General features: G+C 54.8%; 1 protein-coding gene across 1 annotated transcript; it reads left to right on the top strand.

Moving 5' to 3' along the window:
- Positions 1–13,410: 13,410 nt before the first annotated feature.
- On the top strand, positions 13,411–46,851 carry VIPR1 (vasoactive intestinal peptide receptor 1). Its single transcript, XM_049628942.1, has 13 exons — positions 13,411–13,609; positions 24,462–24,570; positions 29,200–29,307; positions 35,967–36,073; positions 37,501–37,607; positions 38,024–38,156; positions 40,257–40,410; positions 40,923–40,983; positions 41,185–41,251; positions 41,625–41,716; positions 44,163–44,292; positions 44,538–44,579; positions 45,295–46,851. The coding sequence occupies exons 1-13, from the start codon at positions 13,532–13,534 to the stop codon at positions 45,484–45,486; spliced, it is 1,380 nt and encodes a 459-aa protein (XP_049484899.1). The 5' UTR covers positions 13,411–13,531; the 3' UTR covers positions 45,487–46,851.
- The last annotated feature ends 12,513 nt before the right edge of the window (positions 46,852–59,364 follow it).

Raw genomic sequence — 59,364 nt, 5'->3', positions numbered from 1 at the left:
GTTGTGAAGGGGTCCCACAAAGAGTGGGGAACTGGGGTTTTCCCTACTCACGGGGGGAGGGGGGTGGGGGTGGGTAAAGACTGCCTTTTTCTATCCGCCGGGCCCGGTTCTGCTTTTAAGGAGACCCAAACTGAGACATGCGGTAACAGAATTTTGAACCTGGGCACGAGCTTGCCCCCGATCAAGGCCACAATCCCCAGCTTTGCGCTATAGCTGCATGTGACCATGACTGAGTTTCGGCGAATGACAATCCCACAGAAAGCCAGCAGACATACCCTGTGCTACCTCCAGGCCACTCTGTCACTAGGAAGGTGCGCCCTCTCCCTCCCACTAACTGGAAAGCAGAAGTGGTGGTGAGCCACCGTGGGCCATGTGGGCGAGGATTTTCGCACACCATCGCGTAGTCCCCTTCCACACTAAATCAGGAGCAGCCCGTGTGACCAATAGAGTATGGCAAAAGGGACACAGGGGGTGACTTCCAAGACTCGTTAGAAGAGACATTGTAGCTTCATTGGTATCTTGGACCCCTCACCCTGGGGGACGTGAGACTCTGTGCCGTAGGACCCTCAAGCAGCCCTGTGGACAGGTCTGCGGGAGAGGTGACTGTGGCCCTTGGCTGACATCTGGCTGCCACCCCATGACTCATCTCACGCCAGAGCTGTCCAGCCAAGTCGCTCCTAAATTCCTGACCCGCAGAAACCACGAGAGACGATACATGATTGACTTAAGCCAGCCAGTCGAGGGGTAATTTGTGACAAAACATTAGCTAACTGTTATGGGTTGAATCGCACCCCCCAAAATTCGTATGTTAAAGTCCTACCCACCCCCAATACCTCAGAATCTCATGGTATTTGGAGATAGGGTCCTTACAGCGGTAATCAAGTTAAAATGAGGTCACTGGGGCAGGCCCTAAGCCAACGTGATTGGCATGCTTATAAAAGAGGCAATTTGGAGACACACAGGCACACAGGGAGAGCACCATGTGAAGACAAAGGCAGGGACTGGGCTGATGCTTCTACAAGCCAAGCATTGCCAAAGGTTGCCAGCTACCACCAGAAGACATGGAACAGATTCCCTCTTTCAGCCTCAGAAGACACTGACCCCCATGACACCTCGACCTCATGCTTCATGCTCCCAGATCAGTGAGATGATAAGTTTTTGTTATTAAAACTATCTAATTTGTGGTCCTGTGTTACAGTAGCCTCGCAAACGAGTGCCATGACTGATCGGGGAAGAGCTAAGGGATAGCAGGGCAGCAGAATGGAAGGATCCCGGGCCCTTCACATCTCAGTGAGGACCCCCAGACCAGCTCTGGCTTCTATGTACCGAAGAAAGAAACTTCTCTCTTATTTAAGCCGCTGGTCTCTACCACATGCAGCTGAAGCTATATCCTAACTAATATAGCATCTAAAACTTCCTCCTCACATGTACTTCCCTCTCCCCAGCATTCATATGGAAATGATTCCCCCCAAATAAATAAATGGAGACCTGCACTATCATCGATGTAGAAACTGCCGTCCTTCCACATGGAGACTCTCAGCATTTCCTCCACGTGACGAGCAGGTGGGCTTGGGCTGGAGGAGACGCAGAAAGCCAGCTCCCCACTCTCCCTGTGAAAGAGCGACAAGTCCTGGCAGGACTGAGGGAGAGGCACTGGGGACTGCTGACCCTACTCGCGGACGCAGCACAGCATCTCCCTGTCAAAGAAGAAAACGTACCAGATGCGGGAGAGGCTGCACAGATCAGGAGCAGAGGCCAATATGAAGATTCAAAGGCAATGCGTCTCTCTGTCAGAGCTAAAACAAGCCACAGGCACTTTCTCACTCCTCCCCAAGGCAGGCTTTTGCACTGTGCTCTCCCTGAGCAACATGGGCACTGGGGAAGACGAGGCTGCACTACCAGAATTCTTGCTGATTCGTGTGACGGAAAGCCAGCATACCGTGGCTTAAGTAAAGAAGGGTTATAGCTTAAAAACTGAAAAGTCCATGGCGAGACAGGCTTTAGGTACAGCTGGATCCAGGGACTCAAACAATGCCATAAGAAATCTATCCCTCACCATCTCTTGGATCTGATTTTGTATGTACTGGCTCAAAACTCAAGCAAGGTAAATAAGGCTACAACAGCGGCAGGCTTATATTTTCCTGGCGTGATAGCAAAAAAGCTCCCTTCTTTCCCAAAGTTCTGGCAGAGGCGTCAGGGCTGATGTTCATTGGTTCAGCCTGGGCCATGTGACTGTCATCTTGGCTCTCATTGCCAAGTCTGGGACAGGTACCCACCACTGGAGCCAGAATGGAGGTTGAGCCCCACCCAACTGCTGCACCACATAGGCCAAGAGCAGGGGAGGTGTGGTTTCCACCCCAGCAATCAAGCCACTTGCTGTTACCAGCAAGCCACTGGGTGATGATGGCCATGTTCTACGTGGATGTTGTTTCACACTGACAGGAGGACTGAGGAAACAACTCCAATAGCTGAGTGGCCAGCCTGTGCCAGGCTAGAACATCTTGGCCACAGTGAAACACAGCCAGCCCATCCATGTGGAGGGGAGACCAAGACCCCAACCCAATTCTGGCCCCAGATTAAGTGAGTTGGCACTTCCCCTGGACCAGGGGTGGGACATTTCTTTAATGCACACAGTTCTGTACCTTCCTGGGGCAGAACGCCCTTTAATGGTCCTCAGATGGTGCCCAGTTATCCTCAAATGGGGTCTTGGCTCTAGCCAGCAAGGCCTCCGCTCTCTGGCTCCTTCCTGTTCCCCCACTGTGGGTCACACACACACACACACACACACTCACACACACTCGTCCATCACCAGTCCAAGACCATCCCTCCCTGGTCCTCCATACCCTTCAGTGTATGGTCCCCACTGAGCCCCTCCTTCTGGTCTGCAGCACCCTAAGAGCCTAAGCCCAGCCTGCAACCCCCACTTACACTCTAACTCATCCCTACAGAGGATCCTGGTCTCCCCAACTACCCTGGGAGCTCCCAGGGGCTGGGCCTCCTCCTTGCTTCCTCTCCCCAACCAGATCCTCTCCTTTCAAGGCAGAGGATAGACAGATTGCATCTACCCCAAGGGGAGACAAATAATCACATATCTGGAGGCACTACGAAGCAAGAGAGCTAACAGTCAAACCAGGGTGACTTCCCAGAGGCGGCAGTGGGTGTTTACTTGGGCTGCAACAGAGTTACTGAAGCTATCTGGGCTCCTGACCCATCTCAGAGAAGAAGAGACCTAGGGGCAGACACAACTGGCAAGTGACTTGGGCCTGGGCTGGATCCAGGATAAGGAGGAAGTGAGAGAGGACTGCGTGGCTGAGGCTATTTTTACCTAGACCTGTGCAAATAGAGGCGTGGGCTGGTCCGGCCAGTTCTTCCCCTTCCCTGATGCTTGGCAGCTCCCCCTGGGTTGGGAGACAGAGAGGAGGGATGGGTAGAGGAAAAGCAGATGTGAGAACTGCCCCCAGGGGCGTAGAGGCTCCCAGCTTTGAGGCCCGGGCCCTCATCTAGGGCCTGTGGACTCAGAAACTAACAGTCTGCCTCCCAATAGCCAGCCACACACTCCCACTCCCCATGGCAAGCAGTGTGGATTGCGGCTGGAATCAAAGCCAAGGGTCAGCCTGGGGTCAGAAATTAGGTTGAGCTGAGGCCTGTAATTAGAGTTAGACATCATCCTGGGGTCATGGGTCACTCTGGGCTGGGGCCCATGATCAGTATCAAAGGTTAGTTTGGGTCAAGACCCATGATAAGGTGAGAGGTCAGACTGGGGTCAGGGATCAGTCTGCAGTCATGGTTAATTCTGGGTGGAGGCCCAGGTTCGTGGTTAGGGATCAGCCTGTAGTCAAGGGTCAGATCTGGCCTAGAGTCAGGAACAGGTCTAAGCAGGAAAGGCCTAGAGGAGCTCCATTTCTCTTACTTACCAACTTTCACTGACACCCACCCTGGGCCTATCATCCCAAGCAGAGGCCCCAGAAATCTTCCCAGAGGGGGCGACTGACATCAATTCAAGTCCAAAAGCAGGACAAAGTCACCCCTGAGCAATGTGTGGAGGAAACCATTCCTGGCAGAAGGAACAGCCCAGGCAAAGGCATGGAGGCATGAAAAGAATGGTGTTCTGGAAAGTTTGGGTGGGATGGGACCAGACTCCAAGGCCAGGCTAAGGAGGGGGAAGAGAGGCTTCCCTCAGAGCCGTAAGAGGGCCACATTAGAAACCTGGGACACAGAGGCACCTGGGTGGCTCAGTCAGTTAAGCGTCAGACTCTTGGTTTCGGCTCAGGTCGTGATTTCACAGCTCATGGGTTCAAGCCCCGCATCGGTCCCACACTGACAGTGCACAGACCCTGCTTGGGATTCTCTGCCTCCCCCTCTCTCTCTCTCTTTCTCTCTCTCTCTCTCTCTCTCTCTCTGCCCCTCCCCTGCTTGCTCTCTCTGTCTCTCAAAAACAATAAATAAACTTTAAAAAAAAAAAAAGGAAACTGGAACACAGAGGGCAGCAACTGCTATGGGTTTTGGGAAGAATCATTCATTCATTCATTCATTCTGCAAATATGAATAGAAAATATACTGTTTGCCAGGCACCATTTCAGGGACTTAAGATACGTTGGGAACAAAGCTCCTGAAAATCCCTGCCCTCATGGAGCTTCTGTTCCAGCAGGAGAGAGAGACAACAAAATGTAATAAAGTAGATTCACAAATAATTAAAGGGCATGGCAGCTGAGAAGGTGGTAAGTGCATGGGGGAAAGTGTAGACCGGGTGAGGGGCCCAAGAGTTGGAGTGGGGGGAGCAGTTTGCAGTATTCAGTACCGATACCTGGGGAAGAGCATTGCCAGCAGAGGGAACAGCCAGTCCAAAGACCTGAAAGCAAGAGTCGGCCAGCAATGAGTTCTTGGAAAGGAAGGGAGGCCAGTGTGACAGAAGACGAGAGGGAAAGGATCCATTGGGCCACTCACTCAGGGTCCGCAGGGATTTGAACTGAGGAGTGACAGGATCTCACTTATGTTTTAAAATAATCAGTCTTGGAGAGAGAGGTTAAATAACACCAGAGAGATACAATCAGGAAACTTGGATCATGGGAAGCTAACACACAGGACCAACCCAGTTTCTTCAAAAGAGAGTTTGCAGGTTGAGGAGACATGGAGAACACCTCTGTGTTAACTTCCAGTGTGTGAAGCTGATTTAAACAAACAACTGGGTTTTTTTTTTTTAAGCATTTATAAGGCAAAGAATGAAAAAATTTTAAAACCTGAATATTTAACGCTATTAAGGAATGGGGCGTGATAATGCTACGGTGGTCATTTTTTTTCTTTGACTCCTTATCCTTCGGAGATACGTAGTGAAATATTTACAGATAAAAATCACTTCCAAATGATCGAGGTTGGAGTGGGACACAGGGAACGAACTAAGTGATGGGGGGGGGAAAGGGAGCTCATTATATTATTTTATCCACATTGTATATTTTGTAGCTCTTCTTAATAAATTAAAAGATAATAGTCATCAACCTGGCTGCTGAGATTGGAGAATGGGGGGCCAGGGAGAAGCCAGGGGTTCTGAGTCAGCTACTGCTGTGAGCAGATGAGGGATGAAATGAACATAAACTGCTACGGGAAGTGGGGGCGGAGCAGGGAGGGGCTTGCCAGGGACACTTTCCCTGGGGAGACATCCCCCTGGCTCCTGCCTCTGGTTTCCCCTCCCGCCTTGCCCATTCCTTTCCTCTCTCCCTCCCAAATGTCCTTCCTCTGCCCCTCTCCTCACCCCCGATCTCTCCTTCCTCGACTCTCTTCCTCCCACCTCCCTTCTCCAGCTAGTGTCTCCCTGGCCTGGTTCCTGGCCCTGTGCAGGTGGTCCCTCCCAGCAGGTTTATGGTTTATGGCCGCAGTGGGTTGCCAGTCGCCACCCGGCTGCAGCCTCCCAGGCCTGTTCTCCCCATGCTGAGGGCTACCTTCTCTAAGTTTCCTCTGAAGAAGAAAGAGCTACTCTCCCTCCTCAGAACGGTCCCCTCGGCAGTTCTAGCCCCGCCTGGCAGAGGTGGAGTGGGGCCCAACTTGGCAAGGAGACCATGACAAGGTTTTTGCCGTTCTCCTCCCTGGAAAGAAGTCTTCTCTTGGGCAGGATCTCTCCCCACCAAGCAGGGTTGAAGCTAGGAGGGAGCTGACCTGCAGGGGGAGGAGAAAGGGAGACCTCCCTGGGACTCCCTAAGACTGCCTTGCTTGAGCAGCACTGAGCTCCCTGCCTGCACCCGCAGGGAGAAGGGGACGGTGTCTGTACTGAGAGGCTGGACCCTGGACATGAGACCCCTGGCCCCACCAGGATTCTCAGGCCCCAGAGCCTCAGCACCATGAAGACTGGACTAACGAGAGTCTTGGCATCAATCAATGAGACCCAAGGCCGGAAGAGAAGGAAGGGACTTGCTAATGCTTTCCCAGCACAAGCCACTCGGGAACCCAAGAAAGGGGGAAGTTGTGGTTCCCAGTTGCCAATCTGATGTGGTGAGGGTATAAAGTCAGTATTAATTTTAATTCTAAAACAGTAAAGACAAGCTGTATTTTTTGGACCTGGGAGTTTGTGAACTGTGAGTCCCACCCACGTGAAAGGGAAGGCAGGGAAGGGAATTGAGGGCTTCTGGCCCCAGTGAGGCCCTGGCCTGGCTGCACCACACTGCAGATTGCAGACCGTGGTCCGTGCCCGGGGGCTGGGCAGCAGACTACTTCCCGGCATGTGGACTGCCGGCAGGGTCTCTGCCCCTCTCACGTGGTACTGGGAACCGGGAAATAGCCTGTTTCCACAGGAAGCCCCCCGCCCCTCCCCACATGCCCTGCCCAGAGAAATCAGAGGGCAGAGCCTGGGGTTGATGGTCTGATAATAATCATAGTAATAAGATGGTAATAAGATGCATTTAAGGAGTATGGCCATATGCCTGTGGGGACAGTTAGACCGTAAAGATCCCAGGGGCCTCTTTGCTAGACATCTGTGGCTGAGGACCAGCTGGGGACCAGAAGAGGGACAATAGACAGGCTCTCCCCACCTAGCCTGGGTCCCTTGCTCTGTCTGCCCAATCTTCAACCACAGCCCCAGTCCTGGAGCCCACACTTCAGTCTGGAAGTCACACGGTGGCTGCTGGAAAGGGCCCAGGTCAGACTCTAGGTCCTGTTGATGGGGAAAAGGAAGTCAGCTGGATCTGGATGCTTTCACCCCAGCCCTGCAAGGACCCGGATAATGGTTGTGCCTGATGTTTTCCAGGCCTGGTCTGTGCTCCATCTTCTCTGTCCATGACACCCCAGCTTTGGGCCCATCCCTTTCTGGGAACACCTGGTTTATCAACACCAGCCTCCGGGTTACCTGCCAGGGTTTTCCCTTCCTGTCTCAGCTCCCACCTGCTCCCACAGAGCAGGCCTCTGCAGAAACACCTGCTGGGCCCAAGTGCCCTCACCTCAGCAGGCAATGGCCAGCAGTGTCCTGTCTGAGGCACATCGGCCGACGACAGAGCTGCCCCAACCGTTCCCCACCGCAGCAGCCATGCTTTGTCTCCCTCGTCCCAATTTTTGCTCCTATGTTTATGTATGAACACGAATTAAACATTAAATTGAATTATGTATGAAAATAATTCATAAAATTACTTATTTATTAATATCCATTAAGTTATAAAATGGAATTACAGTCTTCTCCACTGGTGCTATCCATGCTTTGTTTTAATATCAGCATTAGGAGACCTCATAAAATATCTTGGAAAACATTCTGTCTTCTCTGCTGCTGTCGAGCAGTTTGATTACATAAAAATCATCTGTTCCCTAAAGGTTTCAGAATTCTCCTATTATAATCCCAAACATCTCGATAGACTGAAAATTCTAATGATATGAACTATTTATCTTACATTTTCCATCTTAATCCTCCTTCATTCACATGGGTAATGGTGATTAATATTCATAATTATTCCTGATATGTGAGTCTATGTTTTTATTTACCATGTATTCTTGTCTCTACCCCTCCCCCCATGTATACAATCTTTTACCAAATTGGTGGGGTTTTCTTTGTCTCATTTTTCCTTCCTCTGGCTGCTTAGGACTTACATAGAGAGCTCTATTTTTTTTTTCAGTTGATACGCTTAAATTTTTAACACACACACTATTCTCTTGTGTTATCGATTATGTTACTTACCCACCCCCCCCCCCCAGCCCCGTCTGTTTTGTTCCACCCACATTATCTTCCTTTTCCAGAATCTCTGCTCAAGGTCAGCTACACACTGATTTACAGGAACACAGGGCCAGAAGGCGGGGAGGCGAGTGTGTAAGTTAGATCTGTGGCATTAGTCTGAGCTCTCCCTGGGCCCCAGGAGTGAGCTTGGAGGGACAGCCTGGTCCTGTGGTCCTAAGCACCCTCCCTGAGACTCATTCCCTCTCTGCCCCTAGTTACCCAGAACCTTGCCCCTAACTCCGCCTCCCAACACACCTGGCCAATGCCAGCTGGGAGCAGGTGTGCCCATTCACAAGGACACACGCTCACATGCGCACACACACAAAGACGTTGCAGTAGGCATTTGACCAAGAGACTGTGGCTGCTGTTAGAAAGTAAACGGGGGGGGGGGGGGCGCCTGGGTGGCGCAGTCGGTTAAGCGTCCGACTTCAGCCAGGTCACGATCTCGCGGTCCGTGAGTTCGAGCCCCGCGTCAGGCTCTGGGCTGATGGCTCGGAGCCTGGAGCCTGTTTCCGATTCTGTGTGTCCCTCTCTCTCTGCCCCTGCCCCTCCCATGCTCTGTCTCTCTCTGTCCCAAAAATAAATAAAAAACGTTGAAAAAAAAAAAAATTAAAAAAAAAACATCCCATAACCTGGAAAAGAACCGGGGGTCCCCCCCTCTAGAGTCTTCCAGAATCACTGCACCATGACCCGCAAGCCAGGTTGCACGATGACAGACTGTTGACCCCCTGGACTCAACTGAGCATTGGGATTTTGAGGAAAGGAGTTCCTTTCTCGAGTCTCCCCTTTCTGTGCCCAGACTGGACCCTCTCCCAGGGTAGGAGACCTAAGTCTCCTCTTCCTGTCTCCCAGAACAGGAGCTCTCCCTCTCCCTTCAGTTTGCATGCCTCAGTTTCCCCTCTGTGGTAGCCTTAGGCATGCATCACTTGGACCTCCCCTCAAGAAAGAACTTGCCACTCAGCTGTGAGGAATGCAGTGAGCTGACAGCCTCTAGACGTAGCACCTTCAGGATCGTTTGAGCTGAGGGCCCGCTCTTCCCAGATAGCCCCCAGCCATCGACCGAGCACAGTGAAGTTACTAAGGCATCTGTGTGCCATCTTTGGTCTGGAGCTCCCTGCTACGTTGGCAGAGGCTCTGTCTGATCCGGCTCTCTCCCTCTTTGTCTTTCACAGGCTTCCCCTGCCATCCCATAACCTTCCACAGTCCTCATTCCATCTTAGCATCTGCTCACAAGAGGACCCGAATCGACACACCTAAAGGTGGCACCGTCCCCTCTGTTCCCTCTAAGCCCTGGCCTCCAGGACGAAGGGATGGGAGGGTGTAGGCCATTTCAGAACCAGTCCCTAGGCTTCATTTCCCCACCTGTCAAGTCAGGACAATTCCTCCTCCATCACCTGTACTCCAATGAACTTTGTTTTTTTTCCTAAGCGCAGCTATAACACCACCAGAAATTTCCCCAGCACCCGGCTCAAGCAGTGCTAGGCTCCCCTGGAGGGGCAGCCTGTGTCTGAGCCACTGTGACATCCACAGGGCCCATCGCTGGCCAGCACCAGTGTAGGTAGGTGATACATGCGGGATGAAGGGATGCTATTTGCTGCCTGCTGTTAGAGAAGGGATGGAGGGCACATTGCTTCTTTAAATACCTGTCTGGACCCCTCTCGCCCTCCAAATCACAGTCTGGAGTTAAAATGTGTCTCTCACAGGAAGGCCCCAAAGAATCCTAGAGAGACTGCATCCACACAGCAATGTGGGTGGCTCTGGAAGGGCAATCCTGGAGCAGTGACACCCCAGGCCAGATCCCTGCCTGGCCCCCACCGTGCAGGCCAAAACTGGTCCCCAGGCACCGTTCCCACTCTGCTGCAGAATCACACAACCAGTGGGTTCCTGAGCTGGGAGCCTTGAAGCAGTGAGTGCACGACTAAGGGACATGGAGAAGGACTGGGGGAGGCCAGGGTGGCACCCACTGCAGGAACGAGGCAGGCAGCCAGGAAGCCAGGCAGGCTCCAAATGAGTAACTGCAGACTCTTTCCTGCCGTGCCTGTCATCACGGGGAAAGGCAAGTGACTGCCTCTTTCTCTTTCCCCCCATCTTCTGCACCCCTGTGATTTCCGGCAGCAGCAGCCGGATGGGTGCTGAGGGGGAGGGGGCGGGAAAGATTGGGCTACAGACTACTACTAGGGACTACTGGGACAGATTCCAGGAATCCAGGAAGGGACACCTCAGAACAGAATACACCAGGGAGGAATTGTTCCCCCCAAAAGGACATGGGGGAACAGGGAGCAGAGGGTGGCTGTGGCCCACTCCCCAAGCCTGGACTGGTGAGGCAAAGGCCACCTCCAGATGGGGAAGAGAGATCCCAGTTACTGCTTCCCAAGCCCTCAGGTAGCCTGCTCCTGCCCCTCAACTTCTGATATCCGCCCCCACGCCCCTCCCAGCCTTCCCAGATAAGGGGACAGGTGAAAGGCTGGCTTCCCCATAAGATCCTTTAGGACTCTCAGGTGATGCCCCCTGTGCCTCAGAACACAGAACTGAACAAGCAGGAACAGTTAGTAAAAACACGGTCACACCTAACCTTGGCTGAATTTTTAAAGTTTTTGTTTGTCTTTGCTTTTTTCTGTTTTCTGCTCCTTCTTCCACTTCTGAATTTGTTTTGTGCCTTCTGACAAGTAAGGAAGGGTGGGTCCCCTGGGGGAACAATTTTGAAAGAACAAAGGAGTAATTTTCATTGCAAAGAATCTGCAGGGAAACGATTCTCCCTTAGTCACCTGCTTCCTTCCTGGGAGCCTGAGGAGCGGGGAGGAGGCCCTGCCAATTACTCTTAATGCCTCAAGCCTGCCCAGGCTGCTAAAGAGGAGGGTTCTTGTGGACCACCCTCCAGAGCCGGGGGGGAAGAGTGTGGGGGACTGGGGGGAGACGGGGAGGGGTGGTGGGGGGGGGGGGGGGGGGGGGGGGAAGGAAGCCCATTCCCAGCTGGGAGCCTTGAGTGTCAGGTGGCGAAGTGGGGTCTGGCTCCCTCCTATTCCCCAGTCCTCACCACCTTCCTCTCAGTGCATTCTCAAGTAGCCAAGATTCCTGTCCTCAGAGAGAGCAGAACTTGAAAAGACCAAGAGACGAGCTTTAATGGTGGGACTTCAGTATCCTGCAGTTTGCTAGGTGGTGTGTGTGTGTGTGTGTGTGTGTGTGTGTGTGTGTGTGTGTGTTGAATGGGCAAAGGTTTATGAGAGCCGAAGCCCATGGATTTGTCATTCACATCAGGCACTCCTAGGACACTGCCAGCAGAGGTGACTCCCCAGAACTGGGACCCAATTCCACTGTCCTGCTGGAGAACTGAGACTTGAGAAAGGGTGCTGTCAGGGTCACAAGGGGAGTCAAGGACTCCTGGCTCCTGAGCCAAACCTGGCCCCCAGAAATGGAGATGGCAGAGGAGAAGCCTGGAGATTCTTCAAACATGTCATTGAAAGGCTGGGTCCAAACCCCAGAATAGCCAGGTCAGAGACATCTCCACAGTGCGGGTATCTGGGGAAGGGCTGCTGTCCAAGCTCATCTGGAAGGAGGTAGAAATTGTGGGGAGTACAATAGCTCTCCAGATCCCTCTCCATCAGGAGGTGCTGCTGTCTTATCTACCTCTGTGTGCAGCACAGAGCCTGGCACACAGCAAGGGAGAGAGAGAGAGGGAGAGAAGGAGGGAAGCAAATGCTAGCACCCCAAATAAGCCTAAATCGAGGAGGGCCTGGGAGCTCATCCCTTCCAGGCTTTTCCCTGACTCCCCATAACTTCATGCCCCACCCCAGAAAGCCAGGGGCCGAGTTTCCCACGCTGTAAGAAGGGAAGCCTGGTTGGGTCTGCAGGGAACTCTGACGCACCTGCTAGTCGACCAGCGCCTGGAGTTGGGCCTCCTTCAAACAGCCTCACCTGGGGCTGGGCGCCCAGGGACGCACCAACCCTCTCTGCCTCTCCACTGAACAGTCATCCCCTTATCAATACCCGCCATCCACCTTATCTCTGCCGCCAACGCCTCCAGCCTCGATCACAATGTCTCCAGCCCTCGGAAAGAGGACAAGGCAGCCACCCGCTCTTGGTCTGCAAGAAGACCTCCCGGGGCGCGGCGCCAGTGTACCTGAGCCTCATTCTAGGGATGAGTAAAATTGAGCCTGAGGACGCGCAGTGGACGCAGGCTGATCCGTCGTCACCCAGAGGCCGACTCGCCCGGTGTTGGAAGCGAGGCACCAGAAACAGGCGGCCCGAATCCAGGCCTTTCTCTGCACTTCAGTTTCCCGGGCTGTAAAACAAGGAAGGTGGGGCGGGGGGAGGAGGGGGAGGAGGTCTTCAGCTTCGTTTTAGGTAGGCTGCGCAGCCTGGTCGCGAGCACCGGGGACAGATCTTCCCTCCCCGCATGGGGGCGCTGGAACTTCGGCCCAGCCTCCCTCGGGAGGTGCCCGGGCAGGGGCGCGTGAGGGCGCGGACGTGCCATCCTCCCTAAAGCACGGCCCCCTCACTCCCTGGTCGTGAAGGGCCCGGAAGCCCAGCCGGTGCTAAGCGCGTCCTGCCAGGTCGCCTGGGCTCAGAGGTGGCACCGAGGATCCCAGCGTCGGGCCTCACTCGCGCTCTTGTTTCCCCTTGCTCTGCCTGTCCCGGCGAGGGATGGGTTGGGGCGATTGAAAATGAACCAAACCACGCGCCCCACCTGCGGGTCGCTTACGACCTAGGGCCCTACGCAGGCCGCAGCCCGCAGCCCGCAGCCCGCAGCCCGCAGCCTGGGGGATAAGAAGTGACCTGTCCTGTCTCATAGTCCGGCCCGCCCGCACCGGTCCTCCGACGCGCAGAAATGGGAAATGGGGAGGCTGGCAGGGAGACTTCCTGGAGGAGGTGGCTCTGAAGGTGGACGTGAAGAGCGTCCTGGGGTGGGGCTGAGGGGGCGTGTGGGAGTGGGAGATCTCAACCAGGCGCTTGGAAACGTTGTGATCTAAGCAGGGGAGGATGTGGCGTGTTGGGGTCTCAACACTCCCGAGGATGCGGCCCGAAGGGGTGAAGGCTTGTGAATCCCCGGCGACTGAGGAGGACTGACGTGGGTGATCCGCGGCGAGATCGCAGGGACACCCCACTGGCGGGGGAGCCCCCAGCCCCGCCCCACACCTGAGCGGCGGCCCCGCCCCTGCCGATCCATTGGCTAGACCCGCCGCCCGTCAGACGAGCCCCCGGGGCCCGCCTCCAGCCCCGAGCTGCGCCTCTTCGCGTTGGGGCCACCGCGGCAGCGCCACTCGGCCCGGCTCCCCGCCGTCGACCGCGCGGTGCGCAGCCCGCCCGCCTATTCCCGGCGCGGGGCCGCCTGTCGCGGGTTCAGGGCGGACCATGCGCCCGACTAGCCCGCCGCCGGCCCGCTGGCTATGCGTGCTGGCCGGCGTCCTCGCCTGCGCTCTCGGCCCCGCAGTGAGTGTCCGCCGGGCCCCCCCCCCCCAGTCCCGGCCGCCGCGGGTGGAGTGGGGGGACGGCGGGAGCCGGGCCGTCTGTGCGCACGTCTGTGTAAGGGGAATGGGGGCACGGAGCGCTGGGTCTCGCCTCCCAGCTCAGCCTCGGACTGGATCTAGACCCGAGGGATGGGATCTCGGTCGCGCCTAGTCCCTCCCAGCGCCGCTGGGAGCCCGCTCGGCGCGGTGATCTGAGACACCGGTGGAGGGGCGCCAGGAGAAAGCGTGCTCCCCAAACTTGCCTTCGGTGTCGTGGCTGCGTCGTGCGTGGGGAGAGGAAGTCAGTGGGTGCAAGGTTGGGGACTGTGGTCGATTGGAACGGAAGGCCCGGTAGACCGTGGGTGGAAGGGAGGGAGGCTGTGAGGGTCGTCGTTATGGGCTGTGCCCGGCTGGAGGTGTCTGCGGGGTGTTGTGTGTTACGTGTAGGAGTGACGTCCCAGCAGCAGACCCAGCGCTGGGAAGGGGCTTTGGGGATAAGGCGGCTGACTGGCAGGCCCTTCCTGTGCCCTCCCACTGAGCAGAGCTGAAAGGTAAGAGCCCGAGGTGGACGGTGGTGGGCAGTGAGGGGTTGAGGGTGGTGTTTATGAGGAAGGGCCAGACTTGTGCATGGGGAAAGCTGAGCAAGGTGTGAACAGCCAAGAGGCAGTGGCATCCTCTTCCTCCCACTCCTGGTTCATCCCCACGCAGGTATGTGTATGCCTCTGATGTGTGGCTGTGCCCTTGTGTGTGGCTGTGGGTGGCTCACCTGCAGGGCAGATCCTGGTTCAGGTAGGAGATGCATGGATCATCTCCCTCTAAGATCAGGGAAGACCTCAAGACTCACTGAATCCACCTAAGCCCATTTTACAGATGGGCAAAATAAGTCCCAAAGACACCTGTTCCCCCCTAATCAGACCAGGACTGAGGTTGATTTTCTCTCTTTCCCTACCCCAGGAATCTGGGGGAATCCGGGGTTGCTGCTTGAGGAATCTGGGGTTGCTGCTTAGTCAGAGCCTAAAACCCAAGTGGGTCCCAGGTGTGGCACCAGCTCCAGGTTGACTGCTGGGTGCGTAGAGTATATTGATCACCTACTCTCTTCTAGCCCATAATTACCTCCCTTACCATCACCTCCACCAAATCAGGAATCTCTGTGTTTCCATCTAGCTAATGTCTTGTACATCCTGGGGACGAGAAGCTCATTGCCTGTCCTGGGAGCAGAACTTAATAACAATTGGTAGGAGCCTCCCCTCCTCCCATCGAGAGACATGACACCCACCTCCTGAGCACTCAAAGCCCCACCTGCTTCTGGCCCTGAGGCCACAGCTCCACAGCCCTGGCACAAACTTAGAGCCCCTCAGTGTCCTGGAGCCTCCGGGCCTCGCCAACAGCCCTCTGGCTCTCCCAACTGGGCTGTGACCACTCAAATTCTCCTTGGATGAGCCAGGTTTCTTGGGACCACCACTGGTACCTCACTCCCCATCCTTGGAGGCTTCTCAGCCCAGGGGTGGAATACTTTCAGCAGGGCCTCCTGTCGTGCTAGGCCACATCTCCCCCCACCTCCTGAGGCAGTCCAAGCCTGCCTCCTCCAATGCCTACTGTTCCCTGTCCTTCCACATTTTATTCACTCAATACCCCACTCTATCACCTCTTCCAGACAGCCTTCCCTGATTGCTCCAGCCCACTCAGCCCTCCCCCCACTCTGACCCCACTCTTCAGCCCTACCCACCTCCCAGCCTGGGCTCTTCTGACCACCCCCATGGATCAAGGGCTGTGGTCTGTCATTTTTGCTGTCCCCCACAGCCCAGTGCAGGGCTGGGTCTGAAGAGGGAGGACAAGGAACCCACCCAGGACTAGGTGAGGGCCGCCTGGGATGAAGGGCTCCCCACATGCTTCTGCACTTGACCCTCCTCCCCACCAGACAGCACTTTCTCCCTCACTGAATGGACACCAGGCAGTCCCGCTCCAGCCAGACTCAGGGTTGAGGGGGCTGATGTTATCAGAGTCATAAAATGGCAGCTGCAAAGTTCAGTTTAAAGACCCAAGGCCTTATCGCTCCTATTTATGGTGCCCTGACCTCAGTCAGGGAAGGGGAAATCTCTGAACAGGGAAGCAAAAAAAGGGAAAGAAAACGTCTAGTGTCTCAGAAGAGGAAGTCTGCCCCAAGGCCACCTGTCAGGCAGGCCTTCTACCGCCCCTACCCCCTGGACAGCAGACACGGGGCTCCTCAATGGTAGCAGAACTGGACAGGGCAATGCCCAGCCCAGGGACAAGGAGAGGGGTGTCAGAGGAGGAACAGACCCAGGTCCTTCCCTGGGAAGATTCCCAGGCTGGTCAGGGAGAGCAGAGCCAGTAAGCCAGGAGGAGGGCCCCGGGGCGTGAGGAACATCTCCCAGAACTGAGGCAAGAGTAGCTGAGAGAAGCAGTCAGGGAAGGCTCCCTGGAGGAGGCAAGACAATGCCCCAAAGAGTTTCGCCACATGGGCCAACCTTCCACCAGAGACTATAAAGGAGCCTCTGTTGGCAGGACCAATGGGCCTGACCCCAGAAGGAGGAAGAAGGTCCCAGGTTCCCCTCTGAGGCTGAGATGGCCCAGGGGTTTGGGGAAGGTTTGGCTCCTCTAATTCCTCTCTGAGGCAGTTGCTGGCCACCTGCTCCTGAAGGGCTGAGTCTGCCATAGGCATCCCGCCCTGGCCATCGGCTCCCAGCCTCTCCAGAGGCTGTCCACAGCTGACCAGTCTCCCTTGGCCCCCAGCTGACCACCCTGTGGGCTTCTGGGAACACGGCTACAGTGGGGTCAGGGCCTCCTCCTTGAGCAAAGTGACAACCTCAGGCCCGCCCAGGGCTCCTGGGGGACTGTGCTGAAGAGTGACCTCCTCCTCGAAGTTTCCAGCCTCCCGTCCTGGTGCTCTGAGTCTCAGCCTTCCCTGACGTTTCTGGAGCACATGAGACCTGGTCCTCGCCCTACTCTGTGGCAATGGTCAGTTGACCTTGAGAACAAGCTGATCTCTGTGGAAGGGCCTCAGTTTGCTCATCACAAAAGGGAGGGTAGGAACGTTGGCCCCGGCGTAGGAGAAATGGGGCGAGAGGGCTGGGTTGGAAGCCAGCTGCACCCTGCAACTGGGGCGTAATTTTCCCTCTGAGCCTCAGGACTCTGTGGAAGGGGATTGGTCCTCCAGTCAGGACTTCCAGGATGCTTGAAGGACAAAGTGCCTTGTGAACTGAGATAGGCCATTTCTTCTCTTGATGCCCCAGCTCAGGAGCTCTGGGGACTGGGGTGGTCCTCATGAGGTAAGCCAGGCAATGTGGGGTTATGGCTCCAGGCCCAAATAGGTGACGAGTTGTCTCAGGGAAGGCTGGGTGGCAGGCACTGGGCCTCCTCGCACAGGGGGCAGCCTCGGTGGCAACCCAGCCTGTGTGAGCCTGCCACTCGCAGGGACCCCTCACTGCGGCCCCTCCGGCAGTGGATGCAGGAATGGGGCCAGGGGACTAGACGAAGCCCTGTCGCTTTCTCCCTGCTTTTGCTACTCAACCTCCCACGCTCTGCCCTCCCCAGTGTGACTTCCCATCACAAATGTATACTATGTGCCAAGTCTCACGCACACCTTAGATGTATTTCAGAAGTAATAGAGACACAGCTTAATGTCTCCACCACATGATGAGACTTTTTAGTCAAACCTTATTGTGAAGATTTTCAAATAGATTTTAAAAAGGAGAATAATATCATGAGCATGGAAATACCCATTCCTTGGAGTGATGTCAGCAAAATGGCAGGATGGGAACTGCCCGTGCTCGTCCCCCCAACCCCTAGGTGTGACAGTTCGTATTTGCAATATTTCCCTTTCGCGGCTGAAGTATCTTAAAGTAAATTACAGACATGATGACCTTGTGCTGCAAATTGTCTTAAGATGCATCTCTAAAACTGAAGGACATTTTCCCATGTAACTATAATACCACCACCACGGCTAACAAAATGAACAGGCATTCCTGAATATCTTGTGTTCAAATATCTCCAAACAGTATTTAGTCAAGCACCCCAGTATCATCAAGGGGTTGGGTCTGATAGCGAGGAGCATTCCTCCCTGGGTTGTGACGAGCCTGGACAGCGAGCTGGGGGGTGGGTGGACATCCAGCCCTTCACTGGAACATGACCCAGACTTTATCTGCACTCCTTTCCTTGTGGCTCATGATGTGAGGGTCCATATCTCTCAGGAAGTCCCTCCCGCCCCCGCTATCTGAAAAACAAGCTTTCTGCGCAATCTGTCATCAGAAGAGGGGAAGAGGTCACCAACTGACTCTGGAAGTCTCGCAGCCTCGTGGCTCAGCCCTCTGCATGGGGCCCCAACACCAATATCGCCCCACCCCCACCCCGGACACCACGGGTGTAAACTGAGTCCTCTTTCTCCAAGAGTCCCCAGGATGACTTCCAAGAGGCAGAAGATTTAAACCTGAGTCCCTGCCGCTCCTGCCTCGCTGGCTATTGCCACGGTGGTCCTCTGCAAAGAAACTCTGAGAGGCTTTGTGCCCCTAAGTACACCTCACAAGAAGGGCCCTTAGGTGAGGCCAGGCTTAACCACAGGCCGAACATCTTTGCTTGTATTCTGATAATGAGAGCCCTTGTCCCGGGACCACCCTGCAATATGGAAAGTTCTTTCTTGCCCCAAGCCCAAACGTGCATCCCTGTGTCTCCCTCTCTGTCTTTACCGCTGCACCCCGCGCTACCACCCAGAGTTCAGCCTTTCCCAGGAGGAGGTATGGGTGGCAAAATTTGGATATTTAGAGGGGAGGCTTCAGACTATCAGTAAAAAAGATATAAAAATACATGCAGGGAGGGGTGCCTGGGTGGCTCAGTCAGTTGAGTGTCCAACTCTTGATTTCAGCTCAGGTTGTGATCCCAGAGTCATGGGATTGAGCCGTCAGACTCCAAGCTGAGCGGGGAGCCTGCTTAAGATACTCTCTCTCCCTCTGCCCTTCTCCCCCGCTCAAACTCTCTCTCTCTCTCTCTCTCTCTAAAATTAAAAAAAAAAATTTAAAAATGGGTGTGCCTGGGTGGTTCAGTGTCCAACTTCAGCTCAGGTCATGATCTCACAGCTTGTGAGTTTGAGCCCCGCGCCGGGCTCTGTGCTGACAGCTCGGAGCCTGGAGCCTGCTTTGGATTCTGTGTCCCCCTCTCTTCTCTCTCTGCCCCTCCCCTACTTACACTCTGTCTCTCTCAAAAATAAATAAACATTGGGGCGCCTGGGTGGCGCAGTCGGTTAAGCGTCCGACTTCAGCCAGGTCACGATCTCACGGTCCGTGAGTTCGAGCCCCGCGTCAGGCTCTGGGCTGATGGCTCGGAGCCTGGAGCCTGTTTCAGATTCTGTGTCTCCCTCTCTCTCTGCCCCTCCCCCGTTCATGCTCTGTCTCTCTCTGTCTCAAAAATAAATAAAAAACGTTGAAAAAAAAAATTAAAAAAAAAATAAATAAAATAAATAAATAAATAAATAAACATTGAAAATTTTTTTAAGTAAATAAATGATTTAAAAAAGTTTTTTAAATACAGGGATGAGGAAGAAATCAGACTGCAGTGGGGGGGGGGGGTGGGAATGCCCAACTCGAGACCTGCCTTCTGGTGGGTACAGCTGCTGTCTGTCTATCAGACTGCCTGGGGTTCTGCGGCGCTCGTCAAGGCCGTGGCGAGGCCGGGGTCCCCTCACAAGGCTGGCCTGGCATGTAGGGCTGGCGGGGCCTTTGACAACAACTGCTAACCTTGGTCGGCAGTCCCCTAGTGCCATTTATGTGTGACCCCGGACACAGCCCTGGGAGTGGACAGCGCTGTCATTTGTCCCCATTTTACAGACGAGGCGGGAAGACTCACCCAATGTCTCCCAGCCAGGGAGTGGCCGGCAGTCTGATTCTGGAACCTGCAGACTTAACTGGGCCCTGCCGTCTCACCAAGAGACGTTGCCTCTTCCCAAGCAGCTGTAGCATGCCCCGGGCTGCCCCGGGACGCAGGAGACATTTTTCAGTTCATAAAATGTACAAATCTGAAGTGACATCCCGGGGAATTGTCACATACATATCTGAAGTGACGGCTCAGGCAATTGTCACCCATATGTTCACCCGTGTAGACACCGCTCAGATCAAGCTATTCCACATTCCCCATCACCCCAGGGGTCTCCCTCGAGCCCCTTCCCAATAGGACAAGGCCTGATTTCAACTTCTTGGAGTGCCCTCTGCGAAGCTGGGAGTGGGTTTCTCCTCTTTTCTGTGACTTCTGGATCGCATGACTTACCTTACCTTCCTGTGCCCCCACTTCCTCCCCTCTGCCCTTATCTCCTCCTCCTCCTCCTCCTCCTCCTCCTCCTCCTCCTCCAACACCCCCTCCTCCTCCTCCCCCTCCTCCTTATCCTCCCCCCTTCCTCCTCCCCCTCCCCCTCCTCCTTCTCCTTCCTCTCCCCTTTGCCCCCATACACCCTCTCCATCTCCTTACCAATTCAAACACAAAAGCCAGAATGAAGGGCACAGCCTGGGAAGCTGGGTTGGGGTCCTGTGTGCCTTTGACCACACTGCTTTCTCTCTAGGTCCTCAGTTTCCTCCTGTGACTCTTTGTTGCCCCATTATTTCAATAGGGGGAGGAGGCCGGGAGTTCTGATTCCAGACAATAGCTGTGGGCTCAAGCTTCCCTTGAGGGGTGGGTATGGCACCCACAAAACCTGAGTCAGCCCTCCACCCTGTCTTTCAGAGCCCCTAGCGTCTAACAGCCACAACTCCCAGCATCTACACCCTACCCCAGATCTCAGTGAGCCCCACATGCGGGAGAAAGCCCTCACGGTGGAGATAGGGAGAAAGATAGAGAGAAAGGGACCCAAGTAAGCCGGCAGAATTAGCAAGACTTGGTTAATCCCTGCCCCCAACCAGAGACTCAGGATTCTCCTGCCAATTTCCAGTCCGTCACCTCCCACCTGCAGCCAGTACCATGGCAGGGGACATAAGAGGACCTGGAATGAAGGGAGGCTACAGACTGCCTCACCCTTGCCTGGGTCTCCTCTTCTGGGCTCAGGAACTCCTGTGATAGAGAAGGTGCTGGGGACTCGGTCGGGCCTGAAACTCTCACCTCAACCCACCCACAGGGTCAGGTGACTTTAAGCCCACTTGGAGCTCAGCCCAGCACAGGAATTGGTGAGGGCTTGAGAGAAAGCCCTGTTTTCTCCTCTCCACGCGGGGCCTCAGGAGACAAGTTGGGAAATGTAGGCAGTAGTCGAAATAAGGAGGGACTTGAATGCCAGTTTTGAAGTGTGGGCTTTGACTGCTAGGCTTTGGGGACCCTGAGGTGCAGGTGGTGGTGCTGAAAACTAGTACACTGGCCCAGGCAGGTACTGGAGACCTGGCCCCTGCCTGTATCCCACAGCTTGTCTCCTGATGCCTCAGGACCCCTTGCTGCAGTCACCCCAGGCTTTTGCAACCTTGCATGGATTAGACATTTTCATACCTTCGTACTAGAATCAGTAGGCTTGGCTGTATCTGGCTGGGAATTTTCCAGCTCCGCGTGTCTGCAGTCCAGAGGGATAATGAGGATGTTTAGCATAGGGAAATAAGTGGAAGAGGAAGTTCAAAGTCTGCCTGAATTCCTCAATGATAAGGACTACAGGGAGCTGCCCTGGCCCTGTCCCCCAAAGGGCAATGGTAGACCAGATGGCCCAAAGCAAGGCCATGGAGAGGAATTGATGCAGTCCAGACTAGTGGTCAGAGATATAGGTCCTATCTAGGAATGTGCATTTGCTAGGTGACCTCAGATCCCTCTTTTGGTCTCTCCTTCCCCTACCCTTCTTCAGATGGGCTCTAGCATTCAACTAAGCTGTGGTAAAGACAGAGCTCATCTTCCAGACCATGCTCACTTTATTCAGAGGTACCCCAGGCTCCTAGGTTATCCCAGGGCCTCCTGCCCCTGCTCTGCAAACTGCCTCTCAGGAAAGGCTTTATGGCTGTGCTGATGGGCGGTGCAGGCAGACTTGGCTAGAGAAGCTGACCCGATAGCCTTCCAACGTCAGAAGCTACTAGGAACCCTATGATGCCCTCAGTAATTTTGAAGAAGAATTATCTCTTGGTAAGCAGCATGGCCACAGCTCTGGCTTAAGAGGACCTAGTAAATGAGGGCATCCATTGTCCTGTCCTCAGAGCACTAGTCTGGACTCTCTTGGTTACAGGGATAGAAAACTCAACTGATTCTAGAAATAAAGATAGACATTGACTCATGTTGTTGGAAGCAGGGCTACTTTCAGACATGGCTGCATCCAGGGACTTAGATGATGTCAAGAGGATCCAGTTTTTCTCTATCTCTTTATTCAGGCTTTACCCGTGTGGCTTTCATCATTGTGTTCCACAACAACACAAGAAAAAACAAGATGGTGACAATAGTTCCAGCCCCTGCACCCTTTGAGGTTTCCAGTCTAGTGGGAAATCAAAATCCAAAGCCCCAGGAATGAGCCTGCTGGCTCTGAACAGCCTGACTGGGGCCATGTGCCAGGCACTAAGGCCAGGAAAGCTCTGATGGGCTCAAGTCTGATCACATGTTGATTTCTTAGCAGAGGGTTCATCAGAACCCCAAGAACTAGGGGTGGGGAAGGTGGTGGTTTCCCCGATAGAGATGAGGACGTGGCACCAGAGGAGGGTAAAGGATGGTAGGAAAGCAGCAACAAGAAATGTTTACTACCATCCATCCTGCGTTCATGTTGTGGGGGGAGCGGAGGGGAGAAGGGGCAGAAGGCAGAGCGAACCCTGTTGCTGGAGCTGGGAAGGCACTTTGGGGAGAAGCATGCTCCAGGCAAGCAAGACAGCCCAAGAGTGGGACACGAGCCCATCCCCAGGTTCTTCTTCCAGAGGCCACCCCTGGGGTCCTTTGGCCACCCCTCTTCCCATGCCTGAACAGCACGAGCCAGCCACAGATCTCTTGAGATAGAGCATCTTGAGTGTTTCAGTCTCAGTAATGCTTTTGAACAGGAAGGGAAGCATGGGACCCCCAAAGAGGGACCTTTGCACATTTCCTTAAAGTCTCATATATTTTCTTTTAAACAGTTATACAAACAACAACAACAACAACAACAAACATATATCCTGCTACATAATAGACCTTTGTTACTCTCCATATGCCAAGCTTTAAAGACTTAACCAGCTAATGCCTTTACCCCAATTAGATGATAAAGTTAAAGGTCCAAGATGGAACCCGGTGGGCCTTCAAGGCCATGGCACATGGGTGAGCGAGGTCTAAGTGCTAGGGAGTCTGAAGGCATCCTGGACAAGGACATCCTCCCTTGGGCTAGGCCAGCAGTGGTGCTTAGCTGCACATGGGAAGGTTGGACGGTGAGGACCTCTGTGACAGTGAGGCTCCACCAAGGCCTCCACAAGGGATGAGAGAGTATTAAGTGGAAGGGACTCAGCTGCACAGCTTCTTGGGCACTGAGTTGTCCAGCTTCAGCTTGGACCCCCTTCCTCTATAGCAATGGAGAGCTCCCTGGCACCTGGAATGCTTATCCCTCCGGGGGATCACCTGACTTAGAACAATGGTCAAAGTCACACCCTTGGTAGCAGGCCAGATGGGGATACACTTAAGGAAAGAAATGCTTTCCCCCATAGCCCCACTGCAACAAGGCTTTGAGTCAGCAGGGGAGTTGGTAGAGGCCCGTTTGGCCTACAAGGAAACTGAGGGACGTAAGGACCTTGTCCCAGGCCAGAAGGAACAAGTTGGAAGAGACACTGAGAGTCTCTGATTCTGGAGCTGCCTTGCTGAACAAGACTGTTGGGGACTATGGCATTCTCTTCCCTGGGCAAAGATGAGGAAACCGATGTGGGGTTGCAGCCACTTCCCTAAAGCCAAACAGACCAGCGGAAGCTTCTACCAGCTCAGTGGTTCCTCCATGGAGGCCTTCACCTGCCCTTGCCCACCCAGTGGTTCCCAAGGCCTGTTTTGTTTTTTTTTTCTATCTGTTCCTGGGCAGCCATCACCCCTGCTCACCTGTTGGCCCCAATGCCAATGCCTGCCCACCCCCCATGCCTTCACACAGGTCTGGTTCCATCCCTGATCCCCTCGTAGGGTGCAGGAAAGGGGAGGGGAGAGGCATGGGCTTTCCCATCACTTCTCCCCACCTCCCAGAGGCAGGAGTAGGGACAGAGGAGGTTTGGTGGGATGGCAAGACAACCTAGAGGGGCCTCCCTTATTTCCTGAAACCTCCCTTCCTTCATTAGATCTGATATGGCTTAAATTGTTTAGAAGCTAAGAAGAAGGCAGGTGATGTGTCGGTAAAGAGGGCCAGTGTCCCCTTCCCAGCCTGGTGACCCAGGAGACCGAGCACAGGCTCCTGGAACGAGGGCAGAGGCTGGAAGATGCAGCCAGACTCCTGGATTCCTCCCAGGCCTGGCTCCAGGGACCAACTCCTCATAACCAGGTAGCACTAGCTGAGCCCCACTCATCCGCAGAGTCTGAGGCAAGCACTGAGGACTCCCCACCCAGGCTGGAGGGGAGCAGAGTCCAGAGGGCCAGCTCTGAGCTCTACAGAGAGGTGCCAGAGGGGTGCCACCCACAAAAAGACTAAGTTGTTACAGCTGCAGCACTATTGGATCCGCCAGGAAGCCATGACAGGGCCCTCAAGGCAGACCCAGCTTTGGGGACTGTGGTCAAGAGTTCTGGGTCCAATCCAGGTCAGGGTTGGGTTTTAGTCTGGGGTTGGGACTGGGGTTCCATCTGGAAGCTGGGTCGGTCAAGTGACAGGCCTTGTTGGGTCTCATGCTCCTGGAGTCTGTGGATGAGAGGTAGGCCGTGGATGAGGCTGACGGGTCCCCCCTCCCCCTGTCTCTGTTCCCCAGGGCACCCGGGCAACCATCCTGCAGCAGGAGGAATGTTACTATCTGCAGCTGATAGAGGTACAGCACAAGCAGTGCCTGGAGGAGGCCCAGCTGGAGAATGACACGGCAGGTGAGGCCCAGCAGGAAGAGAGGGCCGCAGACCTCCAGGGAGCCCTGCTTCTCCTCACCCCGTGAGCCCAGATCCAGGGTACATGCCTCCCACACGCATCAGATGGGAATGGCGCCACGGAGCTGCTGGGGGTGAGGAGAGGACGCCGAGAGAAGCTGGGGGGCCAGGAAGCGAGAAGTCCTAACAGGCCTCTCTGGTCCCATCATCTGCCCCTGGTCTGGAAGCGTCCTGCTGTTAGCCCAGGAGAACACACTACATGGGGGGTTCTGAGGCCCAGCTTCTTCCTCCCAACCACAAGCTCTGCACCCAGAGGTGCCACCGCACACACACAGGCCCCCAGGCACACACGCGTCCCTCCCCATCCCAACCCACCTTCAGCAGGCCAGATGAACCACCCGCTCATTGTGCCGCCGATGAGACAAGTCTCAGTCAGACTCAGAGGCTGAGCACATGCGGGCCCGGCTCCCCCTGCTCAGGGGGTGTGGGAGAGCTCCAGCCTGGTAGTGCGAGGGCGTGAAGGGCGGTGCCAGAGGCACCCTCAGGCCGACGCTGCCCAGCTGCCCAGAGCCAGCAAGGCCATCACATCAGATGACGCCTCCCTAGCCCGGGCGCCCCACACTTGGCACAACAGCCTGGGGAAGGAATGGGAGGGCTTCCAGAGGCCTTCCTTTGCAAGGTGCCCTCGGGCCAGATTCTGAAGGGTGGGCAGGATGTGGAGAAGCCGAGAGGCTGCGAAGGTGGGAGGCACCTAGGCAGACTTCCCCTGGGGACTGGGGGTGGGTGTGGCTCGAGGCTCACTGAGGGCAGAGAAGGGCTGGAGCCGCTGGGTGGATGTGCCTGCTCCGGGCCTCCCTGCCAGGTCACCCCCCTGGGGCCAAACTTGCAGTTATGTAACAGCATTGCTCAGGAGCAGGGAACGTCTTTATATCTCCCAGGCTCCCCCGTCTCCTGTCACCTCTCTGAGACTGACAGTTATGCAACCCTTCCTGGATCCCTCCTTCTTGGCCCTGGTGCCCAGAATCTCTGCTTCCTACACCGTGAGTGAGTGCGTGCAGCCTCATGGATGGACTTTGCCTCCCCAGCTCTTGAGGAAGGACAGACTCCTGTCTCCTGAGGCCTTAAGACTGAGACCTGGGTGAGGGGTGGCCTGACCATCCACTGACCATCCACTGCCTATGCCTATGCACCCCTCCCCACCCTCCAGGTGGGAGAGGCAGGAGACACCGCGGACCGTCCTCAGCAAACCCCAACAGTAGGATCTGGGGGTGCACGTAGCCCAGAGAGGCCCTGACCCCGGATCTAGGCCCCATTGCACTGCCTCCTAGGCCCCAAGGGTGAGCCACCCTCGTGATCCAGGTGAGGTAATTGCTGGCACAGGGTGCCTGTCCGCTGCCAGCATCCTGTCACCAGGAAGACAGCCTGGGATCCAGAGGAGGGCAAGTGAGTCTGCCCATGACCTTGTGTGGGTGGGGTTCTGTGCGTGTTCGCGCACATCCAGATGCGTGCTCCTGGCCCACGGCCGTCCGGAGCGGTCTCTGTGTCTGGGGTCTGTAAGCTCTATGTCTGACTCTGAGTGTCTTTGTGTGTTGTCTGTGTGTGATCGTGGATGTATGAGTGTGAATATCTGCGGTGTGCCCAGTCATGTCTATGCATGTGTGTTTGTGACTTGTGCGTGTCTCTCTGTGCCTTTGTTTGCTGGGGTCTGTCCTTCCATGTGCAAGTAAGCATGCACGTGTGTATATTTGCACGCATGACTGTGGTTCTGTGTGACTGGGAGTGCTTGTCTGTGTGTGTCTGTCGGTGCACACATATCTATAAAATGGCACAGTGGAAGCCCCCACCCTGCCTCGCCACACCCGCCCCAGTCTCCAGGCTGTCTTTCTTGTTGAGGTGGCAGTCCCTTTCTTGTGGAGGTGACACACACAGCCAACAAGAGCCCTGTTTCTCTGTGGGCCTGGGGACACGTGTGGTGGGGCCTGTGGGGCCTCTCTGGGTCAGGCACACAGAGAATACTCCTGAGGCCCAACCCAGGACAACAGGCTCTCCAGATAGCCAGCATTTTGTTTTCTGATTTAAAACAATTTGTTTATTTATTTAATTAGAGAGAGAGAGCAAGTGAGCATGAGTGGGAGAGGGGCAGACAAAGAGGGAGAGAGGGAGAATCCACACTGTCAGTGCAGAGCCCGACTGGGGCCCAAACTCACTAACAGTGAGATCGTGACCTGAGCCGATGTCAAGAGTTGGATGCTTAACCGACTGAGCCACCCAGTGCTCTAGCATTTTCTTGGCTGTTACTCCCTTCTCAGCTTCCTGACCCTGCTGCCTCCTCCAGGAAGCTTCCCTGACCACATGCCTCTAATGGACTTTCTTCCCAGGGTTCCCTGCCATGTCCACTGGCCTGCACCCCAGGACAGTTCGCAGCCCAGTCCTGGTGGTGTTGAGATTCCTTGAGGCCAAGTGCAGCCCCCCACCCAAGGGCAACACCCAGTCTCCCTCTCCCTGTGCCACTTGTGGTGAAGCAGAGCTCAGGGCCAGAGACCCAGCTCTGAAACTGCTCTCTGACTATGCTGCAGCTCAAGATCCAGAGAGCTCTAAGTCTGGTGAGGACACAGACACAATAACTGGCCTATAAAACAAGGTGTGCCCAGCATTGTCAGAGAGGGCTGAACAGAGTCCAGCAGAGCAAAATTCCCCAAGAAATGGGCATCGAGCCCTTCAGAAGAAGAGGAGCGCAAGAGGTTTGCTGGAGAGGGAGCGTATGAACATGTGAACAGGCTGCACCATTCACCAGCAATGTGACCTTGGGCTTAGTTACCGAATTGCTCCCTGCCTCAGTTACTCATCTGTAAAATGGGAGGGTTAAATAAATAAGTTATGTATTTAAAGAGGGTAGAACAGTGCCTCGCACATACAAAGGCTACATAAGTATTTGTTGATATTATTAATAGGGTCTTGAACCGCTAGCAGGATTTACCTGGCATGATGAGCCCCTACATGGCCTCCAGAGAGGCTGGCACAGGAGCGGGGGAGGGACCGGGAATCAGAAGAAGGCCACGGAAGCGTCATGACAGAGTGGACAAAAGGGCTTGGGGCCCTCAAGGAAGGGCGGCTGTGTTCTCTGGCAGGGCCAGAGTGGATCTGGGTGTTCTCAGCCTTCAGCCATAGGTGCTACCTGGCTGCTGCAGCCCCGGAAGGTACGCCTCCCCGGGGCCACCCACCCCAGCACTCAGAGTCCCGAGGCTCTTTCCCACGTGGCGACATCCTTTCACCTCCTCTCTCTCCCCAGGCCCCCTTCTTGAGAACTTAGGAACCTTCGGACCTGGGCAGGGCTGGGCTTGGCTGAGCTGGCATTGACTTTGGCTCAGGGGTTGGGTTTTCCAAGGAAATCTATGGGACCGGCAGGGTTGCAAAGAAACAATTAAACCTCCCTCAGGGAAGGGGTTCCAGGGGAGTTCCAGTCCCTCAGGGGCACCCAGACCCTGAACAGGCAAAACCATGCATCTGCCGATTCAAGCAGCCCCCTAGGGACTCCACTGTGCACCTTCGCTAGCCAGCCCTCGAGGCTAATACGTACGTGGTGGAAAACACGGCCTGCAGTGCAGGGATTTCTTTGAACTCCCGTCCTGGACACCACCACCCCACAGCACAAGTCACAATTTGACGGAGTTAGGGGCATCTATGTTGCTTTTGAGTTCTATGAAGACTCCTCAAGAACTAGCCAACCCCCAATATACCCATCGTCCCATCACACCCAACACCTCCTTTTATAACAAATATTTTCTAATGTCTCCTTTCCTATACAATGAAATTCAGGACATGTGCCTTCATTTTTTTTTTTTTTAAATGAAGTTCTGGTTGTAAAAGGAACATAAAAAGGAAAGTGATTTATAATAAAATACTATGTACATATTCAGGCACAATCACACTAAAAGATAAGAAGACACAGTTTGAAGGTTGTCCCTATAAACTCTGGGAATGCAGTAGCTATAGATGTAGATACATACAGCGGTTGCTTCACTGACTCAGGTTCACGGGCAACATTGCTGTCGGTAATGTGATTTTCCAAAACCTTGAACAACTCTTAATAATGTTCAGCATTTGAGAAAGCACAGTCTTCTCTCCCTTTACTCAGTTGCATTTCGGGAAAACCCCATGTATGTTAAGCCTCTGCGGTAAGTGCCTTGTGTTTAGATGTGAGGTGGAGGAAGAGTCTAGACTCCGGCCATTACAAAAGAGTTTCACCTGCACAAAGGCCCAGTGGCTCGTCTGAAAGTCTTGCAGAATACTCCGCTTACAGAATATCTCCCTGGCACGACCCATCAAATGCCAGGTGAGGCCTCCAATCTCTGCAACAAACAAAACCCCACCACTGTTCAAAACACCCCCAGGGGGCACTCCAGCCCTCACTGAGGACTGTGGAGCTGTAGTGATGCCTCCTCCCCACTCCCTGTCAGGACAGGCCCTTTACAGCCTGGGCAGGGTGATGCCACCCACCCCTCCCAGACTGAAGGCTCCTCTAGGTGGGAGCCTGGAGGGAGAAGAAGAGTGGGTGCCTGTGGACTCAGGCCCCAAGCCTGGAGGCACTTGGTGGCCATGCTGACCTCTGCGTCCTCTGCCTTCACCCCTCAGGCTGCAGCAAGATGTGGGACAACCTCACCTGCTGGCCAGCCACCCCTCCGGGCCAGGTGGTCGTCTTGGACTGCCCCCTCATTTATAAGTTCTTCTCTCCAGTTCAAGGTAAGAGCCTTGGGTGGAAGCAAGGGAGCCAGGGCAGCACAAGTGGTGCCAGCTGGAGTGGGTACTCACCTGTCAAGGAAATGAGAAGGCAAACGGGAAGGGGTCAAGGGGGTGAGCAATTGGGGGTGCGGGAGGAGATTTGTGGAGGAGGATGTGCCAGAACTAGGTCTTTGAAGGATTCGTGGGATTTGATTAGCTCTTCACGTAAAAGATAAACACGTGGGAAGGGCTCGCTAAATATTTGCTCAGCAGTTGATAACCAATTGACTGACAGATACAGGACTAATTATGGCTCCCATGTTCCCCATTGTCTTGGGCTGGTCATGATTCAGTCTTTCACTGCCTGGAGCCGATGACCTTTTGGGCTTTGCTTACACACCTTGTCATGTTTGTTTGTTTGTTTGTTTGTTTGTTTGTTTTTATTTTGAGAGACAGCGAACGTGAGCAGGGGAGGAGCAGAGAAAGGAAGAGAGAATCCCAAGCGGGCTCTGTGCTGTCAGCACAGGGCCTGACACAGAGCTCGATCCCATAACTGTGAGACCATGACCTGAGCTGAAATCAAGAGTCTGACACTTAACCGAATGAGCCACCCAGGTGCCCCACAACTTATCATATTTTTAAATGAATGTTCCCATAGAAGGCAGAAAAGAAGAGGGGCCTCTTTAGGAACTGGGCTTTCTTGTTACTGATTAACCAAAGAACCTTCCCTGCATATATTCAGCCATTCTTTCATTCAGTGAATATTTATTAAACATCTACTAGCATGACAAGCATGGGCTAGACAAACACAGCATGAAAACAGCCATGCTATCTGCCCACAGGGACCTAACGTTCTGGTTGAAGAGACATTTAGCAAGAGAACAAACACGTGTCATAAATGGTAAGAAGTGCCAGGAGGGAGAAGGGGGTAAGGCACAACATTAAGGCAGGTGTTCACGGATGGACGGGCTCGCCGAGGGGGTGCTACTGCAGCTTCTGTCTGAGGACCCGGAGGCCGGAAAGATCCTGGGCTGGGGGATCATTGAGAGGGAGAATCAGCAGCCTGTGGGATGGGCACTAAGGCAATGCAGTGGAGGCCAGGGCGGCTGGAGCAGAGAGAGCTCAGGGGAGGGAGGAGAGGAAAGAGACAGGTGGCAGAGGCCAGACCGTGCTGGCCCTGAGCACTGACTGAGGACTTGGGATTTTTTCCTAAGTTCACTGAGAAGCCACTGGAAGCCTGAAGCCAGTAACTGACATAGTCCAATTTAGGTTGAGGTTTTTAACCAGTAATTCAGATTTTTCATGAGGAGGGATTCTGGTAGTGCAAAGGGAAGACCCATTCACAGGGCAGCTGAAAAGTGGTAATCGTTTGGACTTAGAGTGTGGGTGGCAGAGGAGAGAAGTGGGAAACTTGCCTATGAAGGGTGTGCCAGGCTCATGGCGGGGAGGGAGAGATCCAGCATGCCCCTCTGGGGTTTAAGTTTGATGAGCTGAGACACTCACCAAGGACTAAGGGAGAAAAAAAAAGAAGACTAAGGGAGGAGCAGGTCTGGAGTGGAGAGGATCCCAGGGAGGAGCCAGTCCGGAATGGGGAGGATCCCAGGGAGGAGCAGGTCTGGAGTGGGGAGGATCCTCCTTTGGAGGAGCAAGTCCAGAGGGGGAGGACCCGAGGGAGGAGCAGGTCTGGAGGGAGAAGCATTAATGAAGAGCAGGACCCAGAGTAGAATTCAGAGGGGGCACCTGGGCGGCTCAGTTGGTTAAGCCTCCAGCTCTTGATTTCAGCTCAGGTCATGATCTCACAGTTTGTGAGATCGAGCCCTACGTTAGACTCTGTGCTGACAGCTGGAGCCTGCTTGGGATTCTCTCTCCCCCTCTCTCTCTGCCCCTCCCCTGCTCATGCTCTGTCTCCTCTCTCTCTCTCTCCTAAATAAGCATTAAAAAAAATCTTTTAAAGAATTCAGAGACTGAACAGAAAGACTCTTGGGCATCTCTTACATCAGGTGGCCTTTCCCTCTCTGGACCTGTTTTCCTGTTTGTAAAATGGGGACAGGAGGTGGGCCAAAGGGACTCTTTGGGGCAGGCTGGTTTTTCCCCCCAGGGCTCCGTGTTGTGACCTCGGCAGTCAGTGAACGAGAGATGTCAGTGCCCTCCCTGGGGAGTCTGGGAGCAGTCACAGATGTGCCGTACTCCAGGCCAGCCCCCACCTAGCCCAGCTCTCCAGCGGAACCCGGCACCTGGGTAGGTAGGCGAGGAGCTCCTCTGGCAGCTCTCAGGTGTCCAATCGGCAGAGGCTGCAACCAGCCTTCTCTCAGATTCCCTGGAAGTGCCTGCTACTTGTGTTCCTCCCTGACACTCTGCTAATTGCATTCCTCCTGACGGCATTTCCTTCTGTCCCTGCTGGAATTATCAAGGCAGCAACTTCACGTAAGAATCTGGACTGCAGCCCACCATCTGGCTAACCCTGAGGCTGCCAGCCTCCATGGGGCCCACATGGTGCCTTTGTGCAGATGAGAAAAAGGTAGCCCTTCCTCAGGCAGAGTCAGCCTGTCACCAGAACCCACCTAATGACAAGTTGAATATGAAACAGATTGCAGCCCCCACCATTTATCAGCCAGATGCCCCTGTGCAGTGAACAACCTGCACAGCTGTACTTGGTGCCTTAGCCTCCGAAAATGATGGAGAGAAACAGGAGACTAAGTTAGAGGCTGAAAATGTAAGGGAAAGAGGTGTGTTTTCCTGGGAAGAAGGTGTAAGCCAGTGACCTTAAACTCCAAAGAGGGAAGTTTGAGAGAAAGGCAAATCCGAAGCAGGAATAATACCACCCCTAACTCTAGTCCCTTTGGGTGACAGGACTGAGGAAGGAGTGTCCTCCCTGGAAGGGTTGGAAGGGACCTAGTTCTACAGGGAAAGCTGAAGACACCTGAAGAGGATAAAGACTGTAGAGTTAGAAAGAAGTCATCTCCTGGGCTGGGTAAACATCCCAGGGGAGGAGTGCCGGCCAGGCAAGGGATTGTTCATCCAGGGACCAAAATGTTTGTGGGGACCCGATCCTTTAATTCGTGGTCTGTATGTCTTTCGTCTGTGGTGTTTTTACCTTTAAATATTTGAAAAGACATTTTTTAAGAGTGAAAACTAGGATCGCTAATTTGGTGGAGAAAATTCAACACAGGCTGCTAACTGTGTCTCTGGGGTCTACGGGACACCTCCTCTCCCCGCCTCACCACCTGCACTGTGAAGCCATAGATAAGAGAGTTGTGATGCCAACCTAAGACGTTTGCCCCGGTTGACTGGGACAGGATACCACTGACAGGATTTTAGCAGGAGAGCACCACGGTCACATAGAGGATTTAGAACAATCTCTCCAACTCTCTCGGGTTGGGAGTGGGTTAGCGGGGACAGGAAAGCAGGGAGAGCCATCAGGAGGCTCCTACCTAATTCCGGGGAGATAAGGTGCTGGTGGTGGTGAGGAAGGGAGGCTGGGGCAGGACTCGTGGCTGAGGTGAGGGGGGGGGGGGGGGGCGCAGAAAGAGGGCAGTGGGAAGGAAACGAGTGCCCGATTTCTACCTCTAGACATTGAGCCGTGCTTTTCACATGGAGGGCCCAGGGAAGAGTGGAGGGGTGGCTGTGACTTCTTTTCATGACATGGTGAGCAGGAAGAGACTCCTTCCTGCATATCACCCTCTACACACACAAGTTCTGCTGGTTCCCAGGGCCGGACTGGGCTGCGTCTTGGGGTCCCATGGTGGCCACCTTTGAGATCTCCTCAGGAAGAGTTCCCTTTGAGACCTGGGCCCCAGTCCCAGGGCTCTTCAAAGAGGCCACCCAACCTTGAAGATGTCCCCCTATCCCCTGCCTTCCCCCCAATACCCAGGGCGGCCAGGGTTCCAGGGGACAGGGTGGCCCTTCAGCCACTCTGGAAGTTCAGAAAGGTGCAGTCAGGCTAACCCAAGTCTGTATCCCAAGCCTGCTGCTTCCTTGCTGTGTGACCATGGGCAGGTCACCTCTCTCAGCCTTGGCATCCCCCTCTTTGAGTGGAACTAATAATAGCTCCTAATCACTAGCTTTAACACAGTACCGTTTGTTGCCCCCCCCCCCCCCCCCCCCGCCTTACAGAAGGCATGAGAAGCTGCTGTGTAGACACAGAATTAGGTGTGGGTCACCTAATTCATGGTCCCAGGTGCCTGCTATGTCATGGGCCTGGTCCATGGGGCCCTGGTCCTTCTGGTGAGAGTGGAGCTCAAAACTTGAGGCATTAGTGTCCCAACCTCAAGGCTGGCTGATCTGACCTTGTCCCTTTTCTCTACTTGCCCCAGGCTGGTGGGGGAAGTCCACACAAGATTCGGATCCTGGGAGGGGCCCACGGTGAGCTCCCTAGATCTGGGGCTGAAGCAGGCCGGCAGTTTACTGACCGTCTGGTCGAAGCCTGCCTGGGCCACAAGGGGGAAAGCTAAGGAGCTGAGCAGGGCCAGCAGGAGGACCTCTCTCTCGTGCTGGGAGCCCCCTGCAGCAGTGTGCTCGGGAGGCCTGCGGGGGGAAAGGGCTGCCGAATCAGGAACCGGCCCAGCCCAGTGCCTCTTCCTCAGCAAAGTCCCTCCTGCTTCCTCTAGGACCTCGCAGTGGCAGGAGACCCAGGCCCGGCTAGTCCTCCCTGACTGTCCCCAGCCCCCCAGCTGTCCCTCAATTCCTCAGCCATATAAAGTAGGGTGCTAAGAACCTCTTTCAAATGGCAGCCAGGAGGATTAACAGAAATAGCGGACAGGGAATCACCTGGTATATTCCAAGCACACAGCCAAGTTTAGAAATAGTAGATGTACATGCGCGGTGGACCACTCCCCCCCCCCCCCCGCCCCCAGCTCTCAGGACAGCTCGACGTCTCCAATAGCTGTGCACCTGGACACCTGACACAAGTCCCCAGGTCCCTTCAGTGCAGACGGGGGCAAGGGGGCAGCTGAGAAGACTCTGGGGGTCACACCTGCTCTACCCTCTTCTCTCCGTGTGGCCTTGGGCAAGTGACCAACCACTTGGAGCCTCACTTCTCAAGTGTGAACTTGGGCTGGGCTTCCCTTCCTCACTGGAGGGTGGAGGGGACTGAGACACTGAGCCTACACTGCTCTGTACAGTACTGATGAATGAAGGGTTCTCGAACTTGTCTTTGTGATGGAGCTGTTGCTGCTGCTGCTGCTGCCGCCGATGCTGCTGGTGGTGGTGATGGGGACCATGGTGGTGACCGTGATGGTGACGATCGTGGTAGTGCTGGTGGCGGTACTAATGATGGTGACAGTGACGATACCAGTGATGATGGGGACAGTGGCTGTGGTGCTGGTGAGGAAGGAGCTATAGGGCAAGGACGTCAGGACCCATCTTCTTTCTCAGCTTCACCTCACCTCCTTCCCTACTGTGCTCTCCCTCCTCCTCCCTCTTCCTCCATCCCTTTACCTCCTGCCCCTGCCTCTTCTCTCCTCCTGCCACCCCCACCCTCCTCTCTCCCTCTTTCCTCCTCCTCCTTCTCCTCCGCTTTCCCCCTTCCCCTCCCCAATAAGCCAGCTTTCACCCCGGACTCCAGTGCCCCTTTAATGAGTCCTGGGATAGAGGGGGGGGGGGGGGTCTTCTCTGGCTCACCCATTTTCCTTCTTTTTTCTTTTTTCTTTTTTCAGTTTATTTATTTATTTTGAGAGAGAGCTAGAGAGCAAGCAGGACAGGGAGAGAAACCCAAACAGACTCCACACTGTCAGCGCAGAGCCGGATGTGGGGCTCAAACTCACAACCCTGGAATCATGACCTGAGCCAAAATCAACAGTTGGAGGCTTAACCCACTGAGACATTCCGGCGCCCCTGGCTCACCCATTTTCTATTCAACTCCTCTCCAGGGCTAGAGCGTGGGCAGCCTCAAGGTAGCCCTCAGGTCACAGGCACTCTCATCAGCCCTGTCCCTTCGCTACAGCTTTGGGCCTCCAAGGACAATGGAGAACTTGGTGAAGTTCAGCCGTAAGCTCCTGCAGCGCTGTGCTGCTCGATTCCCTGCACACACATGCCTTTGCCCGGGCAGGTTCCCTGCCAGGACTCCCTGCTTCTCCATTCATGAGCATTTCAGACCTGCACCCTTAACCAGGTGCCCTCCACCCCCACTTCCTGCCTCACCTTTGGTCCCTCTCCAGCAGCACACCTGAGCCACACCAGGTGTGGGAGGAAATCAGGCCCATCGGCCCAGGCGAGCTGACCCAGGAGGAGTCCCGCGGCCCAGCCACAGGGCCGCCATCTGCACCCACAGGACAAAGAAACCATCTGCCACACCGGCTCCTGTGGCCCTGTGACAAGAGTGAACATTTAGCTCATGACAAGGGTCATGGGTCATTCTATACCAAGAATTCAGGCCGTGACAAAAATCGCTTTATTTATCTTGCACCCGGGGTCAGTTTCAGACACGACAAGGGGCAAAGCTGAGCCCAGGAATGTCTGCTCTGACTGTTACTCGTGTTGCCAAGCCCTGGAAGAGCTTTTCCCTGCCCCAAGTGCCCCGGCAGCTCCCTGGGAGTCTGGGTCAGGGCCGCTGGAGCCTGATACAACTGGGGGTGCCGGGGAAAGGCTGAGCTCAGAAACAGCCCAGCCCCATACCTACTCCACGGACTCACGCTGCTCCCAGCCTCAACCTCTCTCCTCTCCCCCCTCTCCCCTCCACCCAGGCCGCAACGTGAGCCGCAGCTGCACCAACGAGGGCTGGACGCACCTGGAACCTGGCCCCTACCCCATTGCCTGTGGCTTGAATGACAAGGCATCAGATTTGGAAGAGGTGGGCCTCAGTCCACCCCTGCCCTCCCACAGTGCCTTGGCCTGCAAGGCTCCTTCCACCCTCTCCCAGCAAGGAGTGAGCTTGCTGTCTATGCCGAAGCCAGGACTCTTGGGGTCTGCCTTCCCCAGCCTCCTCCCTTGCCAGGCCTGCATTTCCAGGGGCTCATCCCCCTCTCTGTCCCTGACAGGGAACAGGAAGGGGACTTTCATGAGGATGACACACAGCGGCAAAAGCTGAAACAGCACTCGGCCCTCCGGCCGGGCCACCCCGCCGACTCATGGAAGCCTTGCTCCAGCCCTAGAGGGGCAGGGAGGGCAGATTATCATCTTCCTATCTCATGCAGAGGGGAAACTGAGGGGCAGATCCTCAGCAGCCAGTCAGGGACAGGGACAGGGACAGGGACAAGACCATGGTCCTCAGTCCCAGGGCAGGCATATGCCCTGGAGCAGGTGAAGCATGAATGGTTGCTGTGCAGATGTGGGCCCCAGAGCCACGTGGGGATACTGATGGGAAGCGAGAGTATGACTGGAGTCCTCAGCTAGGAGCCCCCTCACTGCTTGGGTGTGGGGTCGTGGGTATGTGTGTGTGTCCGTCTGCTGTGACGTTTGTCCCACCCCCAGACACCCTTCTCAGAGCTTTTGCTCCTCCCACAAGGGCAACGTCTTCAGAGGCCTTCAAAGCCCACCAGGTCCCCAGGCAGGATCTAAATCCCCTAAATCCCACCTAACCACTTGCCTGTTCTCCAGCAGGGTGTGGGACGTGGAGAGAAACAAGGGACTCACCCAGTGGCCAAGGATCTGCATACGTATCCCTAGGGAGGGTTCCTGGAGGGGCCAGCCAGAAGCCTTTGGATTCCAGATTAGTCCTGTCCCCCTGCAGAAAGGCTAGATTGCCCTCCTCCTGCTGACCCCTGCCTCTGAGAGCCCCGGAAGGGAAATTGTCCCAGTGTCGTCTTTAGTATTCTAATTCCCCGTGTGGCTCTCTCGCTGCATGGCGGGAGGTCCTCATGTGGAGTCTGAAGGGCACAGTGTTGGGCCGCCGGGGGGCCGTGCCCGAAGCTGGCACGGAAGGGGTGCTGAACACATGACTGCAGAATGAACAAACGGGCACAGGGAACGCGTGAGGTCTTTGCTCTTTCCGTCACTGACATTTCCCTCATGAAAGAGCAGAGAGAGGAGGTTCAAGTCAACCCCCGCCCCGCCCCGGGAAGCAGTCCTGTCCCGTCTGTGGAAACCCAGGGGAGGGGTGTCAGGGGTCCGGGGACTGGAGGGGGTGGCTCAGCTGCTCTCGGGACCCTGGAGTCTCTTCATCTGCCAAGGCAGGGATGGGAGGCAGGGTGCGTAAGGCACGCACCCCTGCCAATACCCCCTAGGTGAGCCCACCCCACCCCCCCAAGACCCCCAACCCCGCCACCCTCTTCCCTCTAGCAGCAGCAGTCAATGTTCTACAGTTCCGTGAAGACCATCTACACCATCGGCCACAGCCTGTCCCTCGCTGCCCTTCTGGTCGCTACAGCCATCTTGAGCCTGTTCAGGTGAGGTCCAGCCGCAGCAACAAGCCTCAGAGCAGACCTGGGCTAGAGCCCAGCCTGGCCCAGTCATGCTCTGGCCCCTTCCCTGTCACCCCCATGCAGCATAGAGCCCCTGCCCTGTCCCCCTACCAGGCCAGCCTCCCCTGGAGAGAGCAGGCTGCTCAAAGTGCTCCACCTGTCTCGGCCTAGTCCCCATGGGATGGCCCTGCACCTGGAGATCGGGCGCCAGAGGGTGGGGCAGGCTCTGGAGGCTGAGGCACTCGGAGGCCAGGCTGCACCAGGGTTGTGCCCGGGGGCGGGGCCTGCCCTTGGAAGCCCTATGCTCCCCCGCCCTGCCCTTGCTCCGAGCGCTGGACAGTGTGGTTGCAGTGGGGGGTCCGAGGCCCCCTCAGCCTCCCAGCTCTGCCCGCCTTGCACAGGAAGCTCCACTGCACGCGGAACTACATCCACATGCACCTCTTCATATCGTTCATCCTGAGGGCCACCGCTGTCTTCATCAAAGACTTGATCCTGTTCAACAGCGAGGACGTGGACTATTGCACCAAGGGCTCGGTGAGGACCCCACCCACGCCCACCTCCCTCTCCCTCTTCACCTTTACCTTCTCCAATCTCAGTCCCTCTCCGCCTGCTGTTTCTCCCCTCTTCCTCTCTTCTCCTTCCTCCTCTCCCTCCCCAAGAATGGCCAAACCCCTACCCAACCCCGTCTGCAGCTCCTTGAATCCCACCCCCCTCCCAGCCACAGGAAGTGGTGCTCAGCCACCTGGGAGTTCACAGACCTGCCCCTGCCCGTGACAGATGCCTCTCCTTGGTGGGAAATGTGACACTTCATAGCCAGAGTCCACAGTCCCCCGTCCCTCTTCTGTTGGTAACTTCCAGAGTGATCTTTGGGAACTCCCTGCCTCAGTTTCCCCATCTTGCAAGGACTTCCAAGCTTCCATCCTACTCCCCCACCCCTACCACCACCTGGATTCGGTCCAGATACACACACAGCCCTTCTCTTCCCTTCTTCCCCTGCCATCAGTCCGTTCTGGACCTTCCTCAGGAAGGGAAGTTAAGACAGTGTCTAAGGAATTAATTGTCCATCACTAAGGGGTCCATCTCCAAATGACTGTGAGCTCAGGACCCCCTCCCTGAGTGCCCCGGAGCTAAGACAGAGAGCCCAAGACCAGCCCTGGCTCCTACCCATTCCTGTGGCCAGTGACTCTGCTTCATGAGGACCTACCTCAGGGGCAGTGCATTATTTTGGGCGTCAGCAATACCTTCTCCTCAGAGAATGGACCTATGATGGTGGAGTCTTAGGCATGTAGACAAGAAGGAAGGGAAACACAGGGTGGCCACCCTGGACAATCCCAGAGCTCCTCAGAGGATCCCACCCAGGAGCTGGGGCCCATGAGCCACGGACCCGGAGAAGCCAGGAAGCCTCCAGCACACTTGTTAAGGATAATTGTGGAGACTGGCTTTCTGATTCATTAGCAGCTCTCTGAAGCTTTTCTAAGGCAAGAAGCACAGATAACTGTCCTATTAAAGAGATGAGCTATTCTAGTTGCAAGGCAAGTGGGGGAGGATGGGGGACACAGGCCCGCCTGTAGCCGGAAGGACAGAAGTGGGACCTGAAGGAGCTTGCAGCCACAGGAAGAGGAGAGCAGACTACTGAGGATGTCTGAAAGCCAAGGGCACAGAAAGGAAGGAGTGGAATCTAGAGAGCTTCCCGGAGGGGGAGGGCTTTAAGTTCTGGCTCACAGGTATTGGGACTCGATCTGAAATGGAAAACTTTCTAGGAGAGAACAGAGGACAGAGAAGGTCCTCCAGTTGTGCCAGGTGGGCCACCCAGAGCCCCAAGTTGCCCTACTTCTGCCTCCTCTTGCCTCTTCTCCTCAACACTTCCATCAGGGCCCCACTCCACAGCCCATAGCCTACAGCCCCACATATTCAGGGAACCCTTGCAAACCCAAGCAAGAATCCTCCTCATACCTCTTCTAGCTACCTCCTATCCTAATTGAAATAAGGTGAATGAGTAGGTGGGGGCGGGGTTAAGTGAATGGGCAGGTAGACGGATGCTGAGTAAACAGATGCGTGGATGGCTGTACAGGTGGAAGGATAGATGGGTAAAGTAGGAAAAACTGGGTAGATGACAGGTAGAGGGGTGGATGAGTAGATAGGAGGTTGGATGAATGGATGGATAGCTGGTTAGGTGTGTGGGTTGGTAGAGGATGGCTAGTAGGTGGATAGGCAGAAGAATGGAGAGATAGGTAGGTGAGTGGGCTGATAGACGGAAGATGAATAAATGATCAGTGGATGCATGGGCGTTAGACAGACAGATGGGTGAGCTGGTAGGACAACTAGTGGGTAAATAAACGGACAGGTGGGCAGATGGATGGTTGGATGGGTAGGTGGGTAGATAGACATATAGAAGGAAAATGAATAGATGATAAGTTGATGGATGGATCATTAAATCTGCAAACTTATCCCCAAATCTCAGATGAACTAAAATCAGGGATAATGGGAAAACCACCGGGTACATTTCGAAAGGGACAATGCAAGAACAACAAAGAGATTAAGCTGGCCGTGCTGCACCTATGTTTGTTGCCCCAAACGGAGATGTGGGCAGGCAGGGGACCCCAGTGAGCCCCTTCTCTGTTCCTCCCCCTGCAGGTGAGCTGTAAGGCAGCCATGGTCTTATTCCAGTACTGTATCATGGCCAACTTCTTCTGGCTGCTGGTGGAGGGCCTCTACCTGCACACCCTGCTGGCTGTCTCCTTCTTCTCTGAGCGGAAGTACTTCTGGGGGTACATACTCATCGGCTGGGGTATGGTACCAGGGAGGGCTGCCAGGCTGGGGACGGAAGGGGCAAGGCCTGGGGAGCTCACTAGGGGGTGGGTGCCAACCCTGCCTGCACTCGTAGGTCTCCCTGGGCCGCCGGTCCTGCCTACCAGGCTCTAGGCCAAGAGTTGACAAAAGTCCCCCCCAATGTCTCACCCCGGGGTAGGTGCCCTCAGGCTGCAGCTGAAACTAGAGCTGATCTGTGGGACAGACAGTTTCCGTGAGCATCCATTTCCCCTTCAGCCCTTGAAACGCAGGGCCACTGCTAGTCTGTAAAGTGCCCCTGTCAAATTGAGAAAAAGACCCTCCCTTTAGGGGGACACAGCCCCTCGGGCATAGCGCTCCACCCCCTCAGTAGAGCAAGCATGTTTGCACAGTGAGCGGCCTGTGCAACCGCAGGTGGCAGCCCCGGAAACCCACTCTTCTCTCCCTCCCTTTCTCTCTCCTAAATCTCTCTCTTGTGCCCTTTTCTCTTTTTCTTTTCTTTGGCCCTGACAGGGGTGCCCAGCATATTCACCATTGTGTGGACAATCATCAGGCTCTATTTTGAGGACACTGGGTGAGCTGCCACCCCGCCCCCTCCCCCAGGCTGCCATCATCTGGGGCAGATCCCCTAGGTGGGATGAAGGGAAGCTGGGAGGCACAGACTCTGGGCCTATGGTCTCTAAAGGGCTCGGGGGCAGAGCCGGAGCACCTGGGAGGGCCTCTGACCCTGGCTGAGGACAAACGTTCTCATTCTCCCCCACCATGCCCTATCCAGATGCTGGAACACCATCAACTCCTCATTTTGGTGGATCATAAAGGCCCCCATCCTCACCTCCATCTTGGTAAGGCCTCCTCCCACCACGTAGAGATGGGGAAACTGAGGCCTAGATTGGGTAGTCCACTGACTTCAGGTCACACAGGAAATTCGTGTCAGGATCAGAACGGAAACACAGGCTTCCCAGTGACTCTAGGCAGGGTCGTCCCCATCCTTTTCCCCATCAGTTTCTCCTCTAGGGTAAAGAACACAGATGGGGAGGGCCAGTCCTTCAAGACGTGAAGTAGAATTCCCAGATGACCCCCCAAAGTGGGGAAAGCTAGGGAAGAGAGAAGACGGATAGACAGCAGGGTCCTGGGGAAGAAACCAGGACATCAGTCCGGGGAGCTGGACCCCTCAGCCTCCCCTCTCTGACCACTAACCTTGGCCGCATCCACCAGGTGAACTTTATCCTGTTTATTTGCATTATCCGGATCCTGGTTCAGAAACTTCAGTCCCCAGATGTTGGAAAGAGTCACAGCAGCCCATACTCGTGAGTATGCTCTGGCTTCCCTGGTGTCCCCATCCCCCGTCCCCAAATCTGCCCACGTGTCTTTGAAGTTTTCCAGGAAGTCAGGTGACTCCAGAGTCACCAAAAAGCCACCTTGCTCTCGCCCACCTCCACCCCCCATGACCTGGCTCAGCCCACAAGTGTCCCCTGCTCCATCCCTAGCCTTGCCAGGCCCATAAACCCCGTGCCCGCTTCCCCCGCAGTCACTTACCTAGCAAGCGATCTGCCCCAGGTATGTATCCACTGCCAAGCCAGGGAGCTTGAGAACACAACAGATCACTTGTGCCCTATTCACACCAGGTGCCCAGTCCCTGGCAAGGGCCTGGCACGGAAAAGGGACACAGTAAGTACACAGTAGATGGATGCCCTGGGGGAGCCCCCAGCTGGACAACGAGATAGCCACATAGGATTAAGTAGTCCCCAGGAAGAGTTAACAGCAGTTTCCATGCCAGGTGTGCTAAGGGGTTTCCACATATCATCTCATGTCATCCACACTGTCCCCTATAAACTGTCCACATTTTACAGGTAAGGAAACTGACACTCACTCCCTCCTCTTCAAGGATTTGGGAGCACATGGCCCTGGCAGGGGGGAGGGTACAGTGTCCCTGGGACAGTGGTCATGCTCCTTGCTTGGAAAGAAAGGTGTGAGGGCTGTCTTCTGCTCTTGGCAAGACTGGAGAAACAGGAAGGTTTTCATGAGAACAGGGCTTGAAGCCAGAACTAAAGAAACAAGGACAGGGTGGCTGTGAGGAGGTGAGTAGGGGTCTGCATGCCTACCGATGGGAACAAGAGACTGATTATCAGTGCTGCAGAGACAGGACAACCCTGGAGCATCCCATAAGGGCCGCCCAGTCCTGGGATTCTGGACGGTTCTTGGCCTGGCTTCTCTTTGGAGAGTCTTGTGCTGTGGTTCTAAGATTCTTAGCTAGAATGTCACGAGCTGCTGGATTTAGGATTCTATTCTGGAATCCTGTGATTCTCTCTGATGAGACTAAGACTCACGTTCCTGGTGTGACGGCATTCTCCCCCGCTGGGTGCGTAGGAGGAACTTCCCCTCCAGTCTGAGAACAGGGTCTGTAGCCTGCCAAGGGGCAGTACATCAGGCCCGGGCATCCTTATCCTCTGCTTTGCCTGTGGGGCCCGGTTTGCCCCAATGCACAACTGCTCCAAAGGGCTTGAATCTGAGGCAAAGGAAGCCGGTCATCACCAGGTCCACGTGGGTGAGATAGAAACTGAGCAGCTGTCGGCAGGCAGAGGGGTGGGGGGAATAGGAGATGGGGCTCCCCGCTGAGGGGCTGTCGGCTCCCACTCTCCACCTCCCCATAAGCCTTCAATTTAAAGAAAGCCTCCATCTGTCAGCCTTGGGCATGCGGGAGAGATTTGTGGCCAAAAAGGGGTGGGCAGTGCTCAGGATCTTGGCGTGGCTGGGACCCGGGTCTAGGAAGGAGCAGGAGGGGCAAGGCTGGGGGACCTCAGGCCCAGGACTAGGTTTCCCTGGACTGACTTCCGAGGCAGAAGGGATCACGGCGGACACCCCCAGCCGCTCAGACCTCTCCCAGCCAGGGAACCGCGAGTTCACTCTGTCTGGACCGGCTGAGGTCAGGTGGTTGGGAGGCCTGAACCAAGATGAGCCCTGCTGCACAGGAGAGGGATGAGTCATTTAGAATGAATATCGACCCTGTCAAGCACACAAGGCTGGAGAAGGAGGAGCTGGTCCTTCAGACCCTGCTGAGAGTGTGTGTATGGGTGTGGGGAGCCAGGGAGGGAGGGATGCAATCTCAGAAAAGGTGGCAACTTCTAGAGAAGTGGACAGGCAGAGAAGCCAAAGATGGACTAAACCAGGCATAAACTGGAGTGCCCAGCATCCTCCCAAGTGGCCTTGGGCATATGTGGTCAGCACCCCAATTACAAAATCTTCCTTCCCAAATGTCCTCATCCCTAGTAGAGAATTAGTCTCTTGTGGATTTTATAACTTTATAACTTTATAACACCCAAAGTAGTTCTGAGTTTCCAGTGAGGCCCATTTCTGTAATTTGATCATATTGAGCATACATTTACCCCCACCGTAAAGATTAGGGAAACTGACACCAGGAGAGGGGGAACCAGGATCTCCTGTTAGCTGAGAACATCTCTCCCTTGGCTGCCACAGACCCTGAAATACTATGTCTCATCCTCAGGGTTCAGCACTGACCTCCCCTATGGTCTCTCCTCCAGAAGGGTGAGAAAAGAGAGCTTCCTTCTCCTTCATGCTTCCTTTTAGGCTAGGAGACCTGGAGAGGGGGTGGAGGTGGAGGGTAGAGGCACTGCAGATATGGAACAGGAACACATGTGCACATAATACTTCCAGGAGCCAGCGGCCCGTCCTCACACATCCTGGTCATCATCCCTACCTCCTATACCCACTGTCTGCCCTCCCCCTTGTCCCCAGGAGGCTGGCCAAGTCCACTCTTCTGCTGATCCCCCTGTTTGGAGTGCACTACATTATGTTCGCCTTCTTTCCCAGCAACTTTACAGCTGAGGTGAAAATGGTCTTTGAGCTCGTCATGGGGTCTTTCCAGGTATGAACCATCCACCAGTCTGGATTCTTCTCTGGGCTTTAAGGGAATTCAGCCTGGGGCCTTGGCCCCTTGCCACTGGATTCCATTTTTCCCCCACTGTAATAAGTCCTGATTAAGCACCTACTGTATATGCTTTGCCCTTTGGTTAATCAGGGGAACGTAAGGACCAGGGCCAGGGGTGGTACAGGGGCTGGGGGGCTCCTGGGGCCTGTCCACCTCACCTCTCCTACTCCCTTCCTCCCCAGGGGTTTGTGGTGGCCATCCTGTACTGCTTCCTCAATGGCGAGGTAAGCCCCTCCCAGACCTTGGGGGCCAGGCAATAGCACTCAGGTTGAAACTCAGGTTTCAAGGTGCGGAAACACTAATGGGATAAGTGCAGAGCAAGGATGGGTTAAATCTTGCTACTCCAAGTGTGGTTCTCAGACTAGAAAACAGGTGATGGCACATACCCAGGACCTGGTTAAAAAGGCTGATTTCTGCCCTCTGCCCCCCAGACCTGCTGACTTAGAATCTGCATTTTAACACACACACACACACACACACACACACACCCCTGGGATTTGTGTGCACATCAGTTTGGTTAAGTGGCTGTGTCCAGCAAGTGGGGATTAGGGGCGAGGGGGTGGACTGCCAGTGGAGGCTGAGTTACCGTGGAGCCTGGTCACAAAGCACAGAAATCCATCCACTCAGATGAGCGCGAGTGAGCTGGGGGGCAGCGATCAGGGGAATGGGGATTCAGCCACCCCCAGGCAGTACCCCTCCCCCTCCCCGACTGCGTTCTCTGATCCTCTCTGCCTCCTACCGCCTCTGGCTCCAAGGCCTTGATTTGACCCGGGTCCCCAGTGGTCCCACTGTGCACCAGCCTAAGTAGCATCCGGGTCTCTCAACTTAGACTCCCCAGGAGGATTTGACTGGCTGGCTCGGCACCCTAAATCCAGAGCAGCCCGATCAGCAGTGGAGGAGGCTTACTGGGGGCGGGCTTGAATACCTCCCTTTCCCCAGGTGCAGGCGGAGTTGCGGCGGAAGTGGCGGCGCTGGCACCTGCAGGGCTTCTTGGGCTCGGACGCTAAATACCAGCACCCGTCAGGAGGCAGCAACGGGGCCACATGCAGCACGCAGGTCTCCATTCTGACCCGCGTCAGCCCGGGCGCGCGCCGTTCCTCCAGCTTCCAGGCCGAAGTCTCCCTGGTCTGACCGCCAGGCGCCCAGGGGCCCCCAGCGGCTCCTCCCGTCCGCACCACCCACCCCGGGAGGCACCGGGGACCGAGGCCTGCCCGGGCGAGGCCAGCCCCGGCCCTGGGCTCGGAGGCTGCCCCGGTCCCCAGGCCACTGTCCGGACGCCCCTCAAGAACTCTGCCCTTGCGCTTGTCTGAGAGTAGGGTGCACAGATGCGGGAGCCGCTTCTCTGCAAGCAGGTGCGCCGGGGGGGGGGCTCCCACCTGAGAAGACGTGGGGTGGAGCTCGGCCATCAGACTCCTCCCCGAAAAGTCCTCGTCCGCCAAGCAGGGGCAAGAAGTCCACATGCTCTCTCCCCTGACTCGGCGCTGGTGGCTCTCGGGCGCCGTCCAAGGTAGGCAACTGCCCGTCCTCGGACAATGAATGCGGGATCGTGGTGTGCGCCGAGGACACAAAGATCTTGGCCCTGAAGGTCACCGGCCACCACCACCTCGACGGAGCCTGAAGTTCCACCATTGCGTCAAGTTCCTTTGGGTTAAGCATTACCATTAAGGCATCTCTTCCCAGAGGCGGTCGCCTCCCCCAGCGTCGTCCTCTGAGCTGCCAGCCCTTCCAAGTGGAGGAGTTTGCCTCAGACGGGTGTGGTTTTGATAGGGAGTTTAGTTTGGGGCGCACAGGTATCTCCATAGTCCCTGCTGAAGCGCAGTGGTCCCAGGATGGCTGGAACGATCGAGACTGCCGCCAGCCCTACAATCCCTACAGGCAGTGGGAGCTTCCCTTGGCCGCCCACCTATGTGCCAACTATCAGAACCAGGCTGAGAGATGTGCGTTCGTGCGCCCCTTAATCCTCCCATCAACCCAGCAAGGTGGGAACTACTGTCCCTATGTCACAGGTCAGGAAACCGAGTCTCACAGAGAGGTGCCTCGCCTTGTCACACAGGTAGGGTTCGGTCTCAGATCCGTCAGATGAGAAAATGAAAGCACAAATTCTTTACTGCTGCTTTTTATATATTGTAACCAGCTTCATCCTCTTAGTTATTTGTATCACCACTGATATTATTGCTACCATCCCTGCAATCCCATTCCCACCCGAGCCACACTGGAGTGTGGCTGAGAAGTCCTCTAGCCCACATATTGTCTGGACAGGAGCCTGGTGGTCAATAACATCCTGTGCCTACCCTGCACCCTGTGGCCACATGGCTTCCTGCCCACACTCCAGCCAGAAGACATCCTCAGGACTGCAAACAGGCTGTGCGACAATAAACGTTGGGTTGAATCGGCTTGGCTTCCCTGGTGGTTGATGTTCCCACGTGACCTAAAATGGGGACCAGCTTTCAACTTACGGCCATTTTCCCCCTTTCAGAGGAGGGGAGGTCGAAAGCATCACTGAAGCCAGCTGTCACCACCCTTCTGGCTTTGGATGGGAATCCTACACTTCGAGGAGAAGCACGGAGTTCTAAAGGCCTTCACCCCATGTCTCATTGAATGGTATCCCATGTCTTCTGAGCGTGGGGAAGTTATACTAGGTTCTCGTTGTGTCCCCTGACCTTCTAAATCCAACCAAGAGAAGGAAATTCTATTCTTGGATTAGTACAGAACAGCTGACCGAGCTGCCGCAGTCCCAGAAATGGTTAAGTGGGAGCATGTTGCAGGCCACAGTGATTCCTGCAGACAGGGGTGCATGGGGTATAAGCTGACCATGTTTACACTGCCCAGGGTTCAGGTAAAAAGAGATAGAGGACAGAAATGTCACCAAAATGAGTGACAGAGCCAATACGACTGGTGGAATGGTTTAGACACAGGCAATAGGGCAAAGTAGATGATTTCAGTTAGCAAGAGAGGTCTCCCTCCAAAGCCATTGCCTGACCCCTTGGCTTCCACTTCCTGCAAACCTGCAGAGGGGTTGTCTTGTTTGGGAGCAGGAGAGGGATGTCAAGCTGGTAAAAAGAAGCTAGAATAGGCTACTAAAGCCTCAGATCTGCTTACAAGGCTCCTTCAAAGCCTTGTCCTACTCAGTACCATCCCAGAACCCATCACCCAATGACAGCCCCAACCAAACCAGCATGCTGAGGAGGCCTGAGTCAGGGGTGGTCAGGCCAGGATCAGAGTCACCGTGAACCCAGGGCAGGGGCAGCCCCAGGCACATACCCTTGGACCAGTGGCCCAGCAGGTCTGACAGTGACAAACTCCGTCTAGAGTCACATGTCACGCCTGCCCTGTGCATGGTCAGCTGTAGGACAGAGAAGGAAATATCCCTACCTTTGGTTTCAGGTGCCCTCTGGCCTGCTAGAGAGCACATTCTCAACACTCACGGTCCCTTCCTCTGCCCGGGCCAATGGTGGTGACCACCAACGGGGTGTGGAGAGCTGGGCATGGGCATTTGGGTCACCCGGAACTTGTTCTATTCTTCCCCAAGAGTCTCCCATCCCTACTACTCCAAGGCATGGGGATAAGAGATAGGGAACAGGTGGGAGGGCCATGCTCCTCTCTCCCAGCTGGGTCATGTTACTGTCTGATTTCCCTCCCTGCCTCCCCAGCTCAGTGCTTCTCTAAACTGGTTCCAAACAGAAATGGGAGGAGTCAACAGATCCAAGAAGTGGGGCATTTGCAGAGGAATGGGCAGGACCTTGCCTCCCAAATCAGTGACCCCACAGGCTGCCTGAGCTATGGGAAGGCCAGGAGGGACCACCCTCCAAGCTAGACCCAGCCCATCCACCACAGTGCCTGAAATCTCACCATTAGTGAGTCATAGCTTCACAGTAAAGGAGAGAGCCCAGGGGAGACCGGATCTATCAGCCAGGAGGGTGGCATATGAAGCAAATGTGGGGAGACCCAAGACACAGGCAGCAAAAAGGAGAACACTGGTGAGGTCCTGCCCTGAGAGTAGGTGAAAAGTCCAGTGTTGGGCATTCAGGAACAGAGAGAAGCTGAAATACTGTCTCGGGTGGACAGAAGGAGTATCCTATGGAATGGGAATACTCTCAGAAGGAGTATCCTATGGAATGGGAATAACCACGAGCAGAATTTCTCCTGCATACCTTCTTCCCCCCAACCTCCCCAGTCCCTCTCCTGCCTTGCAAGGCACTTGTCAGGCCAGGCCAGCTCATCTCTAGCGCCACCTGGTGGGTACCTCAAGGACTTCACCAAGGTTGGCCTTTGGGACCCAAACATCACAGGGTTCAGGCCCCTCCGCAGCAGGCCGGGTGACACAGAGGGCAGGCCTCTCTCCTCAGCAACATTTCAGAGTGAAATACAAGAGGGAAAATGTAGTGAGGCCACAGGACTGGTGACCCCAGGGACAGCCTAGGAGATTAGGGAGACCCAGAGCCCAGTCCCTAGACCCAGTCCCCTGACTTCTGTGGCACACAGTGATTCCTGTCCCAGTCCCGACTGTAGAGTTGGGCCTCTAGGGCACAGATTAGGCCCTGGCCCTTGACTGAGCCCTGACCCCAGGTCCTGAGGACAAAGTCCAGTTAACTCCGGTGGGCACCTCCTGGAAAGAGGAGCAAGGAGCCCCGTCCAACCCGGTGCAGAGGGCCACCATCACTTTGGTGGCAGAGGCCACCATGTGGACAGTACCTGTCACTCTGGGGCACAGGCTGAACAAGGAGGGTGGCCGGTGTGCCAGCTGAATGGATAGGGAGCAGCCTCCCAGGTGAAGAGACCTCAAGTTTTCTCCAAAGACTAAGCAGGGGTCTCTAGGTCCCAAGAGAGCATGATGGGTGCCAGGGACACCCAAATCCAAGTAAGCAGGTGCCTGGGGTGGGCCCTTAGCCGCAGGAATCCAGTGGAGGTTTCTTAAATGAGGCCAAGGGGATGAGGGTGGTCTTGGGTCCTGAGAAGGGCCCCAGGGGCAAACTGAAGAAAAGCTGCCAGTCCATCATCCAGGTGAGGGAGGAAGAAGAGAAGGGGGTTTGGGGAGATGACCTGGTTGGGGACATGCTGAATGTGATGTCTGTGGGATGTCTGGGGAGAGCCCCCAGGCTACTAAAATCAGGATGGAAAGCGACAAGGCCCAGGCAGGAGTGGGGAGGCCTGGGCAGCCCCCATGGGGCAGGGGGCACAGGGAGTCCGTATCTGCAGGCACCTCCATCTGGCAGTGCTGGGCCAGGCAGGAGAAGGAGTCAGAGTCAGCCCGTCTGTTCCCACCACTTGCCCAGGGCCTGTTTTCCTGAGAAATGACCCTGCCTCCTCCCAACTCTCCCTATGTGGGAACAGGAACTGCTCTTGTCTCTCCCAAGGGAGGGGGCCAGAGCCACAGCTGGCAGTCATTAAACACCCTGATCAGGCCGGGGATGGTGGAGATATTAATAGCCAGGAGTCAATGGCCCAGGAGACACAGCCTCCCGAGGAGAGGGACAGTAACCTCAGCAGGCCATGGGGATGAGGAAGATGGGTCAGGAGACCATCCTGGCAATGCCCTAGCCTCCACGCAGGACAGATGGGGGTAACCAGAGTCCAGAGAAGGGAAGGGACTTGCTTGGAATCACCAGCAAGTCACTGGCAGAGCCTGGCCATGAACCCAGGTCTTAAAATCCCAGAGCCCCGCTTTGTTATACAGACTGTCATAGGTGAGATTCATCAAGAGTGCCCTGTGTGGAAACAGGCAGAGCAGACCTAGCAGGAGACACTAATTCTTTAGTCTCTTTCCAAAAATCTTGATATTTTGTTCATTGTGTGTTTTTTACATCAGCTTTGATTTGTCTGAAGTATTGCATTAAAAAACCGTTTATCCTGATTACTGAGTTTTTTTGCCACCTCCTTAAAATTTGCATCTGAGGCAAATGCCTTGCTTGCCTCACCCTGGTCCCAGCCCAGTTCATACAAGTCCCAGTATCCCTAGGTCCCAGTATGTCAATGTGGAAGAAAGGGAAACGTTCTGCACCGGCCTCTATGTGGCTCAGAGGGAAAGGGTCCCACCTGGGTAAAGCCTAGTAAAAGTAGGCAGCTCCAGGGTTAATGCTGTGGCTCAACCTAGTATTTTCTGTCTGTCCCCTCTACCACCCTCAGTATGTTGACTTTCGTCACAGACGTACCCCCTCGTCATTGCAGATGGCCGTCACTACCCCAGGCATCATGTTCTCACAGAACTCCATCCAGTGGCAGAGAGAACGTTTCCTGTGTGTCTCCATTTATCAGAAAGATAAACTATCCCAGAACCCATCTTCTGCACACTTTCCTCAGGCTTCTGGGCCGGGACCAGGTCACATACCCAAGGCCTGGCTGCAACTTCCAGAAGGAAAGTTGATCTAATAAGGAAGGAGGGAGAGATGGCTGCTGGCTCTCTTTCTGGATGTTTCTCTGGGTAAATTTGTGGCCTGTCAGCATCCCTCCATCTGAGCCTGGTGGTATAGTAGTGTGAGGTGTGTAATGTAGAGGTGAGGAAGTCCCATCAGTCCAGAATAAGTGCACAGAACAGAAGAGACTCTAGGTACTTTGTGCAGAAAGATATTGAATGTAGGGAATTAAATGTAGAAAGGTCTGGAGGCACGGAAGTGAGGGCACACTTCTGCCCTGTGGTAGGTCATACTACCCCAGCTGCCACCTTGCAAGAAATTACTGTCAACATCCTAGTTGCACATCCATTAAGCTGTGACAAGAAAATGGAAGGAACAGTGTCCTGCTGCTGTGAAAACTCCTGTCTGCCAGATCCCAGCCAGCAGCCACTACACTGCGGGAAGAATGGCCTCCGCCTCCCTTCTATCTTCCAGCTCTCTCCTGTGGTGCTTCCCTCTGGTGGGGCCTAGGTTGCATCCAGATCCCCAGCAGCAAGGGGGCGCTGGGAAAGGTAGTCCTCAGCATTCCAGCCCCTGCAACACACAGGAATATGGAAAGGGCAGACGGGGATGGTGGCAGCACAGAGGCTCAGGTGGCCTTGTAGCCCGTGTCACCAGAAAGAGAGCCCGAGATAAGAGTCTGTGATCAAGAAATAGGAATTGGGGACAGAGAAGTGTGAAACAGGGAAACAGGGAAAGCCAAAATGGTGGTGAGTTATTGCACTGGTCACCGGTGTGGCTACTGGGACCCTCTATGAGAAACAGGCAGGACACGCCTCAGAAGAGTCCTCCTGAGGGTCAGGATTAAGTGCTGGTTCCCAGCAGCTGTCACTCCAGGTCTGCCATGTCAGTATCGTCATACTTCCACGCATGAGTTGTCAATGGGTTCCTGCAGGTGTCCCACACCATGGCTTCTGGAGGAGCTCTGGGCAGAAAGTGATAGATGAGGTGGGGAACAGGTTATTCCTGTAGAACTGGAAAAAGTAGGTCAATAGGCTACAAGGCAGCAAGTCCAGTACGTGGCCTCCTGCCGGCAGTGCGACCCTCTGTACTAGGGTCTTTTCACGGATACTCACTGCGGCCAAGGTATTCATAGCCCGTTCTCTTGGCTGGGGCCCCAGGGCCTGCCCTGGCAAACCCAGCCCCGCCTTGGCTCACTCTGGCCCCTCAGTCACGCCTCCCTCCAGCCCTGGGTGTGAGCCACCCTCACCTCACCATTAACCATGCCAGTGCCACATGCCAGGCCCACCGGCTCTAACTCGGCCACCTTCCTCATACCCTTTGGAGCATGCAAGAGCTTCTGGCGGGCCTGCCAGGCCTCTGGGAGCTGAGAGAGGCTTGGTGGTGCTCACTACAGCCTTCTAGCCATCAAATCCACCCATCGGCTGTCTTTACCTAGTAGGGCCACCTAAGGGGCACAGGCTGCTTGGGAGACGGATTCCAAATGCGGAATGGGACAGACGCATGCCCCTTCTGTTTTCGCTTTTTAGCGATACTCATTCAGCAAAGAGTCACTGAGCCCTTACTGTGTGCACAGAGGGACCAAGGCACAGGCCCCGCCTTCACAGAGCTGACCCTCTAATGGAGGAGTCAGATGCATACATGGGGAAAATTACACGAGGATGAAAAAGGACAGCGCAGGGAACATAGTCAATAATGTGATAATGTATGGTGTCAGATGGTGATAACACTTATCGTGGTGAGCGCTGAGTCATGTACAGAGTTGTAAACCCACTATGTTGTACCCCTGAAACTAGCACTGTATGTCAGTTACACTCCAATAATAAAATATAGAAAAATAACCTATTGATGTTCACACAAAAAAATTTTAAATGAGGAAAATTACAGAAGGAAGAAGACAGGATGAGGGGCTAAAGGGGTGCTCTGTCAGTTAGGATGGTCAGAGGAGGTCTCCCCAAGGGGTAACAGTAGAATAGGAGCAAGTCATTACCCCATCTCGATAATCAGAGGGTTTTAAACCACAGATACCAGAGCCAGGGCCCGAGACCTTAAGGACCAGGTCAAAACAGGCAGTCCCCTGCCTCTGCAGCAGCAGCCTGAATAGTATGTGAGGAGAGCATGTACCGGGGGCCTGGGCCTCGCCGCCTAGCCCAGGGCTCGGGTGCTCACTGCTTCCTGAGTGACCAGGACGGGATGCCCGCCTGGACATGGGGAGGCTTGTTTCTCGGGCCCTCCATTGCAACAGTGACCTAGGCCCACAGACTCCATCTGGGTGTGGGGACCAAGAGGTTCCCCCCCGACCCCGCCAACCCCAGCTCAGTGTCCTCAGCGGTGCCAAGTGACGGAGAACAGGCAGCTCTTGAAAAGACTAATATTTACTCTTCAACTGGGAGCTGGCACAGGCCGTTTCCTGCGACTGGCGTCTGGCTCACCCCATGGGATGGACACGACAGGAGGCACCCGGGAGATAGGCAGATGTCCCTGCGGACACCAGCACCCAGGATGAGGCAATGTCTCCGAGACGGGGACGGCATGTGCCGAGGCCCCATCCGACACAGCTCCTCTCCGTTTGCACACCTTCGTGGCAGAGCGCTCACGATCTCCCGGAGCCCTGCTGTACGGCCCTGTGAGAAAGTTCACCGTACTCTCAGCCCTGTGTTCCTCGCTTCTGGCCGCTGCTCTTACCCCTGGGGCCTCAGAAAACGTGCCTGGAATAACCCCTCAGGGCCATGGTGGTCCTGGTTAGCTTCACCCTGCCGGCCCCAGCCCCCTCGGCCTTCACTTCCCCAGGCACATGCTTTCGGCTGTCGCCAGAACAGACTATTTCTGGGGTGGGAGGAAGGACTTGCCACCGGGGGCACCTCCGTCCCTCCTGCAGCTGTGTTCCTTTTTCCCTGAGAGTCCCCCGTGAGAGTCCTTCAGCTGAATGCCTCATGTGGGAAAGAGTCTCCGCCAGGAAACTACTGGTCAGGCGGCGAGAATCTGGGAAGGATAGAGTCCCCGGTGGCCAGAGCTGGCTCACCCATCTACTTTCCCCTCTGGAGTCCCCTCCTCTCTGCTTTCTGCCCTTCCCCTCCCGCCATGTGTTCCAGAAGCGCTCCCTGACCATTATAGCCCCCGGCCTCGGCTTCAGTTCCCCCACCTCACCCACTGGAGAACCCTGGGAGCTCAAACACTCTGCCAGCGTTTGGGGCTAGAGCCCCGCAGAGGCAGGCCTTCCCAGCCTCAAGTCCAGTGAGGGCTGGGCACAGCGGGGGCAAGATCCCCGGGGGCAATGCAGGCCCCCTGGTTCACCCAGGGCTCTCAGACCTGGATGCTGACCCTAGCAAGTATTCTTTTCTTTCAATTCCTTATTGTCTCTGTCCCTAACTCCCATGCTCCTGGCCCCTTCAGGCCACCACGCGGATGTATTTAACACGGATCTTTTAGAATACATTCTTACAAAATACTTTATCATTTTGTGTGCGTAGATTTCCAATCATATAAATGTTATTTTTCTACTCGGTTCTACGTTTTGAAGATCCATCCATGCTGCTACATCACACCAAGTCTGGAACTTCCGCCTGCTGTGTGGTGTCCATGCTGAGCCTGCGCACTTTACCTGTCCGTGCGTGGAAGACACACGGATTGCTTCCTGCCAGTACAGATCATGCTTCTGTAAAACCTAACTTGGGGCGCCTGGGTGGCTCAGTCGGTTAAGCGTCCGACTTCGGCTCAGGTCACGATCTCGCGGTCCGTGGGTTCGAGCCCCGCGCCGGGCTCTGGGCTGACGGCTCGGAGCCTGGAGCCTGCTTCCGATTCTGTGTCTCCCTCTCTCTCTGTCCCTCCCCCGTTCATGCTCTGTCTCTCTCTGTCTCAAAAATAAATTAAAAAATGTTTAAAAAAAAAAAAACCACACAAAAAAACCTAACTTCACACAGGTCCCCTTAAGGATCTGTGTGAGAAGTTCCCAGGGACATATAACCAGGAGTGAAGCATCCACATCATGAGGCCTGAGCACACTCAATTTGGGTAGGTAGCCGAATTAGTTTTCTAGGGCTGCCGTGACAAAGTACCACAGACTGGGTGGATTAAACAACAGAAATTTATTTCCTCACCGTTCTGGAGGCTGGAGGTTGGAGAGCAAGGTGGCGGTAGGGTTGGCGTCTTCCGAGGTTTCTCTCCTTGGCTTGCAGACGGTTGCCTTCTCTGTACCTCCCAATGCACACACGTTGAGGTACTGGGGTAGGGGTTAGGGCTTCAACATATGCATTCGGGGAGGGCACTGTTCAGCCCACGACAGGGGCACTGCCTTTCAGATTGGCTGTGCATGAAGTCCTATAACCACTCACTCCCTCCAACATTCGGTGCTTCCTAAGTGTTACCAAACTAATAGGCACAAGGTGACATCTTACTGTTGTTTTAATAGGTACTTCTCTGTTATTTCTAATGATTTTACACATCTTCCTATGCTTATTAGCTTTTTGGGTTTTCTCTTCTGAAAACTGTTCATTGTTCTACTGAGGTTGCTGGCTTTCTTGCTGACTTACGGGAACTGATTGTACATTATTGGCTTCAGACATTCTAAGTACCTTCTCCCACTCATTTTCCCCGTGAAATCTTTATTTGTATGCAACCAAATTCATCAATCATTTTGCCTTAAGCGTTGTATCTGTAACATTTTTATTTAAGAGCACTTTCCCATCCTTGGTCACAAAGATACTTTCCTTCATGTTCTTCAATGAACTTTATCGTTTTTGCCTCGCACATCCGACCCAGTGACCTCTTGGAGCCGACGCCACAGAATTAGGCAGCACTTCCCTGTCAGGCGCAGCCACAGAGACCCCTTCCTCTCTGAGCCTCACTCCTCCACTGGCACTGCTCAAGGATGCTTGGCAGTTGTCTGCTCCCTGGCCCCGTCAGGGGGTAGAGCCCAAGAAAAAGGAAGGCAACTCTGCAGCCTGACCGGCACCCGGCCCTCCTGGAGCAGGAAGGGCATCTTTCATGGGCCAAGATCCCCCTTCACTCTTTGTGGTGCCGCCGATGGCACACAGTACCTTGTCAACAAGGAGGTGGAACCAGGTGGTGGCCAAAGGCTCTGCCAACTCCCAAATCCCAGAACCCGGTAACTTAAGAGTCTACTTTGGAAGTCTCTGCCCTCCCCCAATCAGGACAGACGGTGGAGAGAAGCTTGGACCATGCATTCCCTACCGTGCCTCAAATATGGGCAGAAAATTGGTGCATCTGTTTCCATTCTGGGAACTTCGTCAGCTGCTTACAGGGAGGACCTCTGTAAAAGGGTGCAGTCCCTCGGGCCCCGAGCCTGACGACCGGCTGGCAGCTGCGCCTCCTGCTGGCCATTCTGTGGTGGGGCTGGTCCTGGGAGATGGAACTCAATGGTCCCTCAGAGCACGGCCAGGAGCTCAGAGCCTAGAGCAGGGCAAGTGCCCGCTCACAGGCACACAGATAAGCAGGGGCAGAGCCTGTGTAGAAGGCGGGCCTCCCAGCCCCCAGGGATGCTCTGTGACTGCTATGTTGGCTTTTCCAAGGTCTTTCCTGGACCCACGATTGCTTTCCGGAGTCTGGGGTTGGTGCTAAGGACTGAGGCCTGGCACCTGTCTAGACATTGGAGACGAGGATGTGAATTCCACTTCTTTCAACACCCCCCGCTCCATGATGCCAGGCCCACATCACACCCTCTAGGAAAACGGGCCCAAAACTCAAAATTTTTTACACAAAAACACGCAACGTAATAAGCACCTTAGATTTATTCTCCTCTCACTTCTGAAGCCATGTTAATTTATATATACATAGTATATAAATGGCTATACAATATTCTTTACATATATTAACACGAGTTTAGGCTTTACTACTGTGTGAGAGTTTGTTAAAACATACCCATCATTTATTCAAAATAGATCTTTGTTATTACATGAAAACAGTAAGAAGCTTGTACAACATGGACAGCAAGCATTCAAAACGCATATGTGAAGGAAATGGTTTTGCCCTGGCTAAATCAGTCTCAATCTTTTACGCTCTTAGTAGAAAAGTCTATTAAATGAAACAGAATTCGGGGGAGGGGGGGTCAAGTTGTACAAATAATTCATTAAATATACTTCTGAAGTAACCCCAGAATCATAGAAGGGTTAAAGAAGGTCACACGTACCAAGCACAGGTTAGAAGAACAGAATGGATTTGATAATTTGACCCGAAATAAAAGGCGCTTGTGAGCCGCGGCTCTGCCATCAGCACACACGGGCAGATGTTTCCATATCCGGCCATTCCCAGGTCTTACTGACAAGCCCTTTTCCACAGGTTCCCTGCCAAGACGTTTCCCCAGCAACCGGGGTCTGACATCACTGCTCCCAGACGGGAGACTCAGAGCTCTCCCCATTTGGCTCAGGGATGGACTTGAGGTTTGGTTCGACCAGCAGAACCGGCCTCCCTGGATGCCGGAGGGCCCAATGCCAATGGTAGCAAGAGCTCTGTGACTGGAGGGCAAGAGGCACGTTCGGCGGGGAGAAAGAGAGGTCACCACCTTTCTAGACTGGAAGACTGAGCCCATTTACCTAGCAGGATCATAAAAGGCCTGTCTTTGTAAGACCTGGAAGACACGGCTGCACTGTGCTGCGTAAAGCGTGAACTTCCTCTCCCCGGGTGAAAGCCTTTTTCCTCCTGCACGTGAACGGGGGATTCACCCAGCATTCTCCTCCACTAGGCTTTTCTCCTCATGACAGTGTGCCGGGGGAGTAGGTGGTTACCACCGCTTCCCAGCTGAGGACCCTGTCCCTGCGGGCAGAACCTGCCCACAGTGGTGGAGGCCTGAGCAGGAGAGTCAGGTCTCTCTTCCTCTACGTTGTTCACACTCACAGAGCACAGTGGAGCTTCCCTGTGCCCGGGCCGGAGTCTGCGGAGGAACGTTTGAGATGTGAGCAACACCAGAGCGGGGTGCACATCTGGTCCCTGTAAACACTCCCACGCCTGCCGGGCCTCACTTGCGCTGCCCCGTGCACGCACAACAGCGGGCTCCTGAGGGCCACCTGCCCTGCATGTTACAGTGAGTGGCCGATTCCTTCAAGGAAAAGCAGACAGCAGCCCTGGATGAAGGTGCAGCACGTGCCCCCAACACGCCAACTGCTTGAGGGCGGCTGCTTGAGGGCCCCCAGCTCTGCTCCTCACCCGTCTCCTGCTTGCTGCACCCCAAACAGCCGGCCCTCCTGGCTGTCGTCTTTGCCGACCCTGGCAGTGCCGACCGCCAAAGTGCTGCTGCCCTCTGAGCCCCGACTCCCAAGCGTGTGCTGCAGCTCCCCGGGGGCACGGAGGAAGAGGGCTGGGCCTCAGCGCACTCTGCTCCGCCCCTGAGCTCCTGTACCCACCTTATCAACTACAGTGAAAGACTGCTTTCCCCACCCCTCCAAAGATTCCAGTTTCAGCCTCTGTTTCCAGGGCTGCCATGTGTGGGACAGACACGGGAAGAGGCAGAAGAGTCCCGGAGAATAGGGGCACCTAGGAAAATAACAGGGAGCTCAAGGTGAGGGGACAGAAATGAGATTGTTTTAATTTCAGCACTCCTCCTAACACCCTTTTTCCAACTCCCTAAGGAATTTTAAAAGGTTGCTTCACAATGCCTGTCACACAGACCACAGGGGTGCAAGCCTGAGAAGCAAAACCGGGAGCCTCCGGTCACATTCCTCCCACCACCAGCAGAGGGGCCTCTAGTACTGAGAGGTAATGCCACCCCCAAATACACCCCGATTGTCTCCTCCCAGGAAAAAGAAACTCAGGGATGATCCTTATCACAGTAAGGCTACCCTAGGGAAATGAAACCAGAGTCTACGTGTTTCTCTCACCTGCATACTTGAGGAAGGGAAAACCCTGTGGGCCTTGGCCCCATGGTTGGGAAACCCTGGCCAAGAGCACTGAGCCACATTCCCAGCCCGATACGGGAGATGGGAATAATGCACTCCGACGTTCAAAGATCTTGCAGTATTTGATCCCAGAAGGCACTTTTAAGGTTTGTTTTCAACATTATTTCAACTATTCCCAGATCCACCCCTGCGAGGTTGGTTGGGCAGGTAGCATTGAACCATTGGGAAAATAAAGTGCGAGAACAGCAATGAGTCCGTGGGGTAGTGAGGATAACTCCTGCGACGTGCAGCCACCTTTCTGGCATCAAGGATGACACAAGGGGCCACAAAACTCCAAGCCTGAACCGGGTCAACCCTGAGCCGGGATTTCCCTCGGACAAAATCCCCAGAACTACTTCTCTGTCATTTGTCTCTTCCTCCAGTGAATGAGGCTTCTTTTGGCTGGGTTCCAGGTGAACAATGCTTATGTGGTTATTATTTTGTACTATTTGTCCAGTGCATCTTTTCCCTCTCATTTGCAAAAACCAATCTGAAACCCCATGTAGATGTTAACTGATGAAAACCACATTCAGCCAAGTGTAGACAACATCTCCACCAGTGCAGGAAGTATTCACCAGGAGGGCCTACTCTTCAGGATAGTTCTCTACTGCCAAATATGGATCACAGATTCTGCCCCCGAGAGCATCTGGGGTATAGGGCTACACGGCAATAACACATGAGCTCAAAAAATATTAATAACTCACTTATAGGCTGTGCTTACCAACGTTTAAAGCCTTTTTTTTTTTTTTTTTTTTTTTTTTTTTTTTTTTTTT

The sequence above is a fragment of the Panthera uncia genome, chromosome C2 (assembly GCF_023721935.1).
Source record: "Panthera uncia isolate 11264 chromosome C2, Puncia_PCG_1.0, whole genome shotgun sequence".
In the NCBI taxonomy this organism is placed as follows: Eukaryota; Metazoa; Chordata; class Mammalia; order Carnivora; family Felidae; genus Panthera; species Panthera uncia.
The sequence above is the reverse complement of the archived record's forward strand: the minus strand, read 5'-3'. Positions and strand labels throughout refer to the sequence as shown.

Bases quoted from the DNA above. Each gene is read 5' to 3' on its own strand.
- VIPR1 (XM_049628942.1), top strand. From the start codon at position 13,532: ATGCGCCCGACTAGCCCGCCGCCGGCCCGCTGGCTATGCGTGCTGGCC. The intron at 29,308-35,966 runs GTAAGAGCCTTG...CCCTCCACCCAG, and splicing joins GTTCTTCTCTCCAGTTCAAG to GCCGCAACGTGAGCCGCAGC. The intron at 41,717-44,162 runs GTGAGTATGCTC...CCTTGTCCCCAG, and splicing joins AGTCACAGCAGCCCATACTC to GAGGCTGGCCAAGTCCACTC.